Source organism: Mytilus galloprovincialis, chromosome 1 (assembly GCF_965363235.1).
Source record: "Mytilus galloprovincialis chromosome 1, xbMytGall1.hap1.1, whole genome shotgun sequence".
NCBI classification, from domain to species: Eukaryota; Metazoa; Mollusca; class Bivalvia; order Mytilida; family Mytilidae; genus Mytilus; species Mytilus galloprovincialis.
The window spans coordinates 90590159-90662247 of NC_134838.1; the positions used below are offsets into that span (position 1 = coordinate 90590159).

At 31.4% G+C, this 72089-nt stretch overlaps 3 protein-coding genes across 4 annotated transcripts in view; 1 reads left to right on the top strand and 2 right to left on the bottom strand.

The window, feature by feature from the left end:
* Positions 1–7853: 7853 nt before the first annotated feature.
* Positions 7854–30685, bottom strand: LOC143044380 (transmembrane protein 65-like). 2 transcript variants are annotated; one of them, XM_076216360.1, is made up of 8 exons: positions 30294–30685; positions 25040–25060; positions 23815–23859; positions 21884–21951; positions 20842–20896; positions 12266–12308; positions 11411–11516; positions 7854–8847 (listed from the first exon to the last, which is right to left on the bottom strand). In XM_076216360.1, the coding sequence occupies exons 1-8, from the start codon at positions 30577–30579 to the stop codon at positions 8755–8757; spliced, it is 717 nt and encodes a 238-aa protein (XP_076072475.1). In that variant the 5' UTR covers positions 30580–30685; the 3' UTR covers positions 7854–8754. The 2 variants fall into 2 exon arrangements, with proteins under 2 accessions (XP_076072475.1, XP_076072484.1); XM_076216369.1 differs by lacking the exon at positions 25040–25060 and having other exon boundaries at positions 30294–30684.
* A 220-nt stretch (positions 30686–30905) lies between these two features.
* On the top strand, positions 30906–58060 carry LOC143044370 (palmitoyl-protein thioesterase 1-like). Its single transcript, XM_076216349.1, has 10 exons — positions 30906–31044; positions 34807–34916; positions 37601–37728; positions 42665–42735; positions 51552–51639; positions 51935–51949; positions 52485–52575; positions 55618–55716; positions 56757–56828; positions 57138–58060. The coding sequence occupies exons 1-10, from the start codon at positions 30945–30947 to the stop codon at positions 57261–57263; spliced, it is 900 nt and encodes a 299-aa protein (XP_076072464.1). The 5' UTR covers positions 30906–30944; the 3' UTR covers positions 57264–58060.
* A 5713-nt stretch (positions 58061–63773) lies between these two features.
* Positions 63774–72089, bottom strand: part of LOC143044415 (voltage-dependent calcium channel subunit alpha-2/delta-3-like) — a 19807-nt gene continuing 11491 nt past the window's right edge. Inside the window, exons 12-21 of the mRNA XM_076216426.1 lie at positions 71261–71401; positions 70976–71044; positions 70473–70801; positions 68640–68795; positions 68115–68332; positions 66961–67162; positions 66339–66549; positions 65629–65767; positions 64626–64785; positions 63774–64131 (exon numbers count right to left, since the gene is read on the bottom strand). Coding sequence (XP_076072541.1) covers positions 63924–64131; positions 64626–64785; positions 65629–65767; positions 66339–66549; positions 66961–67162; positions 68115–68332; positions 68640–68795; positions 70473–70801; positions 70976–71044; positions 71261–71401 — 1833 coding nt within the window. The 3' untranslated portion in view covers positions 63774–63923. The remainder of the gene's footprint in view (positions 64132–64625; positions 64786–65628; positions 65768–66338; positions 66550–66960; positions 67163–68114; positions 68333–68639; positions 68796–70472; positions 70802–70975; positions 71045–71260; positions 71402–72089) is intronic.

Here is a 72089-nt window from a genome sequence, read left to right on the forward strand (position 1 = left end):
TTATTAACTAAGTAATGTTATATGTGACAGATACTTAACCGAAAAACCTTCTATATTGGTGCCACCACTAGTCTGAAGCTCATGTCAAAAATTAAAATCTGGCTATTCAAAACAAATACATAAATAACATGCATTAAAGATGGTCCTTTATCAAAAAATAAATTTACTTCCTACATACACTGATACTCTATACAACCTTTATTTTTATTATCATAAAATCATTTTCTGTGCAACATTTAGTTTAACCAGTGCATTTGATTAAAAAAACACTATAAAATAGCATATACATACTGCCTTCAGATGATGGTGTTATCGTAGATTACAACTCAAAGAGAAATATATATGTTAACAAGTTTAACAAATTTGAAAAAAATAACTAATTACAAGATTTGATAAAAATCTGTAAACATCAAATAAAAGCTTGGTTCAAAGAGTGACATGTTACTTCACTTTAAAAGATGCTATTCTTTCTAGGCTTTATATTTATTCTATTTTTACAAAAGTGCACACCAGTGGTATATCCAAGGGGGGAAGGGTGTACATTCCCTCCGATTACCTGAAATAATAATTATATCATGTTTTTCAGGATTAATATGATTTTTTAGCATAAAATCGTCCGAAAATATTTTCCTACCATTAACCTCTGAGGTATTTTATCCATTTTATGGAATAACGCCCCCCCCCCCCCTTTTCAACAGTCCTGTGCCATAGCTCAATGTATTCCAAGTCTGTCATACTATCTGTAATTTAAAATTTCAATAACTAAAACAGATTACTTAAAATAATACTTTGTATTCTCATTCATTAAATTTGAAGTGCCCCTCATATCAGGAAGTACTTTTAAAACATTTATGTCAAGAGTCAAGCCAAATAGATGTAATTAATGGAAAGGGAAGTGTTATTTATATTATAAGTATTCATAGAAAGTTATGATATTTTCCTATTTGTTAAAAATAGGCAATTAAAATTAGACATTAAATCGAAACTTGACTGTCCAACTTAATATACAGACTTATCCTGCAAGGAAGAATATCATTATGTAATGGATTATTTGAAATATTTATGAATAGTCTGAAACATAAGAAGTAGTACTTTTTGACATTTTATAGTGATAAATGATGATGGATATCTTCAGTTTCCAGATCACAATACTTTCATTTCAAAAAAATCTAACAAAAAAAAAAAAAAACTCTATTGAATAAAGACAATTTCTGCTTATTTTCCATATTATTCAAAAAACAAAAGCCAGAGAAAGAAAGAAAACACTATTGCATAAAAGAAAGAAGCTGTTATTCAGTGGTTGTCGTTTGTTGCTGTATACTATATATATTTGTTTTTTCTATTGATTTTGTATATAAATCAGGTCATTAGGCTTCTTGTTTGACTTGTTATAACATTTGTTGGGGCTTGCTATAGGTTATGGGTTTTGCTAATTGTTGAAGGCTGAATAGTGTAAAAAATTTGCAAACTTCTGTAGTGGAGAGTTGTCTAAATTGCAATCCTACTACATCTTCTTATTTCAATAATTAGAAAAAATACATCAAAACACTTGACAGATAACTAATATTGATCAAATTATAAACCTAGCCAAAAACTGGGGACGAACTCTAGTTTTCTGGTAAGCAGTTGTATCATTCCTATTGAATCACAACCAGGGCTCAGTCATGATGAACATAGTTGCATTTTCAATTGGATACTTGATGTGTTGCCAAGAGCAGTAAGAGTTTATAAAAGAAAAACAACAATGCCTCCCCAACCAAGATATTGGAAAAGAGAATGCTGGGTGACAAATTACCAGTATGTTAAAATAGGTATAACAGTTTTTTGTGTGTACTGTAAATTCAGAAAATAAATGTTTGCATTTATTATTGCTATTTTTCAAAAATGGACAAGAATGTGAGTTCAATTATTGCGATTTAAGAAAAAAATTGATATGCAGATATATGGTTTAGTACTCAAAATGCGAGTTCTTGTTATTATATACTCACCCAGTCACATTATTCGCTTTAATAAAAACCTCGCAATAATATCTGAATTTAAAGTATTTAACACATCATCAAGTAATGGAACGGATGATAGAACTTTTTTTTATCATTAGGGCATTGTAATGAGCCATATCAAGTCAATGAATACTGTTTATTTTTTTTTATTCAATAAAAAAAATCATGGATACACAGATAAAATCTCAATCCTTTCTCTTTATTAAACTCTAAAATAAATTGTAAAATTGACAATATTATACATGCGTCAAATAGCTAACAAAACTGTATTAACAATGGCTGAGCATAACCAATAAAGGCCAATCAACCAGCATTTAAAAATATACCCTTATATTTTTGTTTTTAAAATATTCCAACAAAAAAATATAAAATTGTAACAAGAGTGCACACGCTGAAATGTCTCGCCTTCTATACTAATCATTGATATTATGTTGATAGTCCTAAGTATAAAGCTAAGCTTTATAACAATTGTCACATAAACTTAACATTAACCAAGATAACTAAACATAGACCAATGAACCTTGAAAATGAGGTCAAGGTCAGATGAACCATGCCAGGCAGACATGTACAGCTAACAATGCTTCTATACAACATATATAGTTGACCCATTACTTATAGTTTAAGAAAAATAGACCAAAACACAAAACATTAACACTGTGCAATGAACCGTGAAAATGAGGTCACGGTCAAATAAAACCTGTGCGACTAACATAAAGATCATAAAATATTTCCATACACCAAATACAGTTGACCTATGGCATATAGTATTAGATAAAAAGACCAAAACTCAAAAACTTAACTTTGACCACTGAACCATGAAAATGAGGTCAAGGTCACATGACATCTGCCCGTTAGACATGTACACCTTACAATCGTTCAATACAACAAATATAGTAGACCTATTGCATATAGTATGAGAAAAACAGACCAAAACACAAAAATTTAACTTTGACCACTGAACCATGAAAATGAGGTCAAGGTCACATGACATCTTCCCGATAGACATGTACACCTTACAATCGTTCCATACAACAAATATAGTAGACCTATTGCATACAGTATGAGAAAAACAGACCAAAACGCAAAAATTTAACTATAACCACTGAACCATGAAAATGAGGTCAAGGTCAGATGACACCTGCCAGTTGGAGATGTACACCTTACAGTCCTTCCATACACTGAATATACTAGCCCTATTGCTTATAGTATCTGAGATATGGACTTGACCACCAAAACTTAACCTTGTTCACTGATCCATGAAATGAGGTCGAGGTCAAGTGAAAACTGTCTGACAGACATGAGGACCTTGCAAGGTACGTACATATCAAATATAGTTATCCTATTACTTATAATAAGAGAGAATTCAACATTACAAAAAATTTGAACTTTTTTTTCAAGTGGTCACTGAACCATGAAAATGAGGTCAAGGACATTGGACATGTGACTGACGGAAACTTCGTAACATGAGGCATCTATATACAAAGTATGAAGCATCCAGGTCTTCCACCTTCTAAAATATAAAGCTTTTAAGAAGTTAGCTAACACCGCCGCCGCCGCCGCCGCCGCCGCCGTAGCCGCCGCCGCCGGATCACTATCCCTATGTCGAGCTTTCTGCAACAAAAGTTGCAGGCTCGACAATAACTAAGCTCATAGCAAATTAGAACACTCTTGAATAACTTTGAAATAAATCATTTGATTAGGCGTTCTGACATGATAATTCATAAATCCACTATAATAAAATTGAGAAAGGTAATGGGGAATGTGTCAAAGCGACAACAACCCGACCATAGAGCAGACAACAGTTGAAGGCCACCAATGGGTCTCCAATGTAGCAAGAAACTCCTGCACCCGGAGGCGTCCTTCAGCTGGCCCCTTAAAAATATGTATACTATTTCAGTGAAAATGGATGTCATACTAAACTCCAAATTATACACAAGAAACTAAAATTAAAAATCATACAAGACTATTATTATCATACAACAATATATTGTGACAATGTAATGATTTGATGAATTGAGTTATATTCATGAAATGTAGTGAAATAAAACCCAACTATTAAGGACATAATCCTGTATTGAAATTTTGTTGAAAATTTTCATAGAAGCCATTTTTTACCTGATTAAATCAAATATGTAATAAAAAATATACATTCATGTGCTACTTTTTGAGTAAAATGAGGTGGAAATTTCAGATATATCCTCAAAATTCAGATTTGTTGACATATTTTTCCTTTAGATAGAAATACATAACTTTTTTGTTTTAAAAGATAAACACAAGCTGGTTTTTTATCAATTAATTGTCATTTCTGTTTTATATAAGTGTTCTATAAATTTGTCCATTTTTTTTTCAAATTACTCGTATTTATCAAAAGTTCATGATTGTAGGGAAAAAACATCATTTTTTTGCTGTTTATTTTTCAAATTAAAAAAAAATGCACAATTTATGTTTTCATGAAAATTGGTACAACATAATCTTTTTATGTAATCAAGCCAAATGTCATTTTAAAAAAGAGGGGTCCATGAACTTGTTTTCAAGTAAAACCGGTTTGAATGATAAAAATCAGTTGAGAACTGCATCTTTTCCTGATAACTCACTGTTTGATGTTGAAAAAATATCAATTTACGTTAGCAACGTCATTACCTCCCCTGTAGCTGTATCGTATGCCCTTAAAACAACTAACAAGCAATTTAGTCTTTATACATGTAATACAAAAATATTTATATGATTTACCAATTGTAAAAACCATTTAACTATTGTTTGTTTACAACATATATTGAAAAAATGTGTAAAACCCCAGAATTGTGAGAACTTACATGTATCTTTTTTTAAATTATGAAGACAAGATGGCAAAAAAGAGGAATAGTTTGTTCTTCTAAATCTGCATCAACAAGAAAAACATACTGCCTTAATCAGCAGTAAAAAAAAACCAAACAGAGACGCTCAAACATATTAACATGAAAAAAGGATTTAAAATGCTCTTTGAAAGTATTCAGATTTCCTGTTTAATTAATTCCTACTTTAATTTGCTATTTTACTTCATTGATAATCATCTTTATAATAAAGCATTAAATAAAGATAAAAGAAGAGGTGAGACAACTCTCCAATACATTTATTTCCAACCAATGTTACCTTTGTCCCCTATGATTAAAAGGTGTGTCACATACAATCATGACCTAACCCTTAGACCTTCAGGTCTAAATAATTCATTTTCAGGAATTAATTGGACACTATTATTGATGTATTCTTTAAAAAAGGTTTTTGATATTAAGCACATGGGTTCAGCAGTTTAAGCCGATGTGTCTTGGACCATTTATGATGACTTTTGACCTACAAGGTCAACTAACTGATTTTTTATTTGTCCATCCTAAAACCATATATATTCTTGACATTTTTAATGTCTTACGCACTTGAAGAGTTTGCCCTTTGGTCTATTCACATATAATAAAATTGAGAATGGAAATGGGGAATGTGCCAAAGAGACAACAACCCGACCATAGAAAAAAACACAACAGCAGAAGGTCACCAACAGGTCTTCAATGTAGCGAGAAATTCCCGCACCCGGAGGCGTCCTTCAGCTGGCCCCTAAACAAATATATACTAGTTCAGTGATAATGAACGCCATACTAATTTCCAAATTGTACACAAGAAACTAATAAATAGTTTAATATCTAAAAAAAATTGTTCAGATTAACCCTAAACCATAAACATGCTACATTGCCCAGATATGACCTTTGAAGTTCACCAATGATAGGTTTTGCTCATCAAATTGTTATATCATGAAAAAATTTCTTATCCATACCTCTAAACCATTTTCTTAATGCTTACAAATAAATTATTTAGAGATTCCCTAGGAGTACATGCCTCTTGTATTATAAATTGTCCAATATCATAAAAACTGTTTGATCTTCACCCTTAACCTATATAATTCATTCTGAACTTGTATATGAGAACTTAGTATAAACAATATATTATTTTAGAAACGAATATATAAATACATACATCTATATAATTAAATGGATCGGAAAACTATATAACAACTTAAAACAGTTCACCATAGGTTTTGTTACAGCGGGTCGTACCCACTCCTGCCTTTGTTCTTCCCAGGGAATTTTTGCATCATGATAATGTGGTTCTATAATTCTGTATTGCTCAAATGTGATGCTTTATGATATGAACTTATTTTCTTATAAAATTTGTTATAAATGTGGTGCCATAAATTCTAGATTCAAAATACTTATCGTATTCTAAAATTCCTGTTTACAGATGTGTTGTATAAAATTTATGGGGAGAACACTGAATAATTAGTCATTGTTTGGCTTTTCTGTCACTGGCCCATACTTTTGTTCTATGACATAAATGGGGTTATTAGTTCTTTTTTGATTTTCTATTGAACTTTGGCAAGTAGGTGGACTTTATACTTTACATATGGAACAATAATTTCTAATAATGAAGTCAGTATAAGTCAGTATTGTGACCTATTGATATCTACTGTGGATTCAAATATTCTCAAGGGTACCAATTTTTGTGGTTTGAGGAAAACTTGCATATTCATTGACATCTTATTTCATAGTTTTGGCAAAGTCTGCATATATTCCTTAAGAAAATTTGCAATTCGTTGAATATTCAAATTCCTGGTTTTTCCTTTAACAATGAAATCAACAAACAGATGCTCCGCAGGGTGCAGCTTTATACGACCGCAGAGGTCAAACCCTGAACAGTTGGGGCAAGTATTGACACAACATTCAAGCTTGATACAGCTCTGAATTTGGATTGTGATTAAATAGTTGACACAGCATAGGTTTCTGACACAGAAAGAATGAGGTCTAATGAACTTAAAATGTTGTTTTGCTCTCCAGCAATACACTTTGCTGTTGGATATTAATCCCCTCAAAGAAAAATGAATGAAGAGATTTTAATTTCTGAAATCTGAAATAAGAAAAATTGTAACCTCCCCCCCTCACACAATTCTTATATTTTTTTTTCACCTCCCCCTTTCCCTTATTCCAAAAATAGTTTAATAGAGTTTGCAACAATAACTACTCATTTAAATACATCATAAAATATTAAAATATAAAATGACATACAGTCATGGTTAAAATTAGTAACTTCTAAAAATAATTTTACAGCTATTCATCTCAAAACAATCACCATTTCTTAATACATAATTTTCAAGCAGTGTAAGAGGTAATCTAACATATCTATAACAGTATTCTTTAAATGAAATTGGATTTCCTCCCTTACACTGCTTTTTAATTGTCAAAATTGTCCTTTAACCAGAAAAACCCTTGTTTTCCCCTTTTTTGCCCCTACTTGCTAAATGATTTGAGCCATAACCTCCCCATAACCATTCCTAGGTAGTATGGAAACTTGTGGTATAATTTCAGACAGATTTATACACTTAAACACAAGTTACGGACCGGAAACTACAAAAATGCTTATTTGAACCCCCCTTTTTTTGGCCACTTATTCCTAAACCTTGAAAACCCTAACCCCCAAAATCAATCCCAACTTTCCTTTTGTGGTTATAAACTATGTGTTAAAATTTTATTGATTTCTATTAACTTATACTAAAGTTATTATCCGGAAACCATGCATCTTCGATGGCGCCACAGACGACAACATGATAGCATTATACGGTGCAAAAAACTGTTTGCAGTCGTATAAAAATTGGTATCCAACAAATATTTTTTTTTTTTTTTTTTTTTTACCATCTTTTTTTTTTTTTAATATTAAACATATTTTATTAACAATCACCTGTTACATCAACCCTCAGTTGCCCAGGGAATCAACTAAGGGGGCCCCAATTTTTACAGACTCATTTGTCGGGGAAAAAGCAAATGAGAAAAAAAAAAAAACTCCCACTATAAATTATTAACATCCACCTTTATAAATATTATCTATCCTTGTACAAATGTACATGTACCTGCAATCATTATCGATCTATATATCTATACCTCTCACCATATAAAATTATTTGAATAAAGTATGTTTTTATCGTTATTTATTTTTCACAAAGGCTTCCTGTATTTATTAAGCAGTTTCAATTTTATCGTACATCAAGTCTTTTGTTATGTTAATTTCAATTACATTAAATTCCAACAAATATTAATGAATCCACAGTATTTCCAAATGGAAATCAGAAGTTGTGGTCCTCAACAATGAGCAAAACCCATACCACATAACAAACTATAAAAGGCTTTTACATAAAAATGTAAAACAATTCAAGCAACAAAACTACCTGGTTTATGTAAAAAACAATGAACGAAAATCAATATGGTATACAGCAACAAACAACAACTGAAAAAAACTCCTGACAATGTCTTTTAAGTCTTTGATGGAAAATTGTCTAATTGTAAACTTCAACTTATCTTTTAATGAAAAATTTACTCATAAAAATCTATTGATGGATTCTAAAAAATAACACTATATCAACACTTATTGCAGCACCTAAAACCAATTTAATGTGGTCAAGATAAAAATACAGGTATTTGACTATTTTAAATGATGAATGCTGATTGCTCATCATATTCAGTAACAGGTTTCTTCTAAAAAAAATCTTTTAACTAACTGCAAAATATGTACCAGAGCAGAAATTAAAATGAATGTGAAAATGTGATGAAAATATGACCTAATATCATCGGCTATGTGATTATAATGCCACCGGCAGCTTAGTATAATCTAACAAACATATGAGTGGTTAAGGCAGTTATAAAGGTTTTTCACTATTATAATTCATTAATTAGGTTGAACACTGCTAGCTGGTTTCTTCTTTATCTTTGGCTCCACCATAAAATAAGAGAGGAAACATTCCTAGGAAACAGCCGATAGATACACCAACTGCTTTACCCTGCAATTATACAAGAATACAGTTTAAGTAAGAAAACCATTTTTACAAATCCTTTGCCAGTCAAATTACATTATGAGAACTTTGGAAGAATGTTAAAGTGCATATTACTTGGTTTTATTTACAATTTTTCATCTATTTTTTTTTTATGTAAATGTGGAAAACAAATGAGGTGTTATTTTCTGTGATTTCATTCATGTTCTGCTTGAGCAATCCTGACTGCAAAGCTTTAAGGTTTTGTTTTTGGAACTAGCTTATCAATCTGAGTATAATTCACATTTGGAAAAATATGTCTGTACTAAATGAGACTTTTAGAATGAAATTCAAAACAGTGTGGCTGTGGCCATTGATTGACACATTAAATTCATCCATTGACTGGTACAATTTACATGAACGTTTGTCTGTAACGACCACTGTTCACGACGTACCTACGATAGACATTTAAACTGTGGGGTCACCAAAGGTTTCTTAACGCCTTTAATTATAAAATAATTCGAAAAATTAATCAGGAATAACCTTTATGTTTTGATTTATATAATTGATATAAATCAAAACATCGTGTTATTTCTGATTAATTTTTCGAAATACTTTATTAAGGTGTTGAGAACCTTTGGTGACCCCATAGTTTAAGTGTCTTTAAAAAGTACATAGTGAGCAGTGGTCGTTACATACAAACGTTCACCTAAATTGTCCCAGTCAATGGATGAATTTAATGTGTCAATCAATGGCCACAGTCACACTGTTTTGAATTTCATTCTACATTAGGGTCTAAATTAGAATGAAATTCAAAACAGTGTGGATGTGGCCATTGATTGACACATTAAATTCATCCATTGACTGGGACAATTTAGGTGAACGTTTGTATGTAACGACCACTGCTCACTATGTACTTTTTAAAGACACTTAAACTATGGGGTCACCAAGGGTTCTCAACACCTTAATAAAGTAATTCGAAAAATTAATCAGAAATAACACGATGTTTTGATTTATATCAATTATATAAATCAAAACATAAAGGTTATTCCTGATTAATTTTTCCAATTATTTTATAATTAAAGGCGTTAAGAAACCTTTGGTGACCCCACAGTTTAAATGTCTATCGTAGGTACGTCGTGAACAGTGGTCGTTACAGACAAACGTTCACGTAAATTGTCCCAGTCAATGGATGAATTTAATGTGTCAATCAATGGCCACAGCCACACTGTTTTGAATTTCATTCTATATAAATACAATATGGGTTTTCAGGAACCTGTGTTGCTCATCAGTAAAAAACTCATGAAGTACAGAACAAAGTCAAAATCCTCAATTTGATTGATCACGATCTATTACAATATTAGAACTACTACTAAAATTGAGAAAGGAAATGGGGAATGTGTCAAAGCGACAACAACCAGACCATAGAGCAGACAACAGCCGAAGGCTACCAATGAGTCTTTAATGTAGCGAGAAACTCCTGCACCCAGAGTCGTCCTTCAGCTGGCCCCTTAAAATAATATGTATACTAGTTCAGTGATAATGGACGTCATACTAAACTCTGAATTATACACAAGAAACTAAAATTAAAAATCATACAAGACTAACAAAGGCCAGAGGCTGGTGACTTGGTACAGGCGCAAAATTGCGGCGGGGTTAAACATGTTTATGAGATCTCAACCCTACCCCTATACCTCTAGCCAATGTAGAATAGTAAATGCATAACAATACGCACATTAAATTTCAGTTCAAGAGAAGTCCGAGTCCAATGTCAGAAGATGTAACATAAGAAAATAAACAAAATGACAATAATACATTAATAACAACAGACTACTAGCAGTTAACTTTTACTATATCAAGTTTCATATCTACTATTTGAATAGATCACATCTGATCTACATTTAGTAAGTTCTTTATAAAAATTGATAAACAATTTTTTTTAAAGAAAAGTAATTAAGTTTCATTGACATCAATAATGTCATCAAGCTTAGTTGTTCCGCATAAGTTCAAACAACATAATTCTTTAATAACTTTATAACTTATTCAATAGCGAAACAGCTTATACAATAAAAAATTTCTAACAATTGTCCTTGAGAATTATTTGCAAAGATCGATAATATAATTTGCATGCTTGACTTGAACAAAATATTGAACGTTAACAACTTTCACAGAGTTCTCATCTGTATACGGTAATATCAGTAACTAATAAGCATTTATATTTAATGAAGGGTTCACATATATCATATCAACATGTTTTCATCCTGCATATGTCATTAATTTGCAATAAGCAGTTAAAACGCAGACATTCATCAACATCATAATCTGATGCAAAGTCATATTCATACATCAAGCACAGTATAATGGACAGCATTATTCAACATGGGTTTACTACCAGATAAGAGATGTCTCACCATTCCATACCCCTGTCAAGTTGTCAACCCTTGTGTTTAGCGATAAGTAATAATTCATTATCATGTGTCAAAAGTAACAAAACAGAAATTGAGACTAAAGGCAATTAAATGACCTGTAACTTGATATAGTAAACCAAATAAACCAGTAAAACTATACAGTCTTTGTTATAAATGACTCTTACCGTGTTGGATGAATATCGTGTCTGTTTCATATCGACTTGGTCTGGTTTTAATGCAGGACCTCTCACACCAAATCTACTACAGAGAACCTCTATATAATGGGCTGACCTGAACATAAAATCATAGCATTCATAATATTGTATTTCAATTATCAATATGGAAAGTCACTTTAACATGTAAATTCTGAATAGAATCTATCTGACAATAATAAATAAAAAATATATGTGTCTTTAGGAGGCTATACCCACTTGCACTATTGCATTTCAATGTTCAGTGAATAAAGACATATAAGGCCAAATAAAAATATATGTGTGGTTCCAGTTACCCTACCTACCCTACTTTTTAGTCTTAAAAATAGCCTACACTAAAGATGTTTTTGCAATTTTTCATTTCGCAACGTTTAAGTTAGAATGTTTCTCCCATAACCTCAATGTATTAAAAAAGAACAAAACAAAAAATCCCTACATACATAATCTAACATTTTTTTTTTTATGTAACTGGAACCACACATACTATTTTATTTTGCCTAAAGAGCAAAACCCTTATTCTACATATTTTTTAGAAAGTCCATATCATAATGAATAATGTACTAAGTTTGAAGTTGAAGTGACCAAAACATAAGGGTTAACCGTTAACTATATCAATCCCAAAGCCTTAACCTGATACAGCCTACAGGTTCTGAGGATGTATAGAGTAATGGGCAGATATACCAATGGGGTGAAAAAAACCCACATAGGACATAAAAATCAAAGTGAAAAAGAAAATTAAGAAGTGTGTCAAGGTAGATAACTCTAATGTTTTATAATATAGTATTTGCAAGCTTTCATTGCTTACCTCCCTTATCACATAATACTTACCCAACACCACAAACATCTGACAGCAGATTGCCTAATGCAGCAGCTGGAAATTAAAATGATAATAAATATGAATGATAATAAAACAGTGAAATTTATACCTGGCATTGTTACAGACTAACAATTAAAGTTTTCATTTATAAATATATCAATTATTTTTTTTCTATTCCATTCCAAATCCAATCTACATGTTTACATCTATGGTATATTCTTTACTATTTGGGAAATATGAGGCAAAGAAGTAGTTTCATGCATTCCATATTTGCTTCTTACAAAATCTGTCATTTTTTAAATTTTTTTAAGAATAATTAAGTCAATGAAACCAGTAAACCTGAAATTTAAGGGAATATGTATTTAATTTGAATGACCATACAGTTAAAAGTTTGCACCCTACCTACATGAGCTTTTAAATATTTTAATGCAAAATTTAAAATACATTTTTAATACATTCATTTTTAAAGTAAACAAAGGTCTTTACACATCCTCTTAGAAATATAAGGAGGAATAAAACAGATGAAAAAGGTGTTTCTGACAACAACTATGCCTAATCATACAAGCAGAAATACATTGTTTAAAAAAAAAAAAAATCTTTATTTTCCTATAGTTCTATTTTTACTTAAAAAAAACCCAAGCAAGAGTCAATGGTGAAATTCTAAAAATTTAACAGAAAAATGTAAAATAGAACTAGAGGGTCCAAGGACCCTGTGTCGCTCACCTGATATTTTTATTTACAATTGTTGCATGATAAATGCAACTGTTGTACTGTTGTTTAGTTTCAGAGATATAATACTAAAAAGTGCATTTGAAACCTATGTTTTATTTCAGCCATGTGGGCAGGCAGGGTCATCATACACAGTGGTCCCTGGATATCCTAGTGGTGATTTAAACCAAGTTTGTTTAAATCCGACAGTTGTTCAGGGGAGAATTTTTGTAAAATTTATCTAACAAGAAATGCAAAGTAATGAGAAAGTTGTGAAGTAGTTTTGTTGTTGCGCAACCCCCCCCCCCCCCCCCCCCCCCCGCCTTTGCCAAAAAAAAAAAAAAAAAAGGTAATAAAAAATTATCATATATGGGCAATCTATCCTATAAATGATTTCTGCAAAATTCAGTTGATTGTGCAACGGTTGTATAGCCAGCTGAGGTCGTTAAAAACTCTCTTTCTTTTGTTGTTGCAGATAGATCTTGACCTGATAAACAATTTTACCACATGTCAGATTTGCTCTAAATGCTTTGGTTTTTGAGTGATAAGCCAAAACTGCATTTTACCCCTATGTTCTATTTTTAGCCATGGCGGCCATCTTGGTTGGTTGGCCGGGTCACCGGACACAATTTTTAAACTAGATACCCTAATAATGATTTTGGCCATGTTTGGTTAAATCTGGTCCAGTAGTTTCAGAGGAGAAGATTTTTGTAAAAGATAACTAAGATCTACGAAAAATGGTTAAAAATTGACTATAAAGGGCAATAACTCCTAAAGGGGTCAACAGACCATTTTGGTCATGTTGACTTATTTGTAGATCATACTTAACTGAACATTTTTGCTGTTTACAGTTTATCTCTATCTATAATAATATTCAAGATAATAACCAAAAACAGCAAAATTTTCTCAAAATTACCAATTCAGGGGCAGCAACCTATAAACGGGTTGTTCGATTCATCTGCAAATTTCAGGGCAGATAGATCTTGACCTGATAAACAATTTTACCCCATGTCAGATTTGCTCTAAATGCTTTGGTTTTTGAGTTATAAGCCAAAAACTGCATTTTACCCCTATGTTCTATTTTTAGCCATGGCGGCCATCTTGGTTGGTTGGCCGTGTCACCGGACACAATTTTTAAACTAGATACCCTAATAATGATTTTGGCCATGTTTGGTTAAATTTGGCCCAGCAGTTTCAGAGGAGAAGATTTTTGTAAAAGTTAACGACGACGGACGCAGGACGACGAACGACGACTGACGCCGGACGCCAAGTGATGAGAAAAGCTCACTTGGCCCTTCGGGCCAGGTGAGCTAAAAAAATAGTCAGAGTATAGAAAATTGTGCTATCTGCTCACATGATGATTCATAACTTAAAACATGTCTTATATTGTCCCTGTGAGTAAAATTAATTGTTTCAAATGTATACATTGTCAACAGCAAATCACTACTGGACAATGCATAGACTGTTGCTTGTTATTCTATGCCCTTCATCATAAAAAGAAGTTCTTTTTTACAAAACTTTCAATTTAAGATTCATAGGATTCTACCATGTAACTCATTTTATTGAAATGTAAAGTAAAAGAAACTAAACTATGCATTTTATTCATTTTTCACATTTTTTGGGATTGAAATGTAACACCAAACTTCTGGCTATCTGTTATAGATTAGATTACAAATTATGGCATTCTCCAGCCATTCAGTGCAAAAGAAGTCATTTTAGGTGTGACTGAGGATTTTGTCAACAGTAAAACAGTTAATAATATTTTGTTGTTTTTCAAATATTATATATACAAATGTAGATGTAAGAACATATCCCCCAGAAAATATGGTGGAATGGAATATTTAAAATATTGGATTAATATAGAAAAATACTCTGTATGTTTCTTAACCCCTGTACAAAAAGCAAAAATGGATCAGAAATGGCATTTGTTAGAAGCTACTTTGATTTAAAGGGAAATTCCGCGATTTTTTACTTATCATCTGATTATGTTCATCTTAACATAAAAAACACATTTGCAAAGTTTTAAATTTATATTCCTTCTAATAACGGAGAAAATCAAGTATTTGTAACTTTTTTGGTTGACCTTCTCGCGTGGGTTGTGACGTTTTAGCCCGATGTGTTGAATTCTGGGAAAAAATAAAATCTGTTTAACTCTTATAGCTTATCGACAATATACGTAATTAAAAGCACACAGCTGACAAATGGTCGTAGTTATTAATCACAATATAAGAATGAACGAAAATGAATATGTGTATACCGTTTTGTATTGATTGAATTAAACTCCTATAAAATTATCTCTAGTAAATATTTTCGAATAAATTTCATTAAATTTGTTGAGATATTTTCATAAAATATCTATTGAACATTTTTACTGATATTGAACAGAAAATATTTCCATTCTATTTACCGTTATTATTTTAATAATCATTTCAATGCAACTTATGTGTGAGCAGAGTGTGTATATTATTTTGTAAAGGTCACTGTATATTTCTCGGCTTGAGGTCAATTCGTTTACCTTGTAGCTATTTAGCCGCAGGTGTGAGTTCAACCGTACACAGGTATGAATGTTGTTATTTGGAAAGGATAAACAGAAAGAGTATGCCGTATTTATTTAATACACTAAGATTTAATACACGATGAGAATAACGATACAATAATTAAATTGTGTAAATTAATTGAAAATAAAATTCAGATTCCTAATTCAGAAAGTGTATAAAAATAAAAGGAAACAATTTTGGATTACTTTCTTAGCGGCAATTGGCGTAAAGATTCAAATATGAAGAAAAAATAGTACTTTTAATCTTTAAGAAAAACCAAGGATTTGTATACTATACAAATCCTTGGAAAAACTAAATGCAATATTACCCAATTTGATAAGGATATACCATTGCACATCTGTTTGATATACTTTACCGGAATTTCTTGACTTGTATTCAAATCTAGCTGTGTTTAAATGCTAACAATCGTAAAACTATTGCAATTTTAAAGTTTTCATTTGAAAAAAAATATATAACATACAAAATGCATGATTTTTTTAGTTTCTTTTTAACATTTCATTCTTACATAATTAAATTCATTGGACAATCATTTACACGACCTATTTGTGAAAAGAATACCAATCATCGTTTATCTCATTAATGGATATACATACAATATAATAAATCTAAGCTAATACATTATTTTGTTTGAGGATTTTTTTACATTTTTTTTTTAAAATTCTATGATAATATTTGTGCAATGTTGAACATGATAGCCGTCATTAATCCAAATAAGTAATACGGTAGTTGTAATAAAACTTATATTTTAGTCATGCATAACTGATATTGACGAATTTAGAATAGTTCGTCCCTACATCGTTGTTCTTGAAACAATTATTATTAGTATACATGTAAATTTCCTGACGCATAAGCGCCATTGAGGATGAGCTCCAGAGAAAAGATACTAGTAGCGTTTCGTTAGTTTGTTTGTTGGGAAAGGAGAGGACATGCAACCACTTGTACAGATAAACAACAGAATTTCCATACAAGCATTTATAGTCAACACAATCAGAAAGAGTTCCCATCGTCGGACAGGGAATGTAAAGGCTTCCATGAATGAACAAGTGACATGTCTAACTCTGAACAGTTAGAAAACGGACTATCGAAATCAACCGCTTGTTCTTGATAGTTGAAACTGCATGCATATACGTATACGTTTATGATAGTGATGAGTTTTTGCGTCTGACGAAAACTAAATTCCTGCATGGTTATATCTTGCCATACGTTTATATTATTGGTTTGGTAAGTGATTACTCAAAATCGTTATTTAAAAATCCTGTTTGTGAGATGTAGATTCATTTCAATACCGAAATTTCGTCTATATCATATTAAGTTTCACAAGTGTATAACACGGAGAAGCTCTGAATGCACATTACTCCCATTTTGTTTGGGTGTGAACCATCGATGTTTACAGCAATATCAAAGAATAAGAGGACGATAGTAGAAAGAACTATGGGCGCCATGTGGCAAATATTACATGCATATCGGACCATGAGTTGTCAATCTGTATGAAAAGATTTCCAATACAACCATTTTATTGAGAAGGAATGCAGTGGCGGATCCAGCCATTTTAAAAAGGGGGGGTTACCAACACAGAGTAAAGGGGGGGTTCCAACTATATGCCCCCATTCAAATGCATTGATCGGCCAAAAAAAAAGGGGGGTTCCAACCCCCAGAACCCCCCCCCTGGATCCGCCACTGGAATGTTTACATGCTATACTCTCGTACTAGTATTACAGGGTTCTTGTGTCGTTCACCATAGACACACATCTTTTTAACGATGTTTTAAAAAAAAGACAGAACCAATTTAATGTCATATTTCCCTATTTTTTAATATAACTAAAGTCTTTTATCTGGCAAGAATACCCTTATTTAGTGGACAAGCAGTTTATTCTTTTTTCTGTTATTGAATACCAAGAAAGAAAATAAATCCCGAAATTAGAATGAAATTCAAAACAGTGTGGCTGTGGCCATTGATTGACACATTAAATTCATCCATTGACTGGGACAATTTACGTGAACGTTTGTCTGTAACAACCACTGTTCACGACGTACCTACGATAGACATTTAAACTGTGGGGTCACCAAAGGTTTCTTAACGCCTTTAATTATAAAATAATTCGAAAAATTAATCAGGAATAACCTTTATGTTTTGATTTATATAATTGATATCAATCAAAACATCGTGTTATTTCTGATTAATTTTTCGAATTACTTTATTAAGGTGTTGAGAACCTTTGGTGACCCCATAGTTTAAGTGTCTTTAAAAAGTACATAGTAAGCAGTGGTCGTTACATACAAACGTTCACCTAAATTGTCCCAGTCAATGGATGAATTTAATGTGTCAATCAATGGCCACAGCTACACTGTTTTGAATTTCATTCTAATTTGAAACTTTGATACTCAATAGTTTTCCAGCAAAATATTCAAATCCCTTGGGGATAATTAGTGTACGTCCAGTGGCATATATAACATGCATGTCGGAACAGGAAATTTGGCATAATGTACTTTCAGAACCATGTTCACATTATACCCAACAATTGTGATGACGAATTCCTTCCTTTGTTCGAGAACAATCTTATTGAAAAAGAAATCTGTGATTTTACTATGTCCATAACTTCGATGAACCAAAGCAAGTTAAATATCGACCTGTATTTAATTCAAATTGGTTCTCTTCTTCTTCGTCCTTCGACATCCCATGATAAAATACTGTTGTCATACGAGGACTAGTCTATTTACAAAACTTTTAACCCAAATTAAACAAAATGCATGTTTCTTTCTTATGTTCAATGTAAAAATGTATATGATTTTAAATTGCATCTATCTATAGTTCCGTAACTTTTTATCCAGGCGTATAAACGAATGGTTGACAAGTTCGTATATTTTTGTTAAATCAATATTTCTTGTATGTATCAAACTGTCCTTCACTTTTGACAACAAGTACTTACATTTCCCAAAATTTACCCTTGGAAAAAATGTGTTAACAGATTTTTATTTTATCAAATCTTTTTTTTTTAGAATTATTTAGATTTTTATAAATACTATTCTTTACGCCAAAAATGTTTTTTTTTTATAAACAAGCGTATGAGTAGTAATGACTAGTATATCACTATCGTACACGTAAGACAGAGATGTATGTTATACACCTGATAGTTCAAAATGGAAAGTTTCAAGTTATCGGTCGTGTACACTGATCAATACCCTCAGAAGTGAAACGATGCATGAACTTGCAAGTCCAACAGGAAATCGCTTGAATACCTGAACGTGTCACCTCATAATACATTTGGGAGTAATACCTTTAGCCATGCTGGTGATCAGACAGGGGAAGGTCCGAATTTATTTAAATAAGTTTATTACATAAAAGAATTATGAACAAATTAGATTTCCGAAAACAATTTTCACGGAACACTTATTTATGCTCATTTATGACTTTGAACTATGACTTTTCACCAATTCCCATATAAACAGTTAAAAACGACAGACCTTGGGTTACTTAAAAAAAAAACAACATTTTCCGTATCAAAATAGTTAGTCGGATAAAACAACCGTTCGATTGACACGATATCGACATGCAATTACGACTACATTAGACTACTGTGGTTTTGGTCCATTGTGGTTCATAGACATATTGTGGTTAAAAACGGAGAGGATGGTCAAAATGGCCACACACAGAGAATTGATACTCTAAATATAAAATCGATGGTAATCTCTTATCTAGCAGAATAAAACTTTAATATTTATGAATTTGAGTATTTTTATACAGAATGGACATAATATCAATTTTTGATTTTTTTGAGGCGTTTCCCTTTAATTAATCAACAATATCAATAGTAATATTTATATTTATATTAATATGTTATAATTTCTTCATGATTTGATTGATCTTTCAAGTATTAATTAATTCTTTATAATGTGTATCTAATATTATACTATTGTATGTAAATTCACATTTCATAATAAAAAATAAAATAATTATAAAAAAAAACTTTTCATAGGTTATCGTCCCACTATTCTTTATTCTGAAGGGCAAGGTCCAATTAGGGATTTATCCAGCCTTTTCAAACATAAATTCAGGAGAAATTTAAAATTATGCATTAAAATCTTTGAATCATAAAGAAAATGTATTTGATTGTTTCTGATCATTTAAATTTACTAAATTCTGGATGACACTTCCTACTTGTAACTGAGTTTTTGTTTCTGTATTTCTGTTAACATAAGAGTTAAAGATTTTTCTGGACAGATTTTTGTTGTATGTTCATCTATATATTTGCTTATATTCCACTGTTAATGATAAACTAGAGGTTTCTAGAGATTCTTTAAAGCCTGAATAGCTCACCTGGCAATAATTTGCTTTTATGATATTTATATTTTTTTATTTTTCCCAGTATAAAACTGTTTAATGCATAAAATTCAGTATATTCATGAGACCATTAATTTTCATTTATTGAATTGCCAGGATGGCATTTATCATTTTGTGTAAAAATCAGGATTAAAAATATGTTCAAGATTTTATATGACAGTATCCGTGTATATTATCCCCTTGCCTTGATTATCAGTTTTATTGCTTATGGTTCTGTCTTTTTAATATAGATTTTAAGATAATCACTAAATCACTATAATTATTAAAAATTACTCTTAGCTGGAATAAAATGGAACTTGTTTTATTGAAAACTGCTGTTGATATATAGATATCTTTTGTGTTGTTATGTCATTGACATATAATCAATATCTCCTTTTATTCTAAGCAAAATTTTACTTTTCTGAAAATTTATGAAAAATAAACAATTTTAGAACCTTTTTGCACCTAATATTCTGTAGTTACAGATACCTTGTGCATGTAAGAGGAGAGAAAGACAAAAAAATTTATATGAAACTAAAGCACAAGTTGTGATGAGGATCTTTATGGAACAAATTTACATGTCTGTTTTATAGTTGAGGTAATAAAATATTTGAAACAAGAAGTTTTCTATTTTTTACATCACAATAAAATGTAGTTTTGACGTCATAAAAAAAGCCCTTCTATAAGTTTTCATGAAAAATATATAGATTTTGATAATCTCATTAAATTTTTTTTTAAAGATCTTTCAGTTTCATCTTTGCACATACTTAACAATCATATTTAGCTAAAATCATATGAAATAACTCCTTTATTTTGTACTCTTGAAGCTACACATTTAAAAATATAGCAGAATAATATCACAACAGGCTGATTTTGTCAATAGAAATTCTCATCTATGATGAACATTTTTTTTTTTTTTTTATTGTTAACTTAAATGGGTTTCGTTTCACTACCAATTGTGGTTAATTTCCATTCAATATGTTGATAGAGATAAAGCTCTTACCTGCCATTGTTGATATGCCAAGAAGAGCACCAAAAGTAACATCTATGTATTCACCCTAAAATATAAAGCAATATGTTCAGTTACTTTACAGTATTTCAAATATAAATATAGTTTCATGTTGGATTATATCATTGAAATTGATTCATTTGGAAACTGGTCTTTTAGGAATCACATTGTGATCTAATGCGTAGAGAAACATAAACATTTTTTCATCAATGCATTTTTTTAAATCTTCAGTGCCGTAAATTACATAGAGGCATGTAGGCAGTTGCCTCCTATTGTGGGCTGACAAAAAATAAAAATAAAGATGAATACACTAAAAAGAACCAACTAGAGGCTCTAAAGAGCCTGTGTCGCTCACCTTGGTCTATGTGAATATTAAACAAAGGAAGCAGATGGATTCATGACAAAATTGTGTTTTGGTGATGTTGATGTGTTTGTACAATACAGTCTTGCTGCTGACAATTATCTCTATCTATAATGACATTGGTCCAGTAGTTTTAGTGGAAAATGTTAATAAAAATTTACAAATTTTATGAAAATTGTTAAAAATTGACTATAAAGGACAATAACTCCTTATCTCTCCTATTAGTTCAACAGAAAAAAGATACCTTTGCAAAAATGTATGCTTCTGTCGAAGGCAGATTGTGAGCGTAAATGAACGGTGACCCCATTTTTTTTATTTCATTTGTCTATTCAGTATGAGATCAAGTTAATTTATAGAAAAATATAGCGAAATCCTATATTAAATAAAAAATCGATTTAGACCCGTGAGCCCCCTTAATAGTCAATATTTTAATACAATGGAAAATTGGTGTCTTAAATTTTCTTTGCATCGATTATTAATACACTTAAATCATATTTGTTTCACATTAAACCATCAGGATTTTTTGTCTTATATTTTAAACCCATCATTTTCCAATATTAATGATAACCTTATAACTCTTGAGAAGTCTACAATGTCTTCTACATTAAGAGTAACTAAAGACGTCTATACTGATTTCTTTATAAAGTAAAAGACACAATTATCTTTTCAACTCACCGCTGTAATCATCAAGAAGTTGTCAAGGAAACCAAATCCGATAAAAGGCAATGCATTATGAATGAAAACTGAAAAATAATTCAATTTATGTAAATAAACATTCTTTAGATAGAGTTATGATTCCCTCCCCAATCGTAATTTACCACAACAGTGTTATAAATCAAATTACAGTGTCGATGGAACTGCACTTAACATATGATTGAAGCCACACAAATATTGGCCATTCTGAAAGTTATATCAAGTGTTAGATACTGCAATTCCTCAAATGTATATGACTACATGAATTTCAGTATATTGTCAGCTATGATGGCTATCAGGGGTTTCCTTTTTTTACCATGGAATGAATCTGCCATTTTCATCTATAGAAGAATAAATCATCATCAGTTTTAATATAGGCCTTTCTTAAAAACTCTGAACTTTTTCTCACCAAAGGGTTTATTTATTTAAGGCATGCAATCCCTCTGTTCCAAATCATTTCCCTTTTGAAATGGGGATATTCAATTAAATTACTAAAAATCCCTTTGAAACATTGAGAAAACAATTTCATTCAAGCACATTGCCTTTATCTAAAGTTGACATAATATAAACTAATTTATAAAAAAAAAAAAAAAAAAAAAAAAAAAAAAATGACACCATCAGCATATCATATGTCAACAAGACTTGATAATGATTTTAATTTTCTGATGTGATAAATAATTCCCTAGGTTTTTCATCTCAGTATTGATCTTAGTTTACAATAACCCATATAATTACAAATTTCAACTCATTACATTAGTGATTAGGGAATATGAGGGTACAAAGTCAGCAAGAAATTGTTATAATTAGATAGATTGACGTTTATACAGCACGCTATTCTAAGGAATTTCAAATACATTCATCACAAAGACAGAGACAATCATATCTCAATATCTAACTCCAACTTAATTGTTATTCATTTTTCGTACTGAATACAGTATGGTACTTTAATGAAGTACTTTAAGAGATAGATTAAAATAAGCAATTGCTAATATAAAAAAGATGTGATATTCCCAATGAGACAACAATAGACCACTTTCGAGTTCATCCGTCACTGGAAAAAACTCGTCAATAATACGCGCCTTTATGACGTCATTTACCAGATAGAGGGGGTCGCCTGTATCCCTGCACTATTTACGTTCATCAAGCATCTTAGTGATCGTCATTGTGCAGGATAAACAAGAAATAATGGTTGTTCTGTAGGTACTTAATGACAATTCCCTAATGACAGCAATGCTGATTGTCAATTTTGAGAATTCAATTTGCCGAATAATTCGTACAATATAGAATTATAGTTTTCCAACCACTCGCTCAACGTGGGAACGGAAGTGACGACGCCCCTAAACGCACAAATGACGTTCACTAAAACCAGAGTTTTTGACAGAAATGCATCGAACTCGAAAGTTGTCTATTGTGCTTGTTTCTGAATCCTTCTCATTTATAGTTATAAAAGTTAATTGTACTATTCTAATACTATGGCAAAACCAAATACTAATAAAGTAAATCTGGACTTTTGAAATTAATGACATCCAGTTATGACAAAAAATATTGGGCTGTTTTGGCCTAATCTTTTCTGTTTCCAAATTATAATAAATTGCTTTTATGAGGATAACATGGTCTAAGTTAATGCTAGTTCTTATTCTTCTTCTTTGGATCAACAAGGCCTTAATACTGAAGAATACATGTTGTTGTGCATGTGCAATTGACAAATCATACAAATTCATAAAAATATTTAATAACAATTCAAGTGATTGTATAAATAGAATGTGATTAAAAATATAAATTTTATGTACATGTTTTGATTTGAATTTGTTTATTTGAAGCTGAAGAGAACAGCTGATGTTAGCTGATCCTTGCAGCTGTCAACAGAGGTGGTTTTGATAGAAGTTTGAGGTAGCAAGTTCCAATAATGTTACCTCTTTTGAGCTGATCAGTTGTTGGAGGTGTTATACCAGATGAATCTGAAACAAACAAAAAAACTTAATACTACCATGAATTAGAAGTGCTGTGTGTGTCATAAGTTATATAACATGTGACTAAATAAATTTTTCTTACAATGCTGGTGACCAAATTCTTTAGTTTTATCAACATTTACTTAAGCAGTTCCTTGTATAAAATTTTAATATTTTTAAACATAAATCCTTACATCTGTGTAACAGAGTTCCATAAAAGACATAATAACCTTAAACAAGTCTGATTTCATGAAATTCATGAAATTCTGATAAGTTTGAAAGAAAACAACATTCTGTATGTTTAATCAATGATGGTTATAATGCATTGCTGCACTGACTGCTACAATACAGGAAATAGAAGTTTTAACATGCTGCTCCTGACTATCAGTTGTATTTCCTGTCATTTTCTACATGGCATCACAATAGTATTTGACTATAAGGTCTATTAACTCTTACCAGGACACCAATTTGTTATTGATCAGTCATGTTTAAATGTACTAGTTCTATTTGTTCTAAACTTTCTTAATCAACATCTTGTCGTTTTATTTGTCAAACATCAACCTGTAATATTGATTGCATTTCTTAGGGTTCTTTTTAGATATCTTCCATTTATGGCATCTTCTCTGGCATTTCTTTTGATTTTTTTAATGGTTAAATTCTCTGAGAATTTAAAAAAAAAATGAAATAGAACAGTTCATCTAAACAGGGGTCGCTAAACAGTACAGAAAATATACCATAAACTAGAAGATCTCATAATCAACATGCTTGTCCATCCGCCAAATAAACTTTAAAACAAGAATTGACCCTCTTCATTTGTATATATTCTGTATTATGCACTTTGTATAAACCAACATGCATGCAATATGAATCCTAAAACTTGAATCAATAGTTACAATATATCTGTTGTACTAAAAAAAATGCATTGTTTCTTTGATAAATAAATGTTTTAATGGAGTATATCATTCCATTTCTACCTTTTTTTCATTTTTTACATTAATGTTTGGGTGTTAAACTATACTACATTTGTACTAACTCTTTCTGCACACATGATGTTAAGTAATTTCTTCAGCACAAAAAACTATACTTTGCAAAATGGAAATCATCTGTTTATAATAGGGGAATTGGTAAAACTACTGAAGGATACAAAATTAAAGCCCCACAATTGTTTCACATGCTTATACCAACTTACCTAACATTTTCATTTCACTACCTATTTATAATAAAGATAATCAGTAATGCAAACTTTTTAAACCACAAATGTTTGTAACAATGTTTTTGTTGACCAACTCAACAGCATTTAACTGTTTAGTTACATCAGATCTTTCCTTTCTTATGTAACAATTAGAGAAACTGGATTTGGTTTTTCAAAACTTACAACTAAGATTGATTGTAAATACACTGAATTGTTTATGACTTACGATCAAGCTTATTCTTTTTTTTTTTTTTTTGTGAAACCCACTCCTGGATGTTTTGGTAGATACCCTCTATATGTATTTTTCATTTGCCTTACCTGAAAATGATCATGATTAATATTGCTTTAAGGATCACTGTATAGTGAGTGCATTGCAGATATTTTATTTTAACAGGTTAAAGGAGATTACTTAATAATTCTTATATGATTTGTATATCTATAAATACTTGAATTGGATTGGTCAATTAGAATTTTTCTCTAAGTTTACACTTCGATAAACCATGTTTCCGAAACTACTTTTGTAATCTATTCATGCGCGATACACAATCTTGCAGTGATCCCGGGATTTTCAGCAAATTGAGATTAAAAAACAATTGCATAACAGTTGTGACTATTCTATAGTGCATATATAACCAAAAAATAAATAAATTTATTGCACTAAAGCTTCGAAAATGTACAAAAATTAAATTTAATAAAATTCCGCGAAATTTCATGAAGGATTTGGCGAATTTACGTCATGGCAAAACACGACGTCATACGAATGGAAATTTTCAAGGGAAAGATTATTTCGTTAGGTGCACGCTTCAAATTCGGAAAAAAATTAATTAAAATGAAGTTTTTGAGGTAGGTGCTATTTCATTTAAGATTCCGTTGTATTTATCGGACATTTATGGTTTTTAGAAAGTCAAGATGGCGGCGTACTCCTTAGTTACGACTTGCCATTGTGCTTTTGATTGGTAAATATATATAGTAGCCATTAACAAAAAAAATGTTTGGCTGAAGAATTATAAGGATTAAACACATTTTTTCTAGAGGTTATTGATGTGTAAACCGGGGCTCTTACTCACAAACTCAACATAAAAGTCCTTCAGACTTTTATTCAGTTTGTGAGTTAATCGCCCCGGTTTACACATCAATAACCTCTAGAAAAAATGTGTTTAATCCTATAATGTTTTTCAATTTGGAATTACAAAATAAGAAATTGTAAGAGTTTTTTTTATTTCATTTATAAGTATGAAATAATCAATACATTATATGGCAAAAAATGAGACTGAAGACTTGTGTACGTTATATATTCTCATGAAAAAACTTAGTAATTTCCAACCTTAACACAATGCTAAAGTTCAATTTCTGTAAACTTCATTTCCCAATGTCAGTGGACATTATGTATTATCTTAACTGACCAGACTAATGTCCAAAGTCATAATAGATAAAGGGACAAGTGATGGCTTTATTGAACTTATAATTACAATTAAACTGCAGATAAACTGTATCAGTACATCATGCAGTATTTGTGATTAATCAATAATAATAAATCACTGCATACAGTCTCTCTCCTTGTAATGTTTGCCTTTAGGAAATACAACAGAACTATTAAATGTACAATAACTGGAGGCACAGACTTAGAAAATTATACAAACACTTCATGTTTGCATCCTCTTATAATGACCATGTACAAATGTATAAAGCTGTATACTGTAAATTCAGAAATTATTGCATGCATTTATTATTGCGATTTTGTCATTTAAGACTTAAATGCGATTTAATTTTTGCGATTTTGAGAAAAATCCTGTTTAATTCATATAAAATATTTTCCAAATGCGAGTTTAAATTATTGGGTTTACAACTCAGTCGCATTTTTCGCAATAATAAAAACCTCGCAATAATTTCTGAATTTACAGTATTCATATGAAAAAGTTTATGTACAAATATTACATGTATTAAGAGACAACCTTTAATAAAATTCAAAGAAACATTTAGAGGGGTTAAACTCTGAATATAAGGTGATGTGTGCATACAAGTTCCTTTGTAGATAGCATTCCTTACCTATATCACTTCCTAGTAAATTTTAGAAAATATTTATATAAGATTGTCAAACATTCACGTTTCCTTTTAAAATTTAAATGTACCATATAAAATTAAGCTATTCAAAAACAGTGTATTCATGTTTATTAACAAACATGCATTATTTGAAACCTTTAACAGAAAAATGTTTGTTTTCCCATATTAGATTCAAAATAAGCCTATTAAAATATAAATAATAAGTGCCTATAAATAGCAACACATCAAATTCAAATGTTTTGAGTGTGAATTAACCAGTCCAAAGATTATAATAAAAATTACTCAAATAAAAATAATAAATGTTTCATGAGGTGATTTTAACTAACTATTTGGTATGCAAACAAATAAAATATTTACAATACCATGACACATTAAAGACAATGCAATATTTCACTTGATTAACTAGTTTAATCTGTTGTGCAGCTTAAGGTGCTGATGATATAAAAAATTTCAGCTAAGGTTTTTGCCTACAAGTAGATCTAATTGTGCTAAACAATTGTATCATTTTCAAGATTTATAGTCTTACAATTTTAAGCAGCACTAAAAAGTTCTGTTTGAACTCTAAAAACTAAGTCAGCTGCAATAGTTTTATATCCCGATTCCAATATCAGAGGGGGAGGACAGGGATAAGGGAGACAGGGAGAAAGGGGGTAGGAGAAAGGAGAAAGGGGGTTGGAGAAAGGAGAAAGGGGGTAGGTGAAAGGAGAGGAAGGCTGGGAGAAAGGGGAAAAAGTTGGAGAAAAAAAAAAAATATGAAAAAAAAAATATCTCTCTTTTTTCCGGTAAATTAAAAAAAATAAAATAAGAAGAGGGGTAGGAGAAAGGAAAAGAAGGGTGGGAGAAGGGAGAAGGGTACCCCCTGTCCTCCCCCTCATATCACTTGGAGCTGCATGTCTGTTGAAGCTTTATGAGTATGTTTAGTGAAGTAATGTGTTCATTTGTCATGACATTGTAAATATTTTATATTTTTAGTGGGAAATCTATATAATTGTATATAAACGAAATGAAAGCTTTTGTATAAGTTAAATTTAGAAATTACTTAAAATAAAGGAATGAATCTCCCTCATGCAAAGCTCTGACTCCTTGTCCAGCTTTGGCTATACTTTTTGGTTCTTTTGGGTTTACAGCTCTTCATATTTTTAATAAGCTTTAGATTTTCAAATACTTAGGCCTCAAGCATTACTGCAAAGACATACTGTCGAAATGTGTATCTGGACAGAAAAATTGGTACTGTTTATGTTATTAAATTTAGAGGAGAGATAAAGGTGGCAGTGATTTCTAAGCAGTGTTGCAGTAGAAAAGGGAGGGGGAAATGCAGGTTCTAGTCCTGTATTGGTAGGAAGTTAAGAATAAGATATAGTGGAACATTGTTTGGGTTGATCTTTTAAGCCCACAATGATATATTTTATCAACATGATCAATACGAGATTTTACAATTAATCTGTAGTATATTTTACTATACATGTAAATGTATATGGGTTTGTTTTAAATACTAATATTGTATAATACATACAGAATAATAGGTAGTTTCGTTTTTGATACTGACTATATCATGTGGAATATCTAGACGAGCCCATTAGGGGCGAGTTACATGTAAGATATTCCACATGATAAAGTCAGTATCAAAAACGAAACTACCTATTATTCTGTTTATTGGTAATTAAGACGTCACACAATGTATTGCCTAATATTTTCAGTGATACAGCCAGTACGTTGATACTTGAAAATATTAGGCAGTAAGATCAAAGGGAAAATATACGAATTACCGATAAATACAATTATCCTGATTCAGAGTAATTTCTCGCAATTTGATTGGCTGATATTGTCCTAATAAATTTCAGTACAATTTTTTATTACGTCAATAGGAATTATCTCCCTTATTTATTACGTCAATTGGAATTATCTCCCTTATACCATTGACCTAATAAAAAAATGAGTTGCTTCATAGTCCTTATATTTTAATTTTTCACAGTTTTAGATTAAGTATCTAATAAATATTTGGTTGATATTGTCCTTACATTGAATTTCAATATAATAATATGTAATATAACAAAATCAGGATAAATTCGTTACACAGTGTTCAATTGTCCTAATACGGAATTTATCGGGTCAATAAAATTCATATCGGGTTTGGCTTCGCCTCACCCGATATGAATTTTATTGACCCGATAAATTCTCATATTAGGACAATTACACACTGTGTAACTAATAGTACATGTACATGAATTTCCAACAATCAATAGAGAATATTTTCTATTTCTATATCATAATTTAACATGATTTTCCATTCACCTTACATTGCACATTCGAAAGTAGCTTAAAGTATCTTATCTCCTAACCAACGCTATAAAATGGTAATTATGACTTTATTCAGTAATCAATTGTCATGATATTGGAAAAGAAATAAATATTTCAATTTCGCATCATCAAAAAGAAAAAAATTAAGGTGACTTCTGAACAACATGTTGAAATCACTGGAAAATATTTTCATATTTCTGACTTGATATAACATGTATAACCTGATTCATTATCATTTTCAACATGTTCAACAGAAAATGAAAGGTGAAATCAAAATGATGATTTAAGAAATCTCCAACTCATCCGCAGCTACAAACAATTCAAATCTTTGATCAACTAAGTGTCCTTCTAGCCTAGGATTTTAATAGTAATTTTTAATAAATCCTTGTTTTTACATCAAGATGCATCTAATTCAAATACAAAGATAAGAAAAATTAAATAGACATTTGTATATATAAGTGAGGGGGAAAGGCGGAAGATAAAACAGAGAAATATATAAATATATATCTCGAGTGGCTATCATGCATGACATTGATAGATCTTAACACAAAATGTGGAGATATGAAAAACAATATATAACATTTTGTACAATGCTCACAATATTAAAAGAGTAGGAACTATTAAACTACTTTGTTATAACACAATGATCAAAAGATTTAAAGACCTCTATTAAACTACTTTGTAATACATAAATTGTACATTGTATATAAATAAAAACTGAAACAAAAGTAAAAAATTAAAAATGGGAACAAAACATATTTCTTAGTTGTTAATTATGTTTATTATGTGACAAATAACACATTTTCTGACTTGAGTGAATATAAAACTTGGATGAAAATAAAACGAATAAAAATTATAAATCCTATACATTTAAATGATCTTTTCTACGTACCTTCTGTTTTCCTTAACAAATCAAAATTCTGTAATTCTGAAAGTAGCAGATTTCTTTCCATTGGCTTTAAGGCATATACAAAGTCTTTTGCTATAGTTTGATCATCAACAGTTCCATGTAAATCTCTATAAACAGAGCTGTATTTATTGTAAGATTTTGAAATAGACACATGTGTGTATTTGTGTGTTCCTCTTGCTGAAGTGGTTTTTATTACATGAACTTTATTCTGTAAACTTTTGCACATGAAACAAACTCCACGCTGGAGTTTCAAAGTCGCAGCAGCCATAGTGTCTTTTACCTTTCAACGAAAGAAGACCATTATCGTAGAGCCTCAAGAAAATATTGATTTTAACCTATCCTTGTTCTGTTGTCATTCGCAATGTGGCAATGTGAAAGTAGAGTTATTTCCCTTCACAAGTACACAGTGCAAGGGATCCTTTAGTGCTTTATTGACTTTCGTTTTATATTTTAAATTATCATAAATATAATGTTTAATACAAGATTCATTCAAATAATTTTTTTTGGTATTAATATATTTCTGAAGTAAACATCAAATCTGAAAACTTTCATTTATCTTCGTTAGTTTAAAATAAATATCTCTCTAAATTGAAAGTACAGATTCTCCCTATACTTCTCATGTGATTGGACAAGATGGCAGACGACGGAAGACTAACTTTGGTTTCTTTAGTGGTGTTTTTGACATTGTCAAGTGCCCTGGGCCAGACACCAGTGGTACTTTGGCATGGCATGGGTAAATTTTGCATATTTCACATATAATGCAATAAAAAATAATTACAAATTATGCAAAACAACATTACACAAGATATGAAGGTACTTTGGTAGGGCGGTTTGGTAGAAATGCGGGTTGTAGACTATTGGGTTACTTTCACGTGTTTGTACTTTTTGATATATGTGGTTTTTTTTGTGCTTTTAATTAGATACTGTAAAGCAACTTATTATTGTGAGCGATTTATGATTTTGTATTTTTCTCAAGAAAAAAATTAAAAATCACCGCAACCATTGGCAACAATTTAAAAATTTTCGTAGATCATGTATTTTTTGTATGTCATAATCATTAGTATGTATTATATGTCTCTGGTACTGTGTTTGCTTTTTTAATGGAAATTATGATGTCCCAATGAATTTTTGATAGAAGATAAACCTTAATTACAAGGATGGATCTTTCCTTGTTTAATATCATCCAGCACACATTTGTGAATCACAAAATTAAATTTGCAAATAATAAGATTTTTGCAATTCTGAGGGATCACCTGGGCCACCCGCTGATCATTGAATAACCTGGGAATTCTGAAAATGCCCTGCTTTGACCTGGATTTCTTAGCCTTGAGATTGATTTCATTTATTAGTGACTTTCCTTTGAAATACCGGCAATTTTGTAATTTTTTCATGAACAGGAAGTTCAGCTAGCTGTGTAAACTGTCAAATTTAGTGACCCATTAAGTGCATGGCTTCATTGAACATCTTTTGTGTCAAACACACTGTTAATTAACACCAATTACCTGAGCTTTAGGTCGTAAATAATTTGTGTACAACTTGAGTTTATACTTCCCCTTTTTTGTCACCATTCAAAATTGTTCCTTATATTTACGTTTTGGGAGTAAAATAGATTAAATCTTGTACAAATAGAATTCAAATACATATTGAAATATTACTTTACATTATTTTCATACCTTAATACAATTATAAAATAAAAAGTTGAAAAGTATTTTTTTTATCTATACTTCCTTTAACTGTTTGACTTTATCTTACTATACTCTAATTTCAATCTTGTTCTTCACATGTTTGTGCCCATTGACTGAGAAGATTTCACCTCTTTCTGCCGTCGCCATATTGGGATTTTCATAATTCCAGTTATGGTTATTAGTTTAACACCAGTGATTAATGATCAGCAAAGTAAGATCTACAAAAATGTTAATAAGACCATAGCTGTCAATTGACCCCTTAAGGCGTTATTGCCCTTTAAAGACAATTTTACACAATTTTGGTCATCAAGTTTGCTAACATTTAAAAATCTTCTTCTCTGAAACTACTGGGCCAATTACCCTCAAACTTTAAATAAATGTTCCTTATGGTATCTTGTTTATAAATTGTATCCGAAGTTATGATCCATTGACAAACATGGCCACCATGGCTAAAAATAGAACATTAGGGTCAAATGCAATTTTTGGCTTATATTTCAAAAACTAAAGCTTTTAGAGCAAATCTGACAAGGGGTAGAATTGTTCAATTGGTCAAGATCAATCGTCCCTGAAATGATCTAACGAATTGAACAACCCATTGTTGGGTTGCTGACACCGAATTGGTAGTTTTAACAAAATTTTGCAGTTTTTTGGTATTATCTTGAATATTATTATAGATAGATATATAAACTGTGAGCAGCAATAATGTTCAGCAAAGTAAGATCTACAAAAAAAATAATTTGACCAAAATTGTCAATTGACCCCTTAATGAGTTATTGCCCTTTAAAGACAATTTTACACAATTTGTTCATCAAGTTTGCTAACATTTAAAAATCTTCTCTGAAATACAGGGGAGCGATTCAGGCTCTTGTTAAAGCAATGAACTGAAACTTTTAACTAATTGATAGTTTTAAAGAAATGAATTCCAACATGAAAATGTTTGCATTTTATCTGAGAAGGGGCAAAGCCTTTTAGATCTTATTAAACAATAGTTTAAACACAAAGGTTCCTCAGAGAAAATTTCAGGGACTAAATTTTGTGCTTTCCTTTGACACCATTTGCTAGTATGGTCTTAAGGAACGAGGATAGTCTGTCATGAGGGGACAATAAATGGCTGATGTGTGTTAAGAGATAGCAATATCTTTTGCACTTAAAAAACACCCTTGTAGATTTTGAAAAATCACAGGCTAATGCTGCTTCAAGGCCAGCAAAGTGGAGAGGGATTTATATGTAACATGATGATGATGTTAATGTATATGCCCTTTTTAGCTCACCTGTCCCGAAGGGACAAGTGAGCTTATGCCATCACTTGGCGTCCGTCGTCGTCTGTCGTCGTCGTAAACTATTTCAAGAATCTTCTCCTCTGAAACTACTGGGCCAAATACTTTCAAACTTTAACTGAATGTTCCTTAGGGTATCTAATTTATAAATTGTATCCGAAGTTTTGATCTATCAACAAACATGGTCGCCATTGCTAAAAATAGAACATAGGGGTCAAATGCAGTTTTTGGCTTATAACTCAAAAACCAAAGCATTTAGAGCAAATCTGACATGGGGTAATATTGTTTATCAGGTCAAGATCTATCTGCCCTGAAATTTTCAGATGAATCAGACAACCTGTTGTTGGGTTGCTGCTCCTGAATTGGTAATTTTAAGGAAATTTTGCTGTTTTTGGTTATTCTCTTGAATATTATTATAGATAGAGATAAACTGTAAACAGGAATAATGTTCAGCAAAGTAAGATTTACAAATAAGTCAACATGACGGAAATGGTCAGTTGACCCCTTTAGGAGTTATTGCCCTTTATAGTCAATTTTTAACCATTTTTTGTAAATCTTAGTAATCTTTTACAAAAATCTTCTCCTCTGAAACTACTGGGCCAAATACTTCCAAACTTTAATTGAATGTTCCTTAGGGTATCTAGTTTGTAAATTGTATCCGAAGTTTTGATCTATCAACAAACATGGTCGCCATTGCTAAAAATAGAACATTGGGGTCAAATGCAGTTTTTGGCTTATAACTCAAAAACCAAAGCATTTAGAGCAAATCTGACATGGGATAATATTGTTTATCAGGTCAAGATCTATCTGCCCTGAAATTTTCAGATAAATCAGACAACCTGTTGTTGGGTTGCTGCCCCTGAATTGATAATTTTAAGGAAATTTTGCTGTTTTTGTTTATTATCTTGAATATAATTATAGATAGAAATAAACTGTAAACAGCAATAATGTTCAGCAAAGTAAGATCTTCAATTAAGTCAATTTGACCAAAATTGTCAATTGACCCCTTAAGGAGTTATTGCCCTTTAAAGACTTTTTTCACAATTTGTTCATCATGTTGACTTACTTTAAAAAATCTTCTCCTTTGAAACTGCTGTATCAATTTCAGCCAAACTTAGGCTAAATGAGTTTCAGAGTATCTAGTATAAATTTTATATTTTATTTCCTTGTATGTCAAGAAACATAGCTCCTATGGCTAAAATAGAACATAGGAGAAAATGATTATTTTTTTTGGCTTTTGAAGAAAATAGGACGATCCATAAAACATTTAAATAAATTGAAAAGCCAAAATAATCATTGATGAGAGATTTAACCAAAAGAATTAAGGTGAGCGATTCAGGCTCTTGAGAGCCTCTTGTTAATGATGAGTTACTATAATATAGTTTTATTGTTCAATCAGTTTCAAGTGATTCTTGTTTGATAATTCCTTAGCATAGAATTTTATTAAAAATTACATTTTCTTACTATAAAATCAATATTTTATGATTTGTTTTGTCAAAACAGAATTTTGATATTTTTCATATTATCTTTCAGGTGACAGTTGTTGTAACCCACTTAGCATGGGATCAATCAAAGGTCTGATAGAAAAACAAGTGTCCAAAGTATATGTTAAGTCCTTGGAGATTGGTGATAATATTGAAGAGGTAATATACAGTATTATTATTGCAAGGGCTTAAATATCTTCTTGCTTCAATCCACTGCACCAACATATATATATATATATAGACATTTTCACATACAGCAGTGGCGGATCCAGAGGGGGGGGTTCCGGGGGTTGAAACTGGAACCCCCCTTTTTAGATCACCTGGCCTGAAGGGCCAAGTGAGCTTTTCTTATCACATGGCGTCCGTCATCGTTAACTTTTACAAAAATCTTCTCCTTTGAAACTACTGTGCCAAATTTAACCATACTTGGCCACAATCATCATTGGGGTATCTAGTTTAAAAAATGTGTGTGGTGACCCGCCAAACCAACCTAGATGGCCGTCATGGCTTGAAATAGAACATAAGGGTAAAATGTAGATTTTGGCTTATAACTCTGAAACCAAAGCATTTAGAGCAAATCTGACATGGGGGTAAAATTGATTATCAAGTCAAGATCTATCTGCCCTGAAATTTTCAGATGAATTGGACAATCGGTTGTTGTGTGGCTGCCCTGAATTGGTAATTTCAAGGAAATTTTGCAGTTTTCGTTTATTATCTTGAATATTATTATAGATAGAGATAAACTGTAAACATCAATAATGTTTGACTAAGTAAGATCTACAAATAAGTCAACATGACCAAAATGGTCAGTTGACCCCTTAAGGAGTTATTTCCCTTTATAGTAATTTTTTTACCAATTTTTAGTAAATTTTTGTAATCTTTTACAAAAATCTTCTCCTCTGAAACTACTAGGCCAAATTTAACCAAATTAGCCACAATCATCATTCGGGAGTATCTTGTTTTAAAAATGTGTCTGGTGACCCGTCAAACCAACCTAGATGGCCGTCATAGCTAAAAATAGAACATAGGGGTAAAATGTAGATTTTGGCTTATAACTCTGAAACCAAAGCATTTAGAGCAAATATGACATGGGGGTAAAATTGTTCATCAAGTCAATATCTATCTGCCCTGAAATTTTCAGATAAATTGGACAACTGGTTGTTGGGTTGCTGCTCTCCAATTGGTAATTTTTAAGAAAGTTGCCGTTTTTGGTTATTATCTTGAATACTATTATAGATAGAGATAAACTGTAAACAGCATTAATGTTCATCAAAGTAAGATCTATAAATAAGTCAGCATGACTAAAATGGTCAGTTGACCCCTTAAGGGGTTATTGCCCTTTATAGTCAATTTTTAACAATTTTCATTAATTTGGTAAATTTTGGTAAGTTTTTACAAAATATTTTCCTCTGTAACTAAAGGGCCAAGTTCATTACAGATAGAGAAAATTTTAAGTAGCAAGAATGTTCAGTAAAGTAAAATCTACAAACACATCACCATCACCAAAAAACAATTTTGTCATGAATCCATCTGTGTCCTTTGTTTAATATGCAAATAGACCAAGGTGATTGGTCTATGTGCATATTAAACAAAGTTTTTTTATTCTAGGGTGGTAACCCCCTTTTAAAAATGTCTGGATCCGCCCTTGTACCGGTTAATATCTTGGAAGTGTTTATTACCAAATTGTTTTGGTGATTTGTACAAGCATTAACATAACTATTAAATTGCTATATATATATATATATGTTTATTTGTGAAAGCTTTTACTGTTGATTCATTAATATTCGTTGGATACCAATTTTCGTGAATTTCGTGGGGACAGGGATCACAAATTTAAATGTTCAAAGAACTACAACTTTTGTAAAGAAATGTATGCAGACTTTGCAAAAACCAGGAAATTAAATATCCACTAATGTGCAAGTTTTCTTCAATCCATGAAAATTGGTACCCACGCAAATAAATGAATCCACAGTAGTTAAAACATACTGGTATGCACTGCTTATAACTACAGGATGATCTTTTCATCAGAAAATTAACTGTAATGTCATGACGATTTAGAGTTTGATATATTATATAGACAGTACCACTGTCTTAATTGAGAATTGTACGGATTACATCAAATCAGGCAATAAAGTTGAGTTTGCGGTTAGACTATTTAGTATCTTTATTCATCAAAACTACATATAATTTTGGCTTCATATACCGTTAGTATAGTTAGTATACTTTTGGAGTATGGTCATCTGCAATGATTACAATGTCGTCAATCTTATATCTCGTTGTTCTCTTTGCCATTTGTTTCTCTGCTGTAGAGTTGGTAAATATTCACACAACCACTGTCTTATATGTTGACCTCTATCTGTATTTGGGTTGCTGTTTCATTGACATTACCTCCACCACTGATCACCCCACTGATCCTGACTGTTGAAACAAAAATGTTCCCAGCAATAACATATCATGTACTTGTATTAACAAATGTCTGTGGACAGATTGTCAAGCAATTTAAGTGAAAACGCATTTTTTACTGCTTTTATGTTCATTTTATACATTTGGAGATTTATTTTCATTGACAAGTGTACATGTTTGGGCCTGGAACATTTTATATATCAGTAGATATCCTGACTTATACCTGGGAACAGCATATCTATATGTCAATATATATGTTCCTGCTTATACTTATTAAATATTAATACATTAAATATGCATTTTTGCAGAGTAATGGTTTGATATCTAGTCTGTGAAATATCTTTTATAATGAATATGGTATTTTTCATAAGATGAGAAATTTCGTTTTTTTGCATACTTCGTTTGAATTCATTTGTAAAGTAATACTATACTTATTATAGGACACTGTAAATGGCTTCTTCCTGAATTGCAATACACAAATTAGTATGGTATGCGAAATGCTGGCTAAAGACCCAAAACTGCAGAATGGTTATAATGCCATTGGATTTTCACAGGGAGGACAATTTTTGTAAGTAATAAATTAAATATGCACTTTTACAGTGTACTGCTTGGCATTCTAGCCTACGAAATATGTATTATTATAAGTTGAAATTTAGCCTTGAACTAACTTTCAATCACTTTAAGTACTGTTAGATCAGTACTTAGTGTCTGAAACTGTCTTCTGCCTTTTTAGCTCACCTGGCCCAAAGGCCCAAGTGAGCTTTTCCCATCACTTTGCGTCCGTCGTCCATCGTCCGTCGTCGTTGTTAACTTTTACAAAAATCTTCTCCTCTGAAACTACTGGGCCAAATTAAACTAAACTTGGCCACAATTATCATTGGGGTATCTAGTTTAAAAATTGTGTCCGGTGACCCGGCCAACCAACCAAGATGGCTGCCATGGCTAAAAATAGAACATAGGGGTAAAATTCAGTTTTTGGCTTATAACTCAAAAACCAAAGCATTTAGAGCAAATCTGACATGGGGGGTAAAACTGTTTATCAGGTCAAGATCTATCTGCCCTAAAATTTTCAGATGAATCGGACAATCGGTTGTTGGGTTGCTGCCCCTGAATTGGTAAATTTTAAGGAAATTTTGCTGTTTTTGGTTATTATCTTGAATGTTATTATAGATAGAGATAAACTGTTAACAGCAATAATGTACAGCAAAGTAAGATTTACAAATAAGTCAATGTGACTGAAATGGTCAGTTGACCCCTTTTTTTTCGTAAATCTTGGTTATCATTTACAAAAATCTTCTCCTCTGAAACTACTGGGCCAAATTAATCCAAACTTGGCCACAATCATCTTTGGGGTATTTAGTTTAAAAAATGTGTCCGGTGACCTGGCCATCAAATCAAAATGGCCGCCACAGCTAAAAATAGAACATCGGGGTAAAATTCAGTTTTTGGCTTATAACTCAAAAACCAAAGCATTAAGAGCAAATCTGACATGGGTAAAATTGTTTATCAGGTCAAGATCTATCTGCCCTGGAATTTTCAGATGAATCAGACAACATGTTGTTGGGTTGCTGCCCCTAAATTGGTAATTTTAAGGAAATTTTGCTGTTTTTGGTTATTATCTTGAATATTATTATAGATAGAGATAAACTGTAAACAGCAATAATGTTCAGCAAAGTAAGATTTACAAATAAGTCAATTTGATAGAAATGGTCAATTGACCCCCTAAGGAGTTATTGTCCTTTATAGACAATTTTTAACAATTTTCATAAAATTTGTAAATTTTTATTAACATTTTCCACTGAAACTACTGGGCCAAGTTCATTATAGATAGAGGTAATTGTAAGAAGCAAGACTGTTTAGTAAAGTAAGATGTACAAACACATCACCATCACCAAAACACAATTTTGTCATGAATCCATCTGCTTCCTTTGTTTAATATTCACATAGACCAAGGTGAGCGACACAGGCTCTTTAAAGCCTCTAGTTGGTTATTATCTTGAATATTATTATAGATAGAGATAAACTGTTAACAGCAATAATGTTCAGCAAAGTTAGATCTACAAATAAGTCAACATGACTGAAATGGTCAGTTGACCCCTTTAGAAGTTATTGCCCTTTATAGTCAATTTTTAACCATTTTTCGTAAATCTTAGTAATCTTTTACAAAAATCTTCTCCTCTGAAACTACTGGGCCAAATTAATCCAAACTTGGCCACAATCATCTTTATGGTATCTAGTTTAAAAAATGTGTCCGGTGATCCGGCCATCCAACCAAGATGGCCGCCATGGCTAAAAATAGAACATAGGGGTAAAATGCAGTTTTTGGCTTATAACTCAAAAACCAAAGCATTTAGAGCAAATCTGACATGGGTATAATTGTTTTTCAGGTCAAAATCTATCTGCCCTGAAATTTCCAGATGAACCGGACAACCCGTTGTTGGGTTGCTGCCCCTAAATTGGTAATTTTAAGGAAATTTTACTGTTTTGGGTTATTATCTTGAATATTATTATAGATAGAGATAAACTTTAAACAGCAATAATGTACAGCAAAGTAAGATTTACAAATAAGTCAACATGACTAAAATGATCAATTGACCCCCTTAGGAGTTATTGTCCTTTATAGTCAATTTTAACAATTTTATAAAATTTGTAAATTTTTACTAACACTTTCCACTGAAACTACTGGGCAAAGTTCATTATAGATAGAGATAACTGTAAGCAGCAAGAATGTTCAATAAAGTAAGACGTACAAACACATCACCATCACCAAAACACAATTTTGTCATGAATCCATCTGCTTCCTTTGTTTAATATTCACGTAGACCAAGGTGAGCGACACAGGCTCTTTAGAGCCTCTAGTTGCTAGTTATTTTTCGTGCTTAGTTCCAAACTGCTGAGTCAAACCCTTTCAAGCTGACAAAAATACACAATTTTAGTATACATAAAAGAGAACTCTTTAAGACATCAACTCATTTACGAGTTCTGGCCTGACTTAACAGTGCAATTTGCTTAAGTTATCTGAAGGTCTTTCGAAGATTTAACATTTCATTATAAAAACAGGATATGATAATTGATGTCAGATGAATATCTGAAGGTCATTCTGACATGATAAATGATGTCAGATGAATCTTCCAGCAACATAAGAAGTGACTATTTTTGAAGAGGAAAATAAAAGGTGAAGGTCAGAAATGGACTATTACAAAACCATGCTACCTAACTTCAGTTTTAACTAGTCAGTAGATTTTGGTGTAGACTGAACAATCAGAATTAGGTTAACACTTTCTTGGATGGTTTTACAATTTGCCCAAGGCCAATACTTTCTTTCTGTACTATTTTACTCTTCTTGCATTGTAAGAGTGAAGAAATTTAGAAATAGTTCAGCTCCAATAACATTTCCACAATATGCAATGCAAAAACTGATAAAATATCTGAAGTTATACATTACATTCCTAGATTTCACAGCATATGGCAATGTTTGCTATTCTACTTTTGAATCAGTGGAAACTATAGTCAATATTATATTCACAATTTCATATAATTACAGAGAATTTAAAGCACACATCAATCCATTTAAATATCTTCTTATCAATGCAACAGAAAAAGAAATACTTAAAAAATGTCTAATTAATAGAATTTTTTGATTTTTTGAAAAAAAATCTTGGTAAAATAGAAAATCAATGATATTAATTGAAGCAGGTAATGAAATCTTGCTTGTTTTTAGTATCTGATCAGTTTTTAATGCTAGTTAACAGTGCAAGTAATTGATATTAATTATGCAGAGTATTCTAAAGATTAAAAACACCAAGGTTACACAATTTATTTCCCAAAAGAAACATACCATTTTAAGAGATATATTGTACAGAAATACGAAATATTTCAATAGGTTGCAAGTCAATGAAAACAAAACTTTATAGATAAGTTGCATCCTTTTCTAAATTAGTAAATTTCATCGACACATTCAAAGCCAAATTATGTAATAATCAATATTTATGTTTGCAGGATGTTAAAAATTTATGGGATTGACTTAAAGCAAAAGTATAAATTATGACTTCTGTCTTTATAAAAATTATTACAGTGTATATAGATTTTTCTTTTTTTATGATTTTGTCCTACACATTGTTAGTTCTAATGATTGATTATGTCATTTATTTGACTATATATAACGCATGAAACAACACTTGTTATTCTGAATAATGTCTGATTAAATGTTATGTTAGATACCAGGTGCTCCATTCCATAGCAGACCAATTTCAGAGTTCCCATGGGTTTCCATAACCAATGTTTTATTTTCAACTTATTACTAAGAATTTATGTACATTTTCAGACCTCCAATGGTTGATGACTTTTCGATGTAGAGTTATGAATAGACTTTTAAAGATACCTCTAAAAACCAACCAATGGCAATACTAAAAACAGTTACAAAGCTGATATATTTGATTTAGAATTATCTTATTATACATCAAGGAATGCTCTAACCAACTTGCATGAAATTTTGTAAATTTATTTTTACGTGAGCTCCCTTTTGATTCTTACAAATTTAGATTTTAGGTTTCAAAGTTATTGGTTTTTTGTCAATCCTGCAACTTTTGTTGCAGAAAGCTCTTCATAGGGATAGTGATCTGGCGGCGGCTACGGCACGGCTTTAGCTAACTTTTTAAAAGCTTTATATTTTAGAAGGTGTAAGACATGGATGCTTAATACTTTGTATATAGATGCCTCATGTTACGAAGTTTCCGTCAGTCACATGTTCAATGTCCTTGACCTCATTTTCATGGTTCAGTGACTACTTGAAAAAAAGTTAAGATTTTTTGTGATGTTAAATTCTCTCTTATTATAAGCAATAGGATAACTATATTTGGTAGGTGTGTACCTTGCAAGGTCCTCATGCCCATCAGACACTTGACCATGACCTCATTTCATGGATCAGTGAACAAGGTTAAGTTTTGATGGTCAAGTCCATATCTCAGATACTATAAGCAATAGGTCTAGTATATTGGGTGTATGGAAGGACTGTAAGGTGTACATGTCCAACAGGCAGGTGTCATCTGACCTTGACCTCATTTTCATGGTTCAGTGGTTATAGTTAAGTTTTTGTGTTTTGGTTTGTTTTTCTTAAACTATAAGCAACAGGTCAACTATATTTGTTGTATAGAAGAATTGTTAGATGTACATGTCTGCCTGGCATGGTTAATCTGACCTTGACATCATTTTCATTGTTCAGTGGTCATCGTTTAGTTTTCTTGGTTAATGTTAAGTTTATGTGACAGTTGTAATAAAGCTTTATATTTAGGACTATCAACATAATATCAATGATTAGTAAAGAAGGCATTTGTAACATGTGAGAAGACACCTCTTTCCTGTTTTCTGCAACTGAATTAATATGAGTGGGGATATATATGCTTAGCAAATAATACCTAGATGCTTTCTTGTATGGATGTAAAGTAAAGGTACAAAAGATAACTATTATTTAAATGTATACATGATAATTTGTTTATTTAATGTAGGAGAGCAGTTGCCCAGCGATGTCCCAGTCCACCCATGATTAACTTGATCTCTGTAGGAGGACAACACCAAGGTAATGACAGCCATTTACATTGAATTGTATCCTAAATGTTGCATGTCAGTAAATACCTTTGTATGCTTAGAAATAATCTGTTACCACTGCAATGGTTATGTTTGACTTCATATCACAAGCTTAGATGCAGCCCATTATCTCTATGAAAAACTTACTGAATGGCAGACCATGCTTAATCTGTTATTTTTATAACTCCTTTTTTTTTTAATTAACATTTTAAGTTCATTTAAACCAACAACAGAGAACTTTTCTGACCACTTGGCATTTGTTATATGTCACAGACTTTTCAGAAACTCTTGAGCCAATTATTACCAATGTTTAAGATGGACCTCAACAAACTTATTGTTTTTTGTGTATCCAAGTTCCAATATTCAATATATGCGGTGGGGGCAGACATGGCCTCTGAGTAACTGAAACTCAAAACACCTTTTTAAAATAACTGGTCCTAATTTATTATGAAATGGTAGAGATGATCCTATTATGATTTTCTACAAAACTTCACATTTTGCTTCTTATTTCTTTCCTAAAATCTTATTTGTTATGAAGCAGAACTACTTTAATCAACAAACTCAAATTGTTTTAGGTTTTATATAAAACAGAAAGCTTAATATTCTGTGTATAGAATACAAATTTAGATTATGTTGTTCAAATGACCCCCACCCTCCCTTTGTGGGAAACATTTGGTTGATTATTAAGGGAATCACTGAAGCATAATAGGAGTGGGCCCCTTATATGCTGATAGTGGGCCTCCCCTTATGAAAATTTCTGGATCCGTCCACTGCCTGAAATTTGTGATCAAGCTTCATGTGAACAAATTGATCGACAATGTGATGGGTTTTCAGATTTTTCAGTCCTTAAGTCCCTTTTACCAAATATTTAACATAATAACCATGTATGAAATTTTTGGAACATTTTTCTTTGGCTTCATTTAGAAGCTTCCTAAAATATCTTATATTGTATCGTGAGAACGTGCTATACTGTCTAATGCAGTTTCATATCCATTGTTCACCACTTTCCTGATGACTTAATACTTTTAAGTTTTTTTGTTTATTAATGAGCAATGCCTCACAGTTCTAATTCGTATTTTTTGTTTCTCTAGATAAATACTCCTTTAATGACTGAGTTTTATACAATCTTGATGACAGAACACTTCTATAATGGATTTCCAGACACCAATTATTTGTTCAATAACATTTTATTGGAGATAAATGTTTGACAAAAAGCAATCTTTTCTAGTAATTAACCACTTGAGAATTCTCAGCAGAATATATGTCTTGAATAGATTTTTTTCAGTCTGTTAATACAATGCATATGTTTTTGTCTTCTGTAATTCAGATTCTTTCAATATGTTTTACTCTAGCTGTCTCTTTCAGTTAGAAGAATAAACGAACGTGCCTTTTGATATAATATAATTACAGTCTCATCAATTCTAACAAATATAGTTATTTTCATCAAATAATTCTTGGCTTATTTGCTGAATTTTATTGTTTTGCCTACAGACTAAAACAAAATTTGCATCAATTTAGAATGATAGCATTTAGGTTTTTTTTCCCCTTATTCTACCATATTATTTTGGTTGTAAAAGTCAGGCAATTTGTTTTCTATTTTGAATGGTTTCATCAACAAATGGAAGTTTTTAACGACCTTGACTGGCTATACAGCCCTTGCACAGTCGGTATGGTTTCATAATTTATTTTACAAGAACAGTTTATTATACCCCCGCTTTAAATTATACCACGCTTAAAAAAAGGGGGGGTATACTGTTTTACCTCTGTCTGTCAGTCCGTCCGTCAGTCCGTCCATCAGTCCGTCCATCAGTCCATCCGTCCGTCAGTCAGTCCGTCCCATGAAACTTTCGTCACATTTTTCTCAGGAACTACACATCCACCCTTTCTGTAATTTGGTATCAACATTTATATATGTCAGCCATACCGTGTGATGCGTTTTCAGATTCATCACTTGACAACTTCCTGTTTACCGAACACTTGTCTGATTTTACACATGATAGCCAAGTTGAAAATTTTCGTCACATTTTTCTCAGGAACTACAATACAAGGATTTTTGAAATTTGGTTTCAGGATTTATATAAGTCAGCTATACCGTGTGATGCGTTTTCAGATTCATCACTCAACAACTTCCTGTTTACCGAACACTTGTATGATTTTACACATGATAGCCAAGTTGAAAATTTTCGTCACATTTTTCTCAGGAACTACAATACAAGGATTTCTGAAATTTGGTTTCAGGATTTATATAAGTCAGGTATACCGTGTGATGCGTTTTCAGATTCATCACTCGACAACTTCCTGTTTACCGAACACTTGTATGATTTTACGCATGATAACCAAGTTAAAAATTTTCGTCACATTTTTCTCAGGAACTACAATACAAGGATTTCTGAAATTTGGTTTCAGGATTTTTATAAGTCAGCTATACCGTGTGATGCGTTTTCAGATTCATCACTCGACAACTTTCTGTTTACCGAACACTTTTTTTTTACACTATTAATATTATCCACTTGCGGCGGGGGTATCATCAGTGAGCAGTAGCTCGCAGTTTCACTTGTTTGCTTGGTTATGGGTTTTGATCATTGTTAAAGGCCATTTGTGACCTATTCATCTCAACAATTTCCTTTTGGTCTTTTGGTTTATGGATAGTTTTCTCATTAATCCACATCTCCTTATTTTTGCATTTGTCCTTATATTATAATGATATGGTTCCTTTAATATTGGCTGTTCCCTAATGACTTCCTCATTACTACATTGACTACTTCTAATTACCGTTCTCTACTTACTATATGCTGTTTTGTAACTGTTCCATACCCAGTATATACTGTTCCTTATTGATTGTTCCCTACCCAGTATATACTGTTCCTTATTAAGTGTTGTCTACCAGTATATACTTGTCCATAAAAAACTGTTGTCTACCAGTATATACTGTTCCTTATTAATTGTTCCCTACCCAGTATATACTGTTCCTTATTGATTGTTCCCTACCCAGTATATACTGTTCCTTATTGATTGTTCCCTACCCAGTATATACTGTTCCTTATTGATTGTTCCCTACCCAGTATATACTGTTCCTTATTGATTGTTCCCTACCCAGTATATACTGTTCCGTATTGATTGTTCCCTACCCAGTATATACTGTTCCTTATTAATTGTTCCCTACCCAGTATATACTGTTCCTTATTGATTGTTCCCTACCCAGTATATACTGTTCCGTATTGATTGTTCCCTACCCAGTATATACTGTTCCTTATTGATTGTTCTCTACCCAGTATATACTGTTCCTTATTGATTGTTCCCTACCCAGCATATAGTGTTCCTTATTAAGTGTTGTCTATCAGTATATACTTGTCCATATTAACTGTTGTCTACCAGTATATACTTGTCGATATTAACTGCTGTCTACCAGTATATACTGTGCCTTATTGATTGTTCCCTACCCAGTATATACTGTTCCTTATTGATTGTTCTCTACCCAGTATATACTGTGCCTTATTGATTGTTCCCTACCCAGTATATAGTGTTCCTTATTAAGTGTTGTCTACCAGTATATACTTGTCCATAATAACTGTTGTCTACCACTACCAGTATATACTGTTCCTTATTGATTGTTCCATACCCAGTATATACTGTGCCTTATTGATTGTTCCCTACCCAGCATATAGTGTTCCTTATTAAGTGTTGTCTACCAGTATATACTTGTCCATATTAACTGTTGTCTACCAGTATATACTGTTCCTTATTGATTGTTCCCTACCCAGTATATACTGTTCCTTATTAAGTGTTGTCTACCAGTATATACTTGTCCATATTAACTGTTGTCTACCAGTATATACTGTGCCTTATTGATTGTTCCCTACCCAGCATATAGTGTTCCTTATTAAGTGTTGTCTACCAGTATATACTTGTCCATATAAAAGTGTTGTCTACCAGTATATACTTGTCCATATTAACTGTTGTCTACCAGTATATACTTGTCCATATTAACTGTTGTCTACCAGTATATACTGTGCCTTATTGATTGTTCCCTACCCAGCATATAGTGTTCCTTATTAAGTGTTGTCTACCAGTATATACTTGTCCATATTAACTGTTGTTTACCAGTATATACTTGTCCATATTAACTGTTGTCTACCAGTATATACTGTGCCTTATTGATTGTTCCCTACCCAGCATATAGTGTTCCTTATTAAGTGTTGTCTACCAGTATATACTTGTCCATAAAAAAGTGTTGTCTACCAGTATATACTTGTCCATATAAAAGTGTTGTCTACCAGTATATACTTGTCCATATTAACTGTTGTCTACCAGTATATACTTGTCCATATTAACTGTTGTCTACCAGTATATACTGTTCCGTATTGATTGTTCCCTACCCAGCATATAGTGTTCCTTATTAAGTGTTGTCTACCAGTATATACTTGTCCATATTAACTGTTGTCTACCAGTATATACTGTTCCGTATTGATTGTTCCCTACCCAGCATATATTGTTCCTTATTGATTGTTCCCTACCCAGCATATAGTGTTCCTTATTAAGTGTTGTCTACCAGTATATACTTGTCCATAAAAAACTGTTGTCTACCAGTATATACTTGTCCATATTAACTGTTGTCTACCAGTATATACTTGTCCATATTAACTGTTGTCTACCAGTATATACTGTTCCGTATTGATTGTTCTCTACCCAGTATATACTGTTCCTTATTGATTGTTCCCTACCCAGCATATAGTGTTCCTTATTAAGTGTTGTCTACCAGTATATACTTGTCCATATTAACTGTTGTTTACCAGTATATACTTGTCGATATTAACTGCTGTCTACCAGTATATACTGTTCCGTATTGATTGTTCCCTACCCAGTATATACTGTTCCTTATTAAGTGTTGTCTACCAGTATATACTTGTCCATATTAACTGTTGTTTACCAGTATATACTTGTCGATATTAACTGCTGTCTACCAGTATATACTGTTCCATATTTATTGTTCCCTACCCAGAATATACTGTTCCTTATTAAGTGTTGTCTACCAGTATATACTTGTCCATATTAACTGTTGTCTACCAGTATATACTGTTCCGTATTGATTGTTCCCTACCCAGTATATACTGTTCCTTATTAAGTGTTGTCTACCAGTATATACTTGTCCATATTAACTGTTGTTTACCAGTATATACTTGTCGATATTAACTGCTGTCTACCAGTATATACTGTTCCGTATTTATTGTTCCCTACCCAGAATATACTGTTCCTTATTAAGTGTTGTCTACCAGTATATACTTGTCCATATTAACTGTTGTCTACCAGTATATACTGTTCCGTATTGATTGTTCCCTACCCAGTATATACTGTTCCTTATTAAGTGTTGTCTACCAGTATATACTTGTCCATATTAACTGTTGTTTACCAGTATATACTTGTCGATATTAACTGCTGTCTACCAGTATATACTGTTCCGTATTTATTGTTCCCTACCCAGAATATACTGTTCCTTATTAAGTGTTGTCTACCAGTATATACTTGTCCATATTAACTGTTGTCTACCAGTATATACCGTTCCGTATTGATTGTTCCCTACCCAGTATATACTGTTCCTTATTAAGTGTTGTCTACCAGTATATACTTGTCCATATTAACTGTTGTTTACCAGTATATACTTGTCGATATTAACTGCTGTCTACCAGTATATACTGTTCCGTATTTATTGTTCCCTACCCAGAATATACTGTTCCTTATTAAGTGTTGTCTACCAGTATATACTTGTCCATATTAACTGTTGTCTACCAGTATATACTGTTCCGTATTGATTGTTCCCTACCCAGTATATACTGTTCCTTATTAAGTGTTGTCTACCAGTATATACTTGTCCATATTAACTGTTGTTTACCAGTATATACTTGTCGATATTAACTGCTGTCTACCAGTATATACTGTTCCGTATTTATTGTTTTCTACCCAGAATATACTGTTCCTTATTAAGTGTTGTCTACCAGTATATACTTGTCCATATTAACTGTTGTCTACCAGTATATACTGTTCCGTATTGATTGTTCCCTACCCAGTATATACTGTTCCTTATTAAGTGTTGTCTACCAGTATATACTTGTCCATATTAACTGTTGTTTACCAGTATATACTTGTCGATATTAACTGCTGTCTACCAGTATATACTGTTCCGTATTTATTGTTCCCTACCCAGAATATACTGTTCCTTATTAAGTGTTGTCTACCAGTATATACTTGTCCATATTAACTGTTGTCTACCAGTATATACTGTTCCGTATTGATTGTTCCCTACCCAGTATATACTGTTCCTTATTAAGTGTTGTCTACCAGTATATACTTGTCCATATTAACTGTTGTTTACCAGTATATACTTGTCGATATTAACTGCTGTCTACCAGTATATACTGTTCCGTATTGATTGTTCCCTACCCAGTATATACTGTTCCTTATTAAGTGTTGTCTACCAGTATATACTTGTCCATATTAACTGTTGTTTACCAGTATATACTTGTCGATATTAAGTGTTGTCTACCAGTATATACTGTTCCGTATTGATTGTTCCCTACCCAGTATATACTGTTCCTTATTAAGTGTTGTCTACCAGTATATACTTGTCCATATTAACTGTTGTTTACCAGTATATACTTGTCGATATTAAGTGTTGTCTACCAGTATATACTGTTCCTTATTGATTGTTCCCTACCCAGTATATACTGTTCCTTATTAAGTGTTGTCTACCAGTATATACTTGTCCATATTAACTGTTGTCTACCAGTATATACTGTTCCTTATTAAGTGTTGTCTACCAGTATATACTTGTCCATATTAACTGTTGTCTACCAGTATATACTGTTCCTTATTGATTGTTCCCTACCCAGTATATACTGTTCCTTATTAAGTGTTGTCTACCAGTATATAGTGTTCCTTATTAAGTGTTGTCTACCAGTATACTGTGGATTCATTTATTTTCATGGTTATGAATTTTCGTGGATAGCCGAAAACTTGCATTTTCATGGATATTTGATTTCGTGGTTTGGCCAATCCTATTGAAAATATGTTATTTGTTAAACATTTGAATATGTGGTTCACCTCATGTAACCACGAAACCAACGAAAATTGGTATCCAATGAATAAAAATGAATCCAAAGTATACTGTTCCCTACCAGTATATACTGTTCCTTATTATCTGTTCCATACCAATATATAATGTACATTATTTCCTATTCCCAACCCAGTATATACTGTTCCATATTGACTGTTCCCTAGCTACCCTAGTATATATATTATTTATTGTCCCGAATTCATTGCTCCTTAATAACAATGTGCAACTGGATATTAAGCAACCATCAATCAATCAATCTTTATGAACAGTTACTCAATGAATATTTCTCTTTAATAAAATAAATATGTCTAACTTAACATTTTTATGCGTGACAGTGTTTTGTTTTTGATTACATGTTTTATTGTTTATACAATTTCATGGCAATCAATTTTAATGAAAGCAGAAGTACAAGTTAACTTCATGCATGCAATTACTTTTGCAAACTAATGGAGCTTAACAAATGTTTTTTCCTAGTATCAATTCTACTCTACATTGATCAGTACAGATAGCTTTTGACATACAATTTAGATTATTTAAATATAATTCGAATAGTGTATTTTTACTGGGTCATTTTCCATTTTCAAGGTGATACATGTACTTTAAAAAACTACTGTAAGTTAGATTTAAAAGAAAGGGTCAATATTAAACAAACAAAAAAAACAAAGTAAATATGATTGTAGAATGAACCTTTTGCTTCTATATGTGAAACAAGCAACAATCATCCAATCCTATGAACAGTTCATCATTTCAAATGTTACCACAGGATCTTGAGTGTTGAAAAGATAAGATATAAATTTGAGGCTTGAACATTTTCCATAGTCTATAGTCAATAGCCTACCACTGAAATTAAGAAAATGAAATGAAATACACAGGTTATTTATTTTCTTATAATTAACATGATTATTCAAAATAGAAAAACAAAATGGGTAAAGTTCTGACTAAATAAAAACCTTTCTTCAGCTTAAAAAATATGGATAAAATCTATAACCCTTCACCTCCTATTTTCAAATATTAAATTTGTCATAGAAATAAAAATATCAGTATATAGTTTGGTGGATTGAAAGACACACAAGCTATTAAATACAAAAGTGTCATGATTTTGCTGCAAAACGATATAACATATTGTATAAATCAGACAGTTGTTCTTGATCTCAATCTATAGGTTTAATAGATGGTTGAGTCAATATTTCAAAAGTGTAATAAATCAGTCTGCAGAAATCCAAAAGTGGATTGTCTTTCTTCTTCTATGTAATTACAACATATAAATGTTGTTTGCTATCTCTTTAAATACAGACATATTACTTTTCTACATTGGCTAGAGGTATAGGGGGAGGGTTGAGATCTCATAAACATGTTTAACCCCGCCGCAATTTTGCGCCTGTCCCAAGTCAGGAGCCTCTGGCCTTTGTTAGTCTTGTATGATTTTAAATTTTAGTTTCTTGTGTATAATTCGGAGTTTAGTATGACGTCCATTATCACTGTACTATTATGCATATTTTAGGGGCCAGCTGAAGGACACCTACGGGTGCGGGAATTCTCGCTACATTGAAGACCCATTGGTTGCCTTCGGCTGTTGTTTGCTCTATGGTCGGGTGGTTGTCGCTTTGACATATTCACCATTTCCTTTCTCAATTTTATATAAAGTTATCATGAAGAGCCTAAGGTCAGGGTTACTAACCAGAATATTTCTTTTGTTGTAGGTGTGTATGGATTTCCTCGATGCCCTGGCGGTAATTCAACCTTGTGTGATGAGGTCAGGAGACTACTCAATCTTGGAGCTTATATAGAGTATGTGTTTTTTTTATTATTTCATGCAAATAAAAAACAATAGAAAACAGCAAAGAACAATGTGCAATCAGATACCATTAGATTTTTTTCACTAAAAGTTTACTATTAACAGACACCATATGTTATTTGTTTTAATAATATAATGCATGTTTTTGCAAAGAAAAAAATTACCTTATTCTGTTTCACAAAATTTCATAGATCTTTAAAGGTAAAAAAACATGGACTATTTGTTTATAACTTATTTCCTCATATATCTCAAAACTGTTTACTTTACTTATCTTTTTCTTTATTTTAGTGCAATTCAGGATAGGTAAGTTTATAAACTTCAAGGCAGCAGAGCAACAGGAACTAAAATATAAGAATTCTTTGGAATTGTAAGATAATTTTCCTCATAAACATGAATTTTATTTTTTTTCAATGAAATATTGCATGAAAAAGATAAGATCTCTGCTTTTAATGGTATTTTTTGGCATGCCTGCTGCATGCTTAATTTGCCAGAATTGAACATATTCAATATGTTGTAGACAGCTTTTTTATCTGTCCAATTAGATATCATAGTTTGAGGTGAATACATGCATGTCATGACAACATTACTAATAAGTCTGATTCCCAGATGCAGGAATTCTGTTTGTACATCAATATGTGAATCAAACATATTAAAGAACATATTTATCTTAATTCAGAAACAGAAGATGCTTTTGAGAAAGTGAAATTCCACATCTTTAAAATTATAAATGAAAGGAATGTAGAGATTAATATTTAGATAAATTTTTTTCCACAGAAAATATAATAGTCCTTCCCTTCAGCAATATAGATATTAAAAACCTGATATACATGTTTTACAGGTTGGTTCAGGCTGAGTATTGGCATGACCCAATGAATGAAGATGAGTACAAGCAGAAAAGCGTTTTCTTAGCAGATATTAACCAGGAAAATGTAATATATTTAGAATTATAGATAATTAATCATTTCATATTGGTGTGAACAAAAGCATGAAGACTTTAACATTTTACCTTAAAACAATATCTCAACAAAGGAGTAGGTTCAGTAAGACCCCTTTTTGGTCCCAAAATATATCAGTTTTACAAAATTGTGAAAATGCAATCTTTAAGCTATTTACTGCAAAGTAGAAAGCTTCTGCTGCATATATATGGACTATTTTTTTTACAATACAATGCACATATATTGGGTACTAGCATCATTAAGTCATGCTAAATTACTGAAATCTTCACAATTTGAGCATTTTAGTTAAATTTTATACGGTTTCCGTCTTAAATGAAAGTGGCCGCATTCGTGTTCATTCATAATATTGAAATGTAAGTTGTATTTGATGATAATACATAACATATATAAAGGTTGAGGATGAACACGGATGAGGCCACTTTTATTTTTAACAAAAACCATCTGAAAAGTGACGTTTTTTGGCATATTTGATAGATTTTTCATATTTAAGCTTGAATCGGAGCGTTTTTATTGACTAAATCAGTTAAAATCTATCACATAAACTAATTGAATCAATTGAAATAGACAATTAAGTGTTTAAAAAGTGTCCAAAATCTTTCGTTAGATGAACCTGAAATTTGAGGCCAAAATCGGCCCTTACCGGACCTACTCCTTTATTGTTTTATACTACTGTATAATTACATTAGATGTATGTTTCATTATAATATTTTATTCTGATTGGCTAACTGCACATCACGTGTTATTCCGTAAGCAGTTGCAATGCTCAATACAACTTTTCATTCATGATAACACGTGCTCCAACAATAAAGTGCACAGGTGAATTAAATAATAAAATAAATAAAATTCGTGTTTTCATAATCATAGTTAAAAAATGTAATTATAAGTATTGAATGCTTCTTTTTGTAACTTTATAGGGTTGTAAAAGCGTTGACCGTGCGTACATTTTTAGAATGAAGCGCTTCCGCGCTTCATACAAAATGTACTTCGGTCAACGCTTTTACACCCCAATAAATTTACAAAAAGAAGCATTCAATTCTTAAGTACTGATACTAGTTACTTTAGGGCTAACAACAAATAGATGAATTTTAATGTTTTCAATTGTGTACACAGCATTGGCTGTTTGGATCAAACTGCAGATTTAGTATTCTTAAGACAAAAAAATGGATAATCTGATGTCAGTGAATTAACAATTTATTGTATGAAATATTTTAAATCTGAATTTCCTATTATATAAAAATACTATACAGAGATATAGATTTTGTAATTATATGTCATTAATAATTTATTTGTATAAACTTAAGAATTATTCAGGAAATGTTTGGTTTATTTTTACAATCAGGAAGGATGCTCACAGTATTATAACCATGATGATAGAAATTTTAATGTATTCAAAACAAAATGAACCCACAATAAGTTATAATATTTGTCCAAACTAAAGGCAATACATAAATGAAAACCAATTCAACCCACAATAAATTATTATTTTATCCTAGAGTCAATTGATAAAAGACGCATAACCTTACATTTTAGCCAAAAAATAAATATAATAGTTTTTGTCTTTGCATGGATGAAAGCATATTTCATTGTTCTTCGTTTTTAGAGAAAAGTGAAATTCATTGTCTCATTGACAATTATAATGGCATCTTATTTTTAAAAGGAACAGTGACCTTGATCTTTGAGCTATTGACCCATAAATCTGTAATCTTTTTCCCCCTTCCTGTCATTTTACATAAGTAAAAAGGCTTGAACATTATCTGTTGAACCCAAACTGAATGGGTTTCTTTCCTTTCTCCCATATTTTCCATTGGTATAAGTGTTGTTATAATAATTTTAGAGAAAACTCAAGATTTTACCCAATTAGCATTTGTTTTGTACACTTTGACTGGCTGACAGACAGACAACAGCAACGACAGATGCTGCTAAAAATATTTTTGGGAGCCTAGATATATTGTATTATTACATTGGTTGCAATGAATTACATTGATTTCCCAGTTAGATAAAAACTGATAATTTCACATGTGAAATAAATCTCTGACGTCATACATATATTCATCGATTTTAAGGGGCCACAATTGTTTTATTATACCGAACTAACAGTGGAAGGGCATTTCGAACACTTACTATAGTGTCTATATTTTTAACATAACACACAGACTGATGTTTGAAAATATATTTGTGTTCGAATTTCTCGAATTTACAACAAAAGTAGAATCTTTTTGTAAAATATTGATGGCCCTGAAAAGGACCATTTATAAGAGATATTATCGCCTGCTGGCACTCTCAGCTCTTTTCATGTCCAATGCCTTATTTCCTCGTCTTTCGATGGGCTTCCACAGGTGTAACGTGAACGCTGCCATTTTGTTTATTTACGTCTGTGACGTCATTTTCATGGGAGGTAATTGAAGTACAAATCAACAAACTCAAAAGGTTATTCACCGGTGAATAATAGGGTTATTCACCGCTGGTGTAAATTTTTAGGGTTATTCGTCCTTCCTTGCAATTGAATGAAAATTAACTGAATTATTCCATGTCTCATGATAAGGTTTCACCCAATAGAATTGTTTGAAATATATGTAAGGTATAATAATAGGTGTTGTCAAGACGTGGATAACATTGGATCAAAACAAATTGTCAATGTGTAGGAAAAAGATATAGTTCCTTACATCTTCTACATTAATTTCATAAAAAAAAAGCCATTTGCCAATGTAATAAAAAGAATAACTAATCGCCGTATTTGAATATCAAAAATAAGACAACTTGTGACCGAACGCGTTGTCTTATTTTTGATATTCAAATACGGCGATTAGTTATACTATAATCAATGTTATAAATTGAGTATAGAAACCCCCATTCAGACTTTGGTCACACACTCACCCTTTTGTGTAAAGGAATTTAGCCTATTTTAAAATACATTCAATATCACATAGGGGTATCTGTGACTTATAAACAGTTACTGTTATTTCTCAATATTTACGGTATTCAAATCAGTGTATAACTCACTATTTTACTTTTCAGAAAATGAATGCTACCTACAAAACCAATTTGATGAAAGTGAAGAATATTGCTCTTGTTAAGTTCTTGGATGATGGTATGGTACAACCCAGAGACAGTGAGGTAAGACACACTTTTATACTCTTACAAATACTGTGCCAGGAAGGGATTTAGTTACTAGTATGGGTGCTATAAACAGTTGTTGGTGAAAAAGTATCATGTTTTTTGTATTTGGTTGTAAAGATATGTTAATTAACTTCAATTAAAACAGGTTGAATGATTAAAATAATTTAAAAAATTAGATTAAATATTCATGTTTTGAGGGGAGACAACACTGTAAACAGTCTGTTTTTTTTGGCAGTGAAAATTCAAAACTTCTTTGCAGCCACTGTAGCTCTTTTCGGAGCAGGCGAACGTACCCTGAAATATGAATTTTTTGAAAGAACAGGTAAAAATCTATGAAATTCATACAACTTTGATTATGAAAAATGTGCAGGTATCATGTCTTCAGGGGTGTGCACATGACCTGATTTCAGGTTTTTTAAGCTTAGATTAGGCAATGTTTTTCCCAGTTTCTCTGGATAAAACTTTTTTATACTATTAAAAGTACACTTTTTTTTTATTCCATTATAAACTAGAGAACATTCTGATTCCAGTGATATCTAGTTTTATACAGGTATCTTTATTAATCAGTCCACCACTAAGGGTCACTTATACATGGTCCCTCAATATATGACGTCATAGAAAAAAACTGTTGATTGCACCCTATGTATGGACTGAATAACATCTTATATTTCAGGAGGAGACAACTATTATTATGAAAACGACTATAAAATATGGACGAATAAAAGTACCTGAGAAAAAATAACAAATTGAATCAAAAGAAACACTGAATTTTGTGTAACAAATAGTGATACATTCACCATATTATAATTCCTTTAATTGAATTATGGCTGTTCAGCACACTATCTGTTTGACTATATTCCATTATATAAAAGAGCAAAATATAACCTGCAAAACGCAACAAAACAATCCTTGATGTTTGAGTCGTGACTGTAAACAGCCTCAGTTTAATGAAGTATTGCTACTAAGTGAGCGGCTCTAAATTTCCCCTACATTCATACTTTCAGTGATAATTAAATAATTTCTTTGTTATTTTTTAGTGGTTTGGTTTCTACAACCCAGGACAAGCAAAGACTGTATACAACCTAACCCAGTCAAAGTTATACACACAGGTAAATTCATTATTACAGTGAAATCATCAGTTTAATGTCTGGTATACCATGTCAAGGTCATCAGCCTTTTCATTTTGTAATTCAAGAAATGGAATAAATCATGATGCTGTTCATAGACTGAAGAGATGCTGTGTTCCATAATGTTTGGAGGGGTTTTTATTTTGGTGCAAAATATAGGTTTTAAATTTGTGTACCCCTACTCTCCCTCATCACACAAGCGTAATTTCTTTTTCGAATCAAAAGTAGATAATTATCTTTTTTCTCCAATTTTTATTATTAAAGTAATTTGGTAATTTTTATTGTTTATAGGATTTGCTTGGTCTGAAACAGATGAATGAAGCTGGACGTCTTCATTTCTTAGCTAGTCCTGGCGATCATCTCCAATTTACAGAGGAATGGTTCATCAGCAATATTGTCAACAAATTCCTCAAGTAGAACATTACAAGGACATGATGCACACGAACATGACTGTGATTCTTCTAAAATTAACTTTTTTATTTTTAAAATTAAATGATGCATCAATTTGAAATACTCAATAAGTTTGTTATTATATTATTGTTAAGATCATCAGAAATTACACATATCACAGACATAACTTTAATTAAAATAAAAGAAAGGTGCAACAATAGTTATTTTATATGAGGTGAAAAGATAAACAGTTAATTTTTTTTCAGATATGTATAATTCTCCACATTTTCTAAATTGTTCTAAGGTTTGCTTGTAAATATTTATTATACTCAAACATTGTTGCTTCAAATAGATGTGCAGTATTAATTTTTTTTTAAATTCCTGTTTCAATTATTAAAATTTCTAGTATATGGATCACTTGAAGAAAAACTTGTCTCCTTTTAATTTCTTAAAATTTATATATTTTTTTGTATATTTAAGAAATTTGTCTTCAAACTTTGATATTTTTTAAATGCTTTATCAATATATGGGAAGAAGTATATTTTTCTAGTAATGTAATGATTGCAGGGTACAAATGAGTGCTTTTATAAACAATTCCATCAATTACAATGAATATGACAGTTATTTTTCTAATAATAGACAAAACAGACGGGTAGATTTTTTACTAAGAAATGAATTGTTAAATCAATAGAATCAGTAATGGGAGCAAGATTCTTATGTATGATTGTAATTTATGTAATTTATACTTTGTCTCTACTGTTATATCATTTTTCTATAATTTGTTTTGTAAGACTTAATTTATATAAAATAAAATTAACATTCCATTTTCATGTTTTTGTCCAAAGCAAAAATGAATCTTATTTAGCCTAGTTTAAACATATTTATTTATAGGGGATTGGGAAACAAGTTTTGCAACTTATATTAATCCCTTTCCACTTTGCAGGTGTGAGTGTGTCCTTGTCGGGGCATCAGCCTGCTCTTTTTCGAAATCTTCTAGGGTGTCTTTTAAGTGCAAGAGATATGGCTCTCACTTATCACGGGTCAGCCATTTATCATCACCTTCCGACGGACTATCATCGTTTCCTTAAGACCATACTCGCAAATGGTGTCATGGGAGAGATGAAAATTCAGTTCCTAAAATTTTCATCCCAAACGGGAATCAAACCAGGAACCTTTGTGTAAGAAGTCTCATGCACTTACCACTACAACATGGCTATTTAGCCTAATTTGCTTTTCTACAACGGAAATACATTGTTGTCAATGTTGAAGGAGGTCTGTACTGATTACATTGTGCCAAGTGTCATACTACTGAATCAAAGGATTAGCAAGAACAATTTTCAGGAAACAACCTTTTTTTGTGATGTAACTGTATTTATTCATTCAAAACCAATATTCTATGATGATAGTAGATTTTAACAACCTTGACTGCCTATGAATGTCTTGCACGGTCTGCAACATTTGATACCAAACAGAATATTGAATTTAGATGTATGTAGCATGATTGACAATAAGAAAACTTTATGGACCTTAGACAAAAGTATATGGGTGTCAACTATGTATGGCTTTTTACATGTTTGTAACATTAAAACATAAGAATTGTAAAATTAAGCTGGAAAGGGCTGGGGACTCATCATATTGGCACAAAATATATCTTAACAAATAGACAAAATGCACAAAGCATAAAGGAGTAGGTTCAGTAAGACCGCTTTTTGGCCCTAGCATGTAGCAGTTTTACAAAATTGTTAAAATGTAAACTTTGAGTTTTTGTCTCGCTTGATGGAGTCAAAAAGCGAGACATAGGTATGCTATTTCTGGCTTCGGTGACGACGACAACGACCGCGGCGTCAACATTGTATTAGTTTGTGATTAGGTCTAGTTTATGGTGAACCAATAGTGGTAAGTCAAAGATAATTGGTATGCAGTTGAATTAGTTTTGGCACATCATATTACCATAAGAATTATTTGGCCCTGCCTCCTCAGTTATGGTCTATTGACTTTGAAACTTTTGCTTAGTTTTCATGTATTAGTTTGTGATTAGATCAGTGTATGGGGAACCACTAGTGGTAAGTTAATTATAATTGGTATGCAGTTGTATAAACATTTGCATACCTAATTCTCATGGAGATTATTACGCCCCGTCCCCCTCAGTCATGGTCTATTGACTTTAAAATTTTTGCTTAGTTTTCATATATTAGTTTATGATTAGGTCAGTTTATGGCTAACCACTTGTGGTAAGTTAATGATAATTGGTATGCAGTTGTACAAATGTATTAGCATTGGCATATATCATTGCCATCGAGATTATTTGGCCCCGCCCCCTGAGTCATGGTCTATTGACTTTGAAACTATTGTTTAGTTTTCATGTATTAGTTTGTGATTAGGTCGATTTATGGGGATCCACTAGTGTTAGGTCAATGATATTTGGTATGCAGTTGTATTAGCATTGGTACATCTCATTACTTTTGAGATTATTTAACCCTGTCCCCTCAGTTATGATTTATTGACTTTGAAATTTTGCTTAGTTTACACGAGTTAGTTTGTGTGTAGGTTTATTTAAAGGGAACTACTTATGATAAGTCAATGGTATTTGGTATGCGTTGTATTAGCATTGGCACATCTCCTTTCCATGGAGATTGTTTAGCCATGCACCTTCAGTCATGGTTCATTGACTTTGAATATTCCCAAATCTTTCACGTTAAAGTGTTGCTATTTTGATATAAACATTTGCATTATGGAAATTACCAAAAAGCGAGACATATCTCTGTGATAACAGTTTATTGGAAAGTAGAATGCTTCTGCTACATACATATGGGCTGTTTTTGACAATACAATGCACATATATCGTGTACTAGCATCATTAAGTCATGATGCTAATTTACTAAAATCTTCACAATTTTAGCGTTTTGGTTAAATTTTAGACGGTTTCCGTTTAAAAAAACGTCTTAAATGAAAGTGGCCGCATGTGTGTTCATTTTTAATATTGAAATGTAAGTTGTATTTGATGATAATACATAACATATATAAAGGTTGAGGTTGAACACAGATGCGACCACTTTCACTTTTGACAAAAACCATCTGAAAAGTGACATTTTTTGGCATATTTGATAGATTTTTCATATTTAAGCTTGAATCGGAGGGTTTTTAATGACTTAATCAGTTAAAATCTTTCATTTAAACTAGCTGAATCAACTAAAATGAACACTTAAGTGTTTAAAAGTGTCCAAAATCTTTGGTTAGATGAACCTGAAATTTGAGGCCAAAATCTGCCCTTACTGGACCTACTCCTTTTTTTTTTAGTGTATTCCGTTACTGAAAACTAAGTCAATTTGAACTAGATAAACCATGCTTTCCCTGACTAAAGTATCAATCAAAGTGTACACATCCAAAGGAATAGTAATTAAGATTTTAAACATTCTGATTATAGCCTGACCCTATGCAAGCCTAAATACAGTTGTTTGAAATGTCTTAGATTATGATTTCCAAACTTACAAAACCAGTATTATTGTTTTAAACCAGAGATAAACATACTTGAAGTGTATAGCACATGGTAATCGTTTTCTTTTAAACATAGTTGGCATGTATATGAATCTTTCAACCTCTACACTTTACTTCATTCTCAATGTACACAAAACTATAATAACTTACAATCTAAAAAGTGATGTTGCTAATTTTTTGGTTCTTTTATAGTTTTTTGTTGAGCCTGCGACTATTGTCGCAGAAAGCCAGACAGGCATAGTGATCTGGTGGCGGCTGCAATGTTAGCTATTAAACCTCTTAAAAGCTTAATATTTCAGAAAGAAGGAGACCTGAATCCTTCATACTTTGTATATAGACGAGTAACAGATGCCTTATGTTATGAATTTCTGTCTGTTATATGTCAATAGTCCTTGACCTCATTTTCATGGTTCAGTGACTACTTGAAAAAAAGCTAAGATTTTTAGTATTCCTAATTTCACTCTTACTATGAGTAATATGATAACTATATTTGGTATTGCATACCTTGCAAGGTCCCCATGCCCTGCAGACAGTTTTGACTTGACCTCAAGCTCATTTCATGGATCAGTGAACAAGGTTAAGTTTTAGTGGTTAAGTCCAAATCTCAGATACTATAAGCAATGGGTCTCTTATATTTTCATCTAACCTTGACCTTGTATTCATGGTTCAGTGGTTATAGTAATCTTTTTGTGTTTTGGTCTGTATTTCTAAAACTTTATGAAAGGTCTACTTCATTAGGTGTATGGATTAATTTTTAGGTGAACATGTCTATTTGACAGGTGTCATCTGACCTTGACCTTATTTTCATGGTTCATTGGTTATAGTTCAGTTTTTGTCAAGCCTTCGACAGGAACAGTTACAGTGGCATTAAATCACTTCTTCAAAGCTAAATTTTAGAAGGCATGTTTTTTATTTGACCTTGACCTCATTTTCATGGTTCATTGTTCAATGTTAAATTTTTGTTTTTTGGCCTGTTTTTCTAATACTTTCTGCAGTATGTCAACTATATTTGGTGTATGGAATGATTGTAAGGTTTATATGTCTGTCTGGCAAGTATCATTTAACCATGACCTTATTTTCATGGTTCATTGGTCAATCTGAAGTTTTTCAGGTTTAGTTTGTTTCCTGGATAATATATGCAACAGGTTAACTATATTTAAAACATGTAATGATTGTAAGGTGTACATGTATGTCTAGCAAGGTTCATCTGACCTTGGCTGAATTTTCATGGTTTATTGATCAATGTTAAGTTTTGTGGTTTAGTTTCTTTCTTCAAAGTGCAATAAGTCAAGTATATTTAGTGTATGGAATGATTGTAAGGTGTACATGTATTTCCGGTTTGGTTTATATGACCTTTGCCTCATTTTCTTGGATTCTAAGAAATTGATATGATAGTTGTAGTTAAACGCTTTATATTTAGTACTATCAACATAATATCAATGGTTAGTAAAGGCAAGACATTTCAGTGTGTGCACTCTTGTTTTATTCTATCCCTCTCAACATTAAAATCCTTCAAACTATACCTATGACCTCATTTCTCACTACAATGGTCTGGATAAAAAATAGAAGGAAACTGTCATCAAAGTGTACAATGAAAAAGTTTTGCAAAATCTTTTATTATTCAAAATCATTCTTCTTTCAATATATATTACTATATGTTGGCCAAATTTAATATGAATTTCTAGTTATCATCCAGAAACCCCTCTACAGCACAAATTGCTGTCTTCTTTTAGTTTAAATGACTTTTACCTTGGGAGTGTAAACCTCAAAACCAATATGGACTTTTTTAACATGTGACCATATACCCAAGTTTGGGTCCAATCCCAGGTAGATTCCTCAACTATCATTCAGAAATCCTATTCTGCACTAATTTCAGTAACTTTGGTCCTGTGTGGACACTTACCTATTGTTGAAGGTGGTATGTTGACCTCTAGATTTCTTTTTTTGAAGAATGGACAAAAATGTGATTTCTGAATTTACAGTTCTCTCTTAAATGGACCAAAAACAATTTAACAATTTAGCTCACCTTTAAACATTTACCATGATATAATGATTTCTTGAAACATTATATAAATAAGTTAAGAACACTGTTGTTTTTTTCTTTCTTTTTATTATCATTCAAACTTAACTATAGTAAACTAAAAACATAAACACACAAAAAATTAATAAAATGTCAAAAAATTGGAATGCACGATCAAAAGATCTAAAAATGTTCTTCACTTACTAAATATGTGACTAGAAAAAAGTGTCTTAAGTATTTGTTTTTCTCAAAGATAACAAAATTCTTATTATCAAATTACATATGATAAAAGTATCACTTAAAAAAGTAAAAAATATTATTAACACAGATAAAATCAAACAAAAATAAATTAACAAAATAAACAACAATGTATAAAACACTATATATCTATCACAAATTGGGAAACAAAACATGTATATGATCTTTCTAAAATATCAAAAAATGAGCTGAAAGTATATCAATGTTAAACTATAAAACAAAGAAGATAGATGTATACCCTACACAACAATAGAACTCAGGACATTAAGGGACAGACAGTGGTTTGTGACTTTTGTCTCTGCTATGTCTGAAAAAATATATATGATTCAATTCTCCAAAATGTCTACCTTCAGCCTTACTCTTTAATAAAATCGTTTATAAATCTTGACAATATGCTATACAAACCTAAGGCATATCTAAATATCTTGTAAGATGTAAACAGTTAGCTCAATGATAGAATATAAAATGGTTTTTCAAATATGTCAACTAAATATTTTATCAATTCTTTCCTTAACCTATAAATAATCACAAATGGTTGACATAGAATTGAAAAATATTGATAACATTTTGTATTTTTAAATTTTTAAATTTTGCTTCAATTAAGTTGATGAAAGAAAGTTACTTATTTCAATTGTTTGAATGTCTTGTGTAGACTTTACGAAAATATACACTTTTCAAGAGCTTAAAAAATATAATAGGTTTATGTCCTTTTCCATCATAAGCTCTTCACAATTACTGAGAACAGATATTGTTGCAGTTATTTTAAAGCACCCAAGTAACCTTGTACTGTTGAGCAATTACTGCAATGAGCCTTGAATTAAAATAACTAAATGCTAAAACAATTTGAAAACAGGATTATGTAATTTTTCGATGTGTTTACCAATATCATTATACATATAAAAATACTAATTTGACTAATTAAATACTAGTGTAAATGTAATTGTTAGTACAGAAGACAGTAAAAACATTGATATTTGACAGACATTTCCATGTGTATAAGCACATTTCAGGTCAAGGTCACGGAGTACTGGACATTTTTCCTCAGCAGCCAGTGTACTGGTAGAATGGTCCTCATGAGCACAGGTACCATTAATAATTCGGTGAGCTCCAGAATTCACAATACTGTAACAAGAATTGATTTCAATTATGAACATTTCTTTCAAATAAAACAGTATAATTGGGATTATTTGATAACAGATTATTATCTTTTCAAAGCAACCGATTTAGTGTCAATATGATTACAATTCAGGAGAACCTGTTTTCACAACTGGCATTTAGGGAATTTAAGTTTATTTTGATTTTGTACATTTTTTTGATCTCTAATGCAATAATTCTTTTTGTTGTCTCAGAATTAGAATAAAGGTTCTGTAGTTTTTTTTCCCATTGTAATCTTTAACACAGCGAAATTAAAATAGCGTTTGCACAACGGTAACAATACATGTTGATTTACGTGGGAGGTATTTTTTTACAGCCATTATTTTGTACATCACTGAGTCTGCACTTAATATAGATATATGGAGAATTTTATGACGGTGTTGTTTACAAAGCGAAAGAAGCTCGTCATATTAGAATCTAATTTCAAATCTTTTAGTGTTTTTTTTTTATATATCACTTACCTTCTTGTGATTCTACAATTAAAGTTATAAAACAAAGTCTCCCTGTAATTGTTCCAGTCCTCTATAACTAACAGATAAAGATTGGTTCTTGGTAGAGATGTTACATAGTAGAAACCTGACATACATGGTCCTGATACATTCCCCGTCAACATGCCTCTACCTACAAATATAAATCCCTATCATATATGATGTAGCATTCACCTGTTTTCATTGAATATTACTACCATGTGTTTCAAAGGTTATTTTTTGTATCTGAAACATTGTTTATATTTTGTGAAGTATATTGAGGCTATGTTTCTGTTCATATGTATATTTACGGTCAAAATAAAAAAATCTTGCTAAATTAATATTGATGACGTCATGATGTCACACATAACAACCATGAAGCGTGCATTCTTGTTGTCCAGTATAGAAATTAAGGACTTTCACTCACTCAATACATTATATATGGACCTGTTAGATAATAATGACACTCTGACTTTGTCCTTATATAAAATATTTACCTCGTCAAAAGTCCATAATTAATAATTATATTCAGTAGAAATTCTATACTGAACAACAAGAATGCATGTGTTGTCCTGCTTAACTGACCAATAATTGTCATTCAAAGAATCAGAAAACAGAAAGTAAATGTCTGTCAGATCCTGAGAGCACATACACATTACCATACTACTCATCACTATTGAGCTACTGATCTACAACTCAACAATGCCAAGCTGTTGACCCAAAATAATTAATAAAGTCATTCTGTTAAGAAAACTATAAGAAAACTGAGGAAACTCTTTGTTGGAAGAACAGGTGGACAGGGTAATTGCAATTTTAGAGTGGGGTATAACTTGGTTGTGAGACATTTCCTTGCATAATCAATTGACCTAGTAAAATAAATCATTATAACCAGTAGATCAAAACTGGACAGTTTGGTCCGTAGAAGTTCACTATCAACATTCATTATATTGATGTCACTGTCAGTCAAATCTACACTGTGTTTATGTAGGAATCTTACCTAGAGCAGTATCGTTAGCACTGAAGCTGACAACATCCTGGATACATCCAAATTCACTACTGAACTGAGGTATTGGACCTTTGTTTTTGAAATAATCATCTTTCTCTGCAGGATTCTTTGGTATTCCTTCCAATGTTACCTGAAAATCAATTAAAAGTAGATATAAACTTTCTGAAACATCAATTATCAACAATACACAAAAGTCTTTACAGACCTGAATTACGATTAAAAGATGATTGACCCTAATAATCATTTGTGGTAATAATTATGAAACTATCTAGAAAAAGAAATCAATTATTCATATTTCAGCAGTTCATGACCCAACAGCAATGAAACTAAAACTTTTTTTTAAAAGCTTAGCTAAATCAAAATGGTCTCTAATGTGCAAGACCTATAATGGTTTACTTTTATAAATTGTGACTTGGATGGAGAATTGTTGTATTGGTACTCATACCGCATCTTCTTATATCTATGTTTATCATCCTTCCCTCTGCCTATATCACCCTGCTCTGTTGCTCCGTAATTCTCGTATCAAGACTTCAAAACGAGACCAGGCATTATCAGCGACGTCACAATATGAGAGGAGAAGTTATCAGCGACGTCACAGTGCAAGAGGAGACGTTATCAAGCTTGCTTTTGTCAAGCATCAAACTGTCTTAGGGAGAAAGAAATGACCAGAAATAGAACGATTAGAATCCAATTCTCATTACCTTTGGTTCAACTGGAGTAATTCTACATGTGCCTTGGAATTCCAAAGTTTCCTTTCTGATGAAGAATTTATGTTTGTAAATGAGATCTTTCATTACTTCTCCTTCTTTCTTTCCAAGCTGCACACCTGCATATTTACTCTTGTCTAAGTTGCTAGCAGTAATAAAATCTGGATCAACAACCAAATTTGCTTTACTATCAAACAGGTAACATCTAAATAAGAGAAAACGTCTTAATCATCATGTTGTTTATTGCTAACTGATTAACTTATAAACTATATGCATCTAGTCTTATTCTCAAACTCTATATACAGATTTCAAGTTCTTTCATATTTTTTTTACTAGAAAAATAAGAAGTTTGAATGATTTCAATTTAAAAGAACAATTTGATGTAAAACAGAAACATTCATTGAATTCTACATTTCACATTTTTTTAAGAACCAAATTATCATTTTATTTTAAAGTGATATAACATAAAATAGCTTTGACACTAGCATACTATTAATAGAAGGCAAATTACAAATTTCATAACTTGCAGTTATTCTAGTTTATTCAGATTCGGATAAAATAATCAACAAATAGTTCCAACTATTCAATTCAAACATCAAATTAAGCTGACTTTTACCTTGTTGTGCAGCCTGGTTCTTTATCTGGACAATCATAAATCTGACCACAAGATTTGTTGAAATTACTAGCCTGCATACTCTCCATGATCTTATTATGGAAATCATCATATAGAATATCAAGGCCTGTAACTCCTTCTACTCTAACAGTGGCACAACGTCTATGATCAGCCAATTTGGTAGCTTTACTCAGATAACACTTCCCTAAAATAATCATACATAATATTTTTCTCTGGATTGAAAAAAATATAAATTCATAGATGAAAACTAAAAATGCCTTTTTGAAGGAAAAATTAGGCAACAGTGTTTACAATTTTCATTTACATGATGAATAAATTTTCTTCGCAATCAATCAACTGCCAAGATGAAGTGCAACAACAATATCATTGTTTCTTTAAACTTATTTCTTATACTTTGTTCTTATGTATATCCATCCATTATTTTTCTTTTACTACCAGTTAACAAAATAATATTCATGTATATGAAGGTCTCATGTCACATTGAAAAGGCTGAGACCATAGTAGCAAGCATGATGTCTGGAGGTGATTTTATTCAGTTTTGCTTAAAGTATGAACCTTATAAACTATTTTTATGTTTTCTAAACACATCAAATTCAGTGGAAATTATCAAATAGGCCTAATTTAATCTCTTTCAGTTGCTCTTACTTGAAAGAGTAACAAAATTTGCTACTGCAGAGTAGACCTACTAAGGTAACCTGTCACCAAATTATATACTGTAAATTCAGAAATTATTGTAATATTTTTATTATAAATGCGACAGGGTTATAATCGCAATAATTTAAACTCTCATTTTGAAATTTTTTATATGGATTTAACAGGAGTTTTAACAATATGGCAAAAATTCAAATTGCATGATAGTCCAAAATGACAAAATTGCAATAATAAATGCATGCAATAATTTTTGAATTTACAGTACTCCAGAGTGAAATAGTCTATTGCTGAAGTACCAATATATTCCAAATACTGAATTTAAACTGAATAAGAAAGACTTTTATAAATTTCATCAAGTTTTAGCTCCAATGTCGCTTTCATACTTCCACCTAATAATTATACATTTAATGCATTTGGTATATAAAATGTGTGTATATAAAAAATATATGTTATCATGCTGTATATGTTTCTTAATTATTACATACTGCTACTACAATCCGTATCCAGATCACATCTACATCCACCAGGAAGTGGGACTCCATTTTGTGATGCATTAGCACATTCATCATTACTTATCACTGGCATCCCTTCAAACACAGCCTGAGATATAGTGTTGATTTTACCAACTCCTGCAGCATCCATATAGGGTGTAGATATAGATGTTTTCCATGGGGCACTACTAGTTCTTTTGTACCATGGTCTCCTACAAAAACAGATGAATATAAATAAATATATGATGACCAAAAGCATACATTTTTCACTTCATTGGCATTACTAATATGATAATAAACAAATATCTGGTGCCAATTTTCATTTATGATATTATAAATTTCCCTTTCCATTCTTCAACAAGTGCAATGATAAATGCACACAATAATATTTAAATTCACAGTACTATAAGACAGTTAGCCTAGTTTACCATTTCAGAACTTAACCCTAGACATGATATATTTAGTGGACTGTTGTCTCATTGGCAATTACACTATTTCACCTTATTTTCATATACATACTGTGTTGGATCATATGCCCTTGTTGACCTGTGACCTGGAAATGTTCTAAATACTCCACTTCTTAGACCAATGTTTGTCCATTTTACTTGATCAAGGGATTCAAATGCTCTCTTTTTCCACATTTCTTCTATTGGTTGTGTTATTAAAACATCAGCTCTGAAATTAAAACAATAATAACAAGTTGAGCTGTGAGCCATTGCTCTCATAGGATTACACTGCTATTAGTTCTAAGATGAATCATGGATGTGAAAACAAATCAAACTAAAATGCATGCTTATATGAAGTGTGATTTCAAATTTTTAGGCAGATCTTATTTGTCATTCCTGAAAGTGGGAAGACATTTTTTTTAACGGATAAATGGATAATCAGACGTAAACAAGTATACAAACTCTCCAATACATTCTCATGGAGCTTCACTAAAATGCATAATTTGTAGAAATCACAGAGTCATAAAATAGACCTCAAGTCTTGTTCACCAATAGTCATTAATAATTATTAAATGGTAAATTAAAAGTGTGAATATCAACACAATCCTTTTTTAAGTTATTCAGGAATATGCTTCATATTCATAAGAAAGAAAATAAGAACGGCATGACAATATTGAAATCAATTGTTTAATGTCATTTCCTTTCCTTAGTTTAGGATTCAATTTGGACCAATGGAAGAGATCTGCATCTTCTAAATCTAAACATTCAATTAAGTTGATAGTTAATTATCTTAAATTCAACTGAATTCTGTCATTTAACAACAACTACAATTTTTTGAAATCTTAATTGTGTACGACTGAACTGCAGGCTAGGCGATTTTTCCATTTTTGTGACAGTACTCTAGGATTTTTAATTTTTTTCTCAAGAAAGTTAGGACTACTGAAAAATCTATTCAGTTTTAAATTTCCAATGATTAAGTTCCCAGTTACAACTCTCATCACAGGGATACAGGTACTAATAAAAACAATATGATTGACGTAAACTGTGAGAAGCTTGTTTCCAGATCCTACATTTTGAAATATTTGTAAATTTCATGAATAAATAGGTTTAAACTACAAAATGCAACATTTTTAATTTAATTATTTTTTTACCATTACAATGATTATGTTGGTACACAAATTTAGTTTTAATGGAAGACTACTACATGTAATCATATACTAAATGTCATATTTTAAGTGTTCAGATACATTTACTTTTATTTTAGTGGATAATTACTCATCAATTGAGGTAATCCTGAATTGGAGGAAGATTCTCAAAACAGAATTTTACAGAAAAAAAATGAAAAAAATCGTTTCTCTCCCCACGGACTTTGTTTACTTTGAAAGTTGTTGACCTACTAATTAAAGTATTGCATGTTGATGTTTGAATTATCTACAGCAAACAAAATTATGTTTAAATTTAACAAATACCAATTTTTAATTAGTGCACAATCTCAAAGAATGATTTAAATAACCAGTGAAGGATATCCTTGCTTCTGTGTAGTGTGGCATTCCAACAATGACATCACTATAATATAATGTAGGTTGGATATATTTAGAATATCTCTTCATACTGATTTTTCCGGACTGTAAAAGAAACGTAAATAGTGTAAAGGAGTGCTCAAGATACAATAATTTCATGAGAAACAGAAGGGAAATAAGTAAAAAAGTGTTTAAAGTCAATCTATTCATTTGTGCGTATCCTTTTCACTAATCTCAGTTAGATTTGTTGGGGGGTTTTCAACACTATAAAAACAAAATGAATGATGTGAGGGGATGTCACTCTGGTCAACCCCATAGGGGATTGACGGCTGGAAGCCGTCTTTGCCCAAAAAAGCTACCTACAACTCATATTTTATAACAATTACCTAATCCCTTTATGAAATTTCTGTCCAGCTTCACAGCCCCTATCTGTTTCAAAACTGTTAATCCATTTATGTGCTGTTAAAGTCTTTTTAGTCAAATTATCGTCATAAATATATTGTGTTGGATCACAATGACTTTTGGGAGGAAGAAAAATGGTAGAATATTTGTAGGATATTGTTAATTCTGGATACCGTTGTTCATTTTCCCTGATATCTAGATTTTTCACTGCATCAGGCAGCTCTTTCATTAAGTTTTTATATTCCTGAAGAAGGTTATAATAGCTCTTTGTATAACTTGATCTGTCTTCTGGCTCCTGTGATCTCCTGACAAACTAAAACATATATAGAATTTTACTTGTTTATTGTATATTATCATTATTATAAGATATGAGGTGCAAACAGACAAATATGCATTCCTGAAAGAAACAACACTAGATCTAAAAGCAATTTATTTAATACATATCTAAGCAAGACGTATGATACTTAGTAAATAAAGGAATGCTTACCATATCCGTGTCAGCTAAACTGTAAGCAAAGGAATATTCTGATTCATTCAGTGCAGCATAGTAGTAAGTCTAAAACATACAAATTGTCAGTTACTGTAAATATACTCTACATTCAAGTACAAAATGACTGAGGAACAAAATAATAACTAAGAAATATTCTTGAGTAAACTAGTACAAATAGGCAAATTCAATTTTTGAATCAGATTTTTTATATGTAATTTATACAATACATGTACAAGAATTTTCAGAATCTAACATTTCATTATTCCAAGTTTGGCAGCTTACCCTTTTTCTTCCATCTTTTGCTTTTTCTATTTCTACCATGCCTTCTCTTCCAATCATCATGTTTTTAAGGACTTCAGAAAATTTACCTTTACTGTCCATCTCCAACTGGGAAACTGGTATAAATATAGGGTCTTCTAAAAGCTAAAATTTAAAACCATAAATGAAAATTCATTAAAAGATTCAAATCAGTCAATTTAAATTATATCAAAAATATCACTTTGGGAATACTATACACAAATTTTCAAGTAATGTACCATCATTTGGCCTTGCTTTAAATTAAATGAATATCTTGCTAGTAACTATTTTGGCCATTTCCATTTCCAATTTTAAGACTATAAGACTATGTCTAACACTTGTCTTTTCGTATACTTAGTAGTCAAATTTAATATAAAATATCCATACAATTAGATATTTTTTTAAAAATCATTAAGACAGTGGTAATCAACTTTATGAGTCATTTATATATTAAAATGATCTTTTGAAGGTGCTTAATTATAAGCTAACCTTGATCTTAATGCAAGTATGGGCTAATATAATCATTGGAGAAGCTTCAGCACAATCATTGGCTTTAGATACCGTAGATACTCGCCTAAAAGTCGATCCTACTATAAGTCGGATGCCCTTTTCAGCTCCAAATTCTGAGGATTTAGTCTTGACCCTCGTATAAGTCGGACAAAATTTTGACATTTTTGTTTGCAGCTGACAGTTACTGAACACCGGTAAAACCAATGGCAATGCAAATCCAGGAATTATATTCATTTTCTGCTTGAATGTTTGTTTGGTTTGAATTTAGTTGATTATGATAATTTAAATAGCTGTTTAATAATAA

What these genes read in the sequence shown, in the direction of transcription:
- LOC143044380 (XM_076216360.1), bottom strand. Translation starts at nt 30,579, where the DNA reads ATGGCTGCTGCGACTTTGAAACTCCAGCGTGGAGTTTGTTTCATGTGC. An exon ending in TGGCATATCAACAATGGCAG is followed by an intron (nt 12,309 to 20,841) that starts GTAAGAGCTTTA and finishes TTTAATTTCCAG; the next exon opens with CTGCTGCATTAGGCAATCTG. An exon ending in TCAGATGTTTGTGGTGTTGG is followed by an intron (nt 11,517 to 12,265) that starts GTAAGTATTATG and finishes TTTTATGTTCAG; the next exon opens with GTCAGCCCATTATATAGAGG.
- LOC143044370 (XM_076216349.1), top strand. Translation starts at nt 30,945, where the DNA reads ATGGCAGACGACGGAAGACTAACTTTGGTTTCTTTAGTGGTGTTTTTG. An exon ending in TCACAGGGAGGACAATTTTT is followed by an intron (nt 37,729 to 42,664) that starts GTAAGTAATAAA and finishes TATTTAATGTAG; the next exon opens with GAGAGCAGTTGCCCAGCGAT. An exon ending in TACAACCCAGAGACAGTGAG is followed by an intron (nt 55,717 to 56,756) that starts GTAAGACACACT and finishes GTTATTTTTTAG; the next exon opens with TGGTTTGGTTTCTACAACCC.